Raw genomic sequence first — 70403 nt, forward strand, 5'->3', positions numbered from 1 at the left:
CATTTCCTTTTGCAGAAACCTCTTTATTGTCACCAAATGAAAATGAAGATTAAACAATGTACCTGAAGCTGGGTAACACAACCAGTCCATGAACAGAAAATGGAAATAGTTCTGTTTCACCTAAAGGGGACAGAAATAGGTGATTTGGCTTGTCTTTGATACTGGATGACATAGGAAAAGCAGTGAACATTGAATTAGAAATGCCTTTAAAAGATTTTTGCAACTAAGCAAGAACATCTGATTAGTTTTAGACAGTGTCTCATTACTGAGTGTAAATAGCACAGTGAAAGTAATTAAATTATGCAATGCAAATTTCCATTGGCCAAATATTTACAGTTACAGCTTTACCAATAAACTTCAGACACAGCTCTACAGCAAAAGAAAAATCAAGGTTAAAATATTATTGTAAGCTCACATATTTTTATAAGCATAAAATGAAACCAATCATTACTCACCAGAAAGTTATTAGTTGTGAATTGCAGACCCATGTCCTCAAGTAGCTGAGTTCCTAATTTCACAGCCCAAAAGAACTCCTTCAGAGAGAAGCAGCAGATTTTCTTCCAATGGCTGAAACACTCAGCTATCCATTAAAAAAATGCAGTTCTAAGAAATTTTTGTCAGAAATTGCCGGGTTACTTCCCTCTTGCAAAACAAATCCTGCTCATACTTCTGACAAAAATACAAAATCTTGGGGAAGAAACAGCACTAATTAATCTAATCTAATATTACTAAGTAATTTTTCTAGAAGAACTTATATTTTTTGCTTTGTGACCAAGGCATGCCATAGTTCAAGTTTTGCTGTCAAATCAGCTGCAATTATTCATCAGGAAAGTACTCAAAAATCTGTTAATTTGTGGAAAATACGTATTCTGGGGGTTTTCATTCCATTAGAAGATTGATTTTGCATTATATCTACAATAGCAGAAGAGAAAAAAAACATAAATGAAACTCCCTTAGAGGACTAGCTAGAAGTAGAGAAACTGTGGAAAGAAAGGAAAATAAAAGCTGACAAAAAACAGCTATTGGCCTCATTCCTGCACCATCAGGTGTACTTGAAATATGAATTGCTAATAAAAATATAAGAATTAGGAAGAACAGCAACACACCGCAACACTCATTCTTGCAGTATTGGATAAATGCTTACAGTGTGAAATTTCTGAAGGTTCTACAGAACATTTTCCTTTTAGCCAAATGCCAGTGAGGTGTCGCACATTGGAAGTGTGCAGGTTGCCAAATTGTATAACCCACTTGGAGGTATGGTTGCTTTTCATATTTTGCTCAACATATGTTAGATTTTCAGCTTGGTAATTCATTTTTGCAGCACGGTCTTGGGACAGGGGATGTGTTCAGAGATCTCAGCTTTAGGTGGTTTGCCTTCAGGTCAGCTCTGCAATCTCTTGCCACTGCATTCAGCCTTTGGCCTGTTTTCCTCTTCAAAAGTCTACCAGTCCTTCCTTGTTCCCCTACTGCTTGATGGGTTGGAATTTTGGGTACTGAGGTGAAGTTTGCACTTAATTAAGCTGCCCTGGCACCTAATGTGTTGGTTTTTCAACTGGATTTCTGAGTACTTAGGCACTGGGTTTATCCATTAAACTTAATTGGAAATTGACAAAAAAATGACCTTGAGGAAGTCCCATGTAGAATTTCTTAGGGTCAATATGAAAACTTTGTTTGATTGAATTTTTTGCTCTTGATCATTAATAAGTAACTATTGCCACTATACTGCTTTGGGTTCTTTTCAAAGAAAGTGAAAGGAAAGTAAACATGTCATCTTTCCCATGGATTCCATAATTGTCCACAAAGCACAATGTGCTTAGGTGGTGCCATTTGTCACTAACCTGTTCTGAGCACTGTTTCCCCAAGGAGCCTGGCTCCAGGCAGACAGGAGGTGGATATTCCCCTCACAGGCACTCAGTGGTGCTGCCTGCAGCAGTGAGCTGAACCAGGCACAGCTGCCCTGAGAAAAAGGGGCTCTCACCTGGCTGTGCTGCAGTCACTGCCTGCAGGGACATCCCTGCCACTGCAAGTGCAGCTCTTGCTCTGCCTTAGCTGAGTGCAGAGCATTCTAAGGCAGCAGCATTGTGGCATTTTGGAGAGATAAAACTAAACTCAGAAATTTCTCATTGGGGATGTTCTGTTTCACATGTGAATGATGATTTCTGTGATTCTTGGTGATAGTTTACGTAGATCCCAAGGGAATATTTTGCCTTCAGGAATTGGGACTGAGGACTGGAAGTAGTGAGATAATTGTGGGAATTTGGGCTTGCAAATTTTGCTGTGGGCTGGCACTGAGAAGCTCAGGTGAGACAGGTCTGGTTGCTGGTAGGGTACAGGGTGCCCTTGCAACATGCTCCATGCAGTACCAGTTAGGGATTGGGCTTTGTCACAGAATCAGAGAATATGCTGAGCTGGAAGGGATCCACAAGGATATGCAAGTTCAGCTCTGTCCCCAAGAATTCCATCATCATTTTAAATCAACTTGCTTGCATTCTCCCAAACTCCCCTTATGACATTTCTTCTTCTCTTTTTATTTCCTTTGGGAAAACAAGCAGACATCAAAAGAGCCCAACCAAACCCTTCCCATCCTGCACCTGAGAAGAAGAAAACAACGCCCATGAAGCCTGCAGGCAGTGAAGGGAATCCTTGCACTGCTGTTTGTGGCCGACCCTACAGGGACAGGGTGATTCATTTACTTGCTCTGAGGACGTACAAGAAGCCAGAGTTACTCGCCCGCTTGCAGAGAGATGGAGTCAGGCAAAAGGACAAGGGTACCCTTGGCAAGATCCTCCAGCAGGTGAGATTTGCAGTTTGTTCCAGCAATTTTTACCACCACGTTGTTCTTTCAGCCTTAATTTTTACTTGTTCCTCCACTGCTTAAATAAGAAACTTTCCTTTTTAAATATTCCCTGTTCCCCATGGCTGTTGCTGAATTATGCAAACATTAATATATCATGTCAGAATATTTCCTCTTTAGCTATGAACAATGTCCAGGGAGGATAATTCAAAAAGATACGGTTTTGGATGCAAGACTGGCTTATCAAATGGACTCAGATATTTGCTTCCCTTCCAAAACAACCTTAGTTCTGCTTTTAAGACATGAATTCCTGATTCTGGTATCTTTGTTACTTCTACAATTTTTTTAAGCTTAGGGGATACAGGCACCAACACAAACCATCAGAGAAACATCAGTGTTTATCATGTTTTCAAAGAAAGAAAACGGCCAAATTTTGAGAGATGGTTGTGGTGTTCTGATGAGTTATTTAATGTGTGGTAGGGTTCAAATTGATGGAGACTTTTCCTGTCTCCATCCCAGCAGGAAGTCTCAGCAGGTTTCAGGTGATGAAGTCTAAACCAGCACTTTTCATATTAGTGGTCTTCAGGTTTTACTACCTCCTTTTAGCTTTTTGAGTAGATTTTGTATTTGACTTAAGGAAGATATGAACCTCATTTATTCTAAAGGAATAGAGCAAGCCATGTGCACAGTGTTCTCACTGCAGGACTTTGCAGGAATGAACCCTGGCTCAGGCACATGAAGTGGGAGGGATGCTGGGCCTGACCACCTCTCCTTACACATTGTAGCACCAAATGTTGTTTTGAAAGGAACATTTGCAAGATATGAATACAGATACTGGGTTATTTCCAATTGGTGAAACTTTAAGTAGAGCTTAAAGCTCATGTGATAGAGGAATAATTCATCTCTCTACCAAAGGACATTGTTCAGTTCCAGTTGGGTGCTCACAAACAGCTGTTCAGGACTAACTGGATTTCTGTAGTTTGCATATAGCAACCACAATGAAGGTTTGTTTTCTTAAATGTCTGCCTGTAGGTAGCCAACCTGAATCTAAAGGATAATTCCTACAGTCTGAAGGAACATCTCTTTCAAACCCTTCAGACTGATTGGCCTGGCTACACTGAAATGGAGAGGGAGAATTTGAAGTTAATACTTGCTAGGTAAGTTCAGTCTTTAGAGGAAGGAAAAGAGACTTTTCAGAAAAAAACACCCTGGGAAATGAAGCCTGAGCTTGTTAGAATATGCTGAGTCAGCAGACACCCATCAGGGTCATGGAGTCCAACTCCTGGCCCTGCACAGGACACCACAAGAATCACACCCTGTGCCCAAGAGTGTTGTCCAAATGCTTCTTGAGCTCCTGCTGCAGTGACCACTGGCCAGGAGAGCCTGTTCCAGTGCTCCAGCACCCTGTGGGGCAAGAACATTTTCCTGATCTCCAGCCTAAAGCTCCCTCAGCTCAGTTTCATGCTTTTTCCTTGGGTCCTGACACTGAAAATCTGTTTTACCTGTAACAAAAAAAGATAACAGTTGATATTTATGCCTTGTAACCTGAAATGTTTGACCACCCTTACAGCAAATCAGCTCCATCTCAAAACACCACCAGCAGCAGCCAAGTGCCATCTCCTGAGCCTTCTGAGAGAGATGCTCCAGCAAGATCTGCTCAGGTATTTGGTGCATTTTTAACATTCTCTATTGTGTATTAAGGTTTAGCCCTCTGCTGAAGGTGTAAAAGCTGTGATGTGAATGTGCAGGACCAGGCCAAAGCATGCTGTGCCTCAGGCATTCTGACAGCTTTGGCAGGAAGGCTGTGATCAGAAGAGAGGGTCCTGCAGGGGTGGAGCAGCACTGTCCTGAGCCAACTTTCTGCTCTGCCTGGAGCCTGGAGCTCAGTCCCCAGCCTCAACTCATTCCCTGCAGAAGGGCTCAAAGGGCTGGCTCTGCATGCAGGACAAAACTGTGTCAAAAGACTCCTGTGCATAAGAGGCTGCACCAGGGTGGGGCAGATGGGGCCCTCTCGCTCTCTTTTCCCTCTCTCTTCCTTTCATTCTCATTGTTTGCTCCAGATCTGCACTATCCACGTGGCCAGACCAACTTGGCATCTACAGGATACAGTGATATTCCCTCATTCTCTTCTCTGCCTTCATTTCTCTCCTCCTCACTCTGCCTGGGAACAGCATGGCTGTCCTGTTCTACTCCATCCTCAGTCCTGAAGTTTGCTGTGGGAGTGGGGAGCTTGTGGCCATGTGTTGTGGCTTGTGAGCCAGCACCTTTGAGAAGGTCCTTGGGAAGAGCTGAGAAATGATGGAAGTGCACTGAGGAAAAAGGAAGGGCTCAGAAGTCACCATTTGTGAAAGTCTCTTGTACAAATCTAAGAATATTTTAGCCATCAGCTTTTGAGCTTAAAGAGTGGAGTGGCTGCTGGAGTGAAATCTACTATACCTAAAAAGCACAAGAGTATCCTGACATGTGACTGATGTGTTTGTTTGTCCTGATGGGAATTAAGAACCAACCACCACTCCCTGTACTCCTGGGTTCTGTCAGTGAAGCTCTGATCTTGTCCTTTAACAAGTAGGACAGCTAAAACAGACCCCTTAGCAAATCATGTGTGTGTGTGACAGCAAGAGCTGAGTCTTTTTTTCTGGTGTGTGCAAGCAGGAATTGGCAGCTAGAAAAAAAACACTGGACCTCCCCATTTCGGGGAAGCTGTTGATAGAGCTGCTGAAGGAGTGTCTACCTCCCAAAGCCTTTTAGCTCCTGACTTGAAATCTGAAGATGAGAAAGTAGGAATGAGATAGAGCATGTATTTGCCTGCACTATTTCCTGGTTTGAATGATCTTTTTAGTTAAGAAAGATGTTTTTTCAACCATTGCCACTTCAGAAATGCTGCTTTTTCAGAATGGGAGCAAATCCTGATCCTGATCATAGATTAATGGATGAATAATCTTGTTATTGTTGCAGAAACGGCCTCTGGCTCCTGACTTTACCAGTCCTGTGAAGAGCAAGAAGAGCCGAACTGGTCACCAGCAATTCACCAGTCACATCCAGCCAGCAGCTGGAGGCCTCTCTTCTTCCTGGGTGCTGCCTTCCACATCCCTTTTTACTGGGAACATGTCTCCAAGTGTTGGCTCCATTTCCCCCTGCATCCATGAGGTGCACAAGAAAGACAACTTCCAGAGGTCTAGCATCCCAGAGCCTGCCAGGGTGCAGGAGGAGATCCCCAATTCAATCGGGAAGAAAAATGAATTGGGAAGGCTGAAGCAGGCACATCCTTTGGATTTCGATGAAGGTATTCATATGCTGCTTTTCCTAACTCCTCTCTGGAGAACTCTGGTGTAAAACTTTGAATATTAAGAGGAGCTTCTGCCCAAATTAGGCCACAAGTGAGATCCTTTTCAATTGTACAGATGTTATTAACAGTAAATGCAAACTAGGGAGATAGGAAGGAATAAGAGAAGAGAGGTGGGCTGTGGGGAAGAGACAGACCTTAAGGATGAAGATATCACCACCCCATGGATTCTCTGTCATCCAGCCAGTCCTTCTTCAGCCTTGGTCTTGTTGGTGGTGGGGGTCCCCAAGTTGGTCTAGAGGTACCACCTTTATACTGCCCAAGATTTGAGTACCTGCAGGTACAGATGGTCACTGATGTTCTTAGGTCTTGGGCTGCAAGGGATGTAAGCTGTCATTTCCTTACCACAGTCTCTCCAGCAGAATTTTTGTCAGGTGTCCTAATTCCAAACCTTCACTTGTGTTAAGCCACGACATAATGCTTTTCTTCATTCCGTCTGTGCATCTCTTTATGTCCTGTTGTAGTGGCTTCTCTTATGGCAACATTCTTCTTTGACAGTGCTCTGAAATAGTTAATTGTGCTCTTGCACTGTGTGAAAAGGGAGCTTTGAAACCAGGGACTGGATACATGAAGGCACTGCTCTATTTTACTGCTCTACCATTATCCCTGTTGAATGGTCATGAAAAACCAAGACTTTGTTTTCTGTAATTGCATTACATTGTAAGTCTTGTTATTTAAAAGGCAACAACAGCAAAGGCCAGAATCTGTGCTGCTGGAACCTTATCTAAGACTCCATTCATCTTTAGAGATTCTCTCTCTGTAGTGCAAAACGAATCAAGAGGAAAGAAATATTAACTAGATTGCTGTTGGGAGAACATGGTAAAAAGGAAGAGCCTGGCACTAGAAAGTCACAGAAAAGGGATGTTTCCTTTCCATTTGATTTCCAGTAAACTGACAATTGACTGAGTCACCACTTTTTCCACCAGCAGGTTTTCAAGTTTGCATGTTGAAGATAGAAACCCATTACACATTTATTGCAGACTAGTTTGCTAAAATACACAGATCAAATCTCAATGATTTCATCATTGTTCATTGAACTCAGCCTTTTCATGGAAACTCCAAAAGCTACAAAACCTGGGCTGGGGTTTCCTGGAGTTCTAGTTTGAACTGTGCCATGAGCTCCTCTGCATCTTAGGTGCAGAATGTCTTTCTTCAAAAGCTTTAGAAGTACTTCCAATTGAAAACGACATTGAAAAGTAAAACAGAAATGCCCAAAGATATCTGATCACAGGGACATACCCAGTAGGGCAGAGTTCAGTTTCTTTCTTTGTGTGTTATCTCTTTTGGAGGTTGAATTTGCAAATTACTGCCTGGGTATAGACTGGAGGCATGTTTAGAGTGTGTAGATGCCTCTTTCAAGTGGTGATGTGTTTGTATAGACAGGGGCTTTGAGATGGTCTTTCCACATTTCTTCTGGACATACACATGGTACCAGCAAGCCTTGGGATGACTTTGGAAGGATTCCTGCTTGAATCTATAAATACATGAGCATCATTCTTCAGGAGCCAGTTACAAAATTCTGAGCAGCTGGTGAAGGAAAAATCTGGACTGTGTTTCAAGTTGGGGCTTAGACTGAAGCTTTTGTGAGGACTGAGCCATGAGAGCAAATGCACTTTTGGAAATGAAATGCTCACAGCAAAGCTGTTCTTACAACTTGTATTGAACATACTGTGACTTTCCTGCTGACAAGAGGGCAGAAACTTTGCATCCAAACTTTGGGCTTCTGGAATGGGCAAGGAAGTGGCGATAACAACAAGGCATGATAAGAACTCCAGCTTTTTTCTCTGGTTTTTGTTAGAACCGGCATGTTGTCTCACTCTTCCCCCTCTGTCTCTCTCAAGCTGTTATGTTTGTTGAAACTGCATCTGTTGCTGCAAGACTTGAATGGTTGTGCAGATGCCACCTCATGCCTTCAAAGAAGAAAAGCTGAGCTGGGCTTTACACTGTGGGAGTGCAGAACCTGTAGAATAAAGTGGCCATGCTTTCTTTCTAAAGCTTGGAACTGGCTCCTGTAGAGAATGTTGTGTGTGCCCCTTTATTAATTTTCATAGTTTTTTTCCGAAGTAATTTACTGGTGAGAAGAAAGCTCTGAAGGACTTTTACAAGGCCATCCAGTGGGTAATTTTTGGCTTTTTAAAGATTTCCTGATGAAGAGTGTCAAAATTCTGCTTTTCTGCAGGAACAAGAAAAGACACTTCCATTGTCTCCACATGCTCTGCAACAACCAACCAAGCAGACTACCTGAGGTGAGTAAAATAGCAATTAAGCCTTGCCACTCGCAGTGGGGTGCCATGTGAAGCCCTTCCCAGTTTTGAAAGGATGATGTTGAGCAGGTTTTGCTGTGCCTCCAAGGCCAAGAGCTGAGATGAACCCCGAGGTGGGTTCGGCCCGGCCGGGCCCTCCCTTCCTGCAGTGCAGCTGCACAGGGTCAGCTGCAGCCGTGGGGCTGCATCCCCCCCTGGGATTTGCAGTGCAGCAGGGAGGGAGAAGTGTGTGTGTGTGTGCTATCAAACCCTGGGAACTGCTGCCAGCTCGTGCCAGAGCAGTGCTGTTGGCAGGGCAGTCAGGCCTCCTGCAGCCCTTGGGCTCTGGGGCAGCTGTGGCCTTTGGAGCAGGCGCGGCAGGGCCCTGGGGCACATTGGATACAGCCAGGGATGCTCCGGGGGAAGGCTGAGGGCAAGGCTGGCCCTGCAGGGAGCAGCTCAGGGAGGCCTGGGCTGGGGCTCTTGCTAGGAAATGGCTCTGGGCAGAAGCCACAAGTCCAGGCTAGTTCTTCTCTGACACCTCCCAAAGTGTTGAGAGACATCTGTAGTTTCCTTTTCAGAACACACCTGCACATGAGTCAGGTGCATCTGGCCTGGGATCCATCCCTGGCACCAGCTGTTGCCTGTCTTGGTACTGAATTTCAATATGCTCCAAGATTTACTGCTTGGAGCAATTAATCTCAGGAGGTTTTAAGGATTTATTCCCATACTGATGTAGTTTGGTCATCCAAAAGAACCAGGTGCTCAGGCTCATAGGAATAGAAGCATTGTTATGCCAGTGTTGGGAAGTGGTGTCTGTTATTCTCATTGCCACTTCATCTTGAATTTGTATCATGAGCTTGGTAAACCTCACTCATGTTGATTTGAAGGAGAAGGGAATGAAGAAAAAATTTCTCCCAGCAGTGGCTTTAACTATTAATGATTAAAGCATTAATGATTAATTTAAGCATTAATTTTGCCCTCCTTAGGAGCTGATGTGGTTTGGGTTTTTTTAGTGTTAGTTTCAGAGGTTTTTTATTTTAATGGCTGTATTACAAGCGCCTCAGTTCAAGACTCAGTTTTCTAACTGCTGTCCAGTAGAAGAATCAAATTTTATCATCACCTCTGCTTTGCTGTTAGACAGGCAGACATAAATGCAGCTCAGAAGTTCGAGTCTGTGTAACCAAATCCATTAATGCAGTCCCTGACAAAAATGTATTGCAGAGGGACTTTCAAAACTAAATTTAAATTTCAAAGTTTTTTCAATCTAAAAAGAGAATATAATGTAGAAATGTTTCTTCTCTTCCTGAAGTTGTGGTCTTTGTTGGTCCTTTGATATTTGAAATGAGTGCCAATGATTCCTAAATGGGCTCCACTTGCTAAAGAAGAAAACCTCTACAATGTAAACTATTAGTAACTAGGTGTTCTAGAAATGTGGCAGATTTCTGAATTACCTGCCTACATCCTCTTCAAGCACATGAGCTTGCATGTAGAAACAGCCAGTCCCAGAGCATCTGCCTCAAAGCTTGGGAGTCTGTGTTTGACATTCACCACGTGCTTGGTGTAAAACTGCACATGTGCTTTATGGAATAATACATGTGCTTAATTAGAATGTTCTCTTAGAGTTCACTCACAGAAAAATCTATTTTTTCCTTTAGAAAATACACAGCCATTGTCTCCTTGGAGCAACACCAGCACTACAAGGATGACTTCAATGCAGAGTATGAGGAATACAGGAATTTACATGCTCAGATTGACAAGATCAACAAGGATTTCAGACAGTTTTATGAACAATGGAAGTGTCTGAATCCAGGCTCTGAAACCTATCAGGTAAAGAAGGATAAAGCCATGAAGGCTGTGCTCCATGCCAGCAGTGTTTTGGATTCCCTGGAGCTGCTCAGTGAGACAAATGGAAACTGCAGAATGGGCATATGTGCTGAGACACTGCTTGGGCTGGGTCTGATTTTTGCAAGACCCTGCCCAAAAGCCCGTGTTTGAGCTGTCTATGAACAAACAGTTAGGAGAGGTGTGTCCCAAGCAGAGTCTTGGAGCATGTGCTCCTTCTGTTCCCTATTGAGAGGCGTAATTGCAGATCTTGGGTGATGCTGGGAGTTGGGGATTTGTTTTTGAAACCTCCCAGAAGAGTGGTGGCTCAAAGAGAAGAAAATCTCTAGAGTCAAACAGAGGGTATCTTTAGTGTTTTACCTAGGTTTGCATTTTATGGTGGTAGTGAAACATTCTTCATAGTTTTTGCCTTGCAGATGCTGCTTCATCAAATCCTAGCAGATTATCAGCAGTTACAGCAGGTATGTGTGACACCAGACCAGCAGGACCATGGTTACTGCTGAGTCTGGCTCAAGGCTTTTTTAAAGCAAAGCACATCAGATTCTAAACTCTGCAGAAGTGTTTGTATACCCTAATTTATTTTTTCTATCTCCTTGACAGGGTAGCCCCAGCTACTCTGAAATGAAGAGCAGGTGCCAGTACCTCCACAAAAAGCTGTCTCATATTCAGAGACGAATATCTGAATTTGACAAGCAGTAAGTGGAGTCCTGGCACCACTCATCTGCTTCAGCCTGAAAAAACTGTGACCTCTGGATTTTTTATTTCAATTCTGAGATTAGATTTTTAGGATTATATAAATTAGTATTGATTGGTAGGTTATGTTAGAAGTGAGCAGTAGATTATTTGTTAAATATGTAGGATTAGATCAAAGAAGATTAGTAAGTTTTAGATGCTTAAAAAAGTTAGTATTGAACTTTAACAATAATAAAGATATTTCACTGTTGATAACTCTATCTCTCATTGTTGTCTATACAGCATTTGGTGTGGCTTTCTTCTGGTCAATTCTTCAAGCCTTAAGTTTATCCAATGAAATAAATTTTTTCAGTAGGAGAAGGAATCCCAGTATCTATACTATAAAGTCATGTACATTTTAAGAAAATATTGTGGCAAATCCAAATTCTTTATGATACGTATTGGGGTGCTCTTTGAACTTTCTTGTAATTTAAACACTTTGCAACTGCCAAAGGCGTAGGAGTTTGGACAACGCCCTCCCCAAATCCCCTTGTTTTGGAGGGTTACAGAGGAATGCATTTGGGCTGCTCTAAGCTGACAGTGAATATGGAAATCTTGGCAAATGTTTTGTAAAACACATTTACAAGTGCTGGAGAGAAGATACTTCAGTGGGTTTGAAAGAGAAATTGTTTGAATGTCTCTACATGGAAACTCTGGTAGTTTTGTAGTTTTGTCAAAAATCCTCTGTCGCAACCAGTCTTTCTAGAGAGACAGAGATTCCTGCACAGAACCATGTGGACTTTCAAGTCCAGTCTTTTTCCTAAGTTTCCTGTTGTTAATGCATTCAGCTGAAAGGCTAGAGGTGTGGCCAGCAATGGCATAACCTTCTGGGGAAGGATATGAAATTGACTGAGGGAGGAATGTATTTGGGAACATTCAAAGGGGCTGTGAATGCTCTTGGAGAGTACTTTACAACTTCCTCAATTGTCTCCATGCCAAAAATGTTGAAGAAATCTTGGAGTGTTTTGTGATTGAAGACCTGTAACATCATCTAAGCCTATTTCCATCCTGGTGCCACTCATAATTTCAGGGAAGAAGAGAAAGGAGGAGAGAAGACTGTGGTAATCACATCAGGATCATTTACTCCACAACCAGCCTAGAGTAGAATTGCTGAAAAGGATTGTAGAGTGGGGATGTAGACTAGGATTGAAAAGAAATCAAGTTTCTGAAACCTCAACTCATTTGGAAGATTTGATTCCTTCTGACCCTGTGAGAAAGTTCAACATTTCCTTCTGAATTGCCAGTTGTTTCTTAATGCTGCAAAGAGAAATTTCTGGCTTCTTTGGTGTGCTTCGGAAGACTCTTCTTTTATTCATCCTCCCCAGACCAAGCTGCCTTTGGAATATGGCCCACTGGCCCATTTTTTCCCAGCTGTGTGACTTCTAACTGAGGCAGAAAGGGCATGGCATTTGCAGAAAAAACCAAAGGAGGAGGAGGGCAGCCAAGACATCCTAGTTGCAGATGCAGGGCTTCAGCTGTGACTCAAGAGCCTTTGGGTTCCTGTCACTTGGATTTCCATCCATGAGTGCAATATCTTTGGCTGGAGGAGAGTTTGGCTCCACTGAGAAAGCAGAAAGATCGGTGAGGGCACTCTGAAAGGTCTCCAGGATGTGGTGCAGAGCTGTCAGTGACTGTGAGGTGAGAGTGAGCCCTGCCCTGCCCAGGGTGCAGCCCCAGCAGAGCCCTGGCAGAGCCCGGAGCAGCCTGAGCCTGGGCAGAGGCGGCTGGAAGGAGCCCTTGGAGCTGCAGGAGGCAGCAGCCTGGCCCTGGGTGCCTCTTCCTGGTCCCGGGCGAATCCTCTGCTCTCAGAGCCAAGCTGGCAGCTGGCTGGTCCCAAGGGGAAGCGCAGCCGTGCTGGGCACAGCACACACTGCTGGCATTGGCCCTCCGGAGTGTGCCCAGCAGGAGAGAAAGGCAAACAGCAGCCCAGGGCTGGTGGCCCGGCTGAGGATTGCTGCTCTTGTTCTGGCTGCCCTGGCACTCCTGGCAAAGGGCAGCAGTGTGTGCAGCACTCTGGGCACAGGGGCAGGAGCCGCGCTGCTCTGCAGGCTCCAGCCCAGGGCAGCGTCCTTCAGGCACGGCAGCTCTGCCGGGGAACCGAGGCCAGCAGGAGGCACTGTCAGCTTGTCAGGGCACGTCTGCAGGGACAGTGCCTCCCACAGCTCTGGCAGGAGGCGCCTGCAATGCTGCAGCTCTTCACTGAGCCAGAGCAAAGGTGGGTGTTATAGATAATAACCAAATCAAGTCGAATTAAATAGTGAAACAGCAATTTTTATTTTTGTGACCAAAAATACGGTCCTGGGAAGCCACAAGCGAAAACACGACAGCGCCGATCCCGGGGTCGGCACTGGGTGGACACACACGCTGATCTGATCTCTACTGCATCGGATCCCCCTGTGTTCACACCCTGCCATCTCAGAGATTCCAGCTTTATACAGTTTTTCCTGGCCTGAGGCGAGAATTTCCTTTGTTTCTGCAGCAAATTCTCATATTTAAATTAAATCCTTTTCTGGTGCTGCCCTGGACAAAAGTCCTTCCTGCATGCTGATGAAGGCTGTGTCTGCTCCGTATTGATGTGTAATGAAGTGCTGTCTTCTCGCATATGGGAGCCATCGGAGGTGATTGGTACTTTGGTAGGTATATTATCGATGATCTCTTCCTGTCCGATGATGATGATGATGATGATGATGATGATGATGATGATGATAATCTCTTCACGTTAGTTGTGGAGATCACCGGGCTAGGTCTGTTGATATGCTAATTACGGTTGTTGTCTATGGCCCCGGGTGCTTGGTGTTTAAGATGTTCTTTTTACTTTATTTTATTTCATACAATCCTTTTATATAAACACGAATTATAACATATATCACAACCACGTGCTTGGTGTAAAACTACACATGTGCTCTATGGAATAGAAACACAGTAGAATGTTCTCTTAGAGTTCACTCATACAAAAATGATCTCATTTTTTATATTAGAAAATACACAGCCATCGTCTCCTTGGAGCAAGGCCAGCACTACAAGGATGACTTCAATGCAGGGTATGAGGAATACAGGAATTTACATGCTCAGATTGACAAGATCAACAAGGATTTCGTGCAGTTTTATGAACAATGGAAGTGTCTGAATCCAGGCTCTGAAACCTATCAGGTAAAGAAGGATAAAGCCATGAAGGCTGTGCTCCATCCCAGCAGTGTTTTGGGTTCCCTGGAGCTGCTCAGTGAGACGAAGGGAAACTGCAGAACTGGCATATGTGTTGAGACACTGCTTGGGCTGGGTCTGATTTTTGCAAGATCCTGCCACAAAACCCCTGTTTGAGCTGTCTATGAACAGTTAGGAGAGGTGTGTCCCAAGCAGAGTCTTGGAGCATGTGCTCCTTCTGTTCCCTATTGAGAGGCGTAATTGCAGATCTTGGGTGATGCTGTGAGTTGAGGATTTCCTCTTGCAGACCTCCCAGAAGAGTGGTGGCTCACAGAGAAGAAAATCTCTAGAGCCAAACAGAAGGTATTTTTAGTGTTTTACCTAGACTTCCATTTTATAGTGTAGTGAAACATTCTTTATGGGTTTTTTTTCTTGCAGATGCTGCTTCATCGAATCCTGGCAGATTATCAGCAGTTACAACAGATATGTGTGACACCAGACCTGCAGGACAATGGTTACTGCTGAGTCTGGCTCAAAGTTTTTTTAAAGCAAAGCACATCAGATTCTAAACTCTGCAGAAATGGTTGTATGCCCTAATTTTGTTTTTCTTTCTCCTTGACAGGGTAGCCCCAGCTACTCTGAAATGAAGAGCAGGTGCCAGTACCTCCACAAAAGGCTGTCCCACATTCAGAGGCAAATATCTGAGTTTGACAAGCAGTAAGTGGAGTCTTGGCACCACTCATCTGCTTCAGCCTTTCAAATCAGTGACCTGTGGATTTTTACTTCGAATATAAGATCAGGCTTTTAGGATTCCTTAAGTTAGTGTTTGACAGTTAAGTTAGCACTGGGTAGATGATTATTTGTTAAAAAAGAAGGATTGGACCACAGAAGTGTAGGAAGTTTTAAAAGTTGAAAGAAGTTAATATTGAAATTTAACAATAAAGAAATTTCACTGCTTTTACACCTTGGTTTTGCTGAAGGTTTGTGTTGGCTTTTGCACACATGCATGCATGCAAAATTCGAGGATCTAAGGCAAAGTCCTTCTATAAGGGATATGGAAGAGACTGGCCTTGGGTCAGCAATGTGTCAGAGAGAGACAGCTGAGCCTTTATTACTGAGAGGAAGAACAGCCCTGCAATAGAGGGGGGAGCTCGGGCTGACACTCACTAGAACCACCTCAGGTTATTGGGTGATCCTTAGGTAGGATCAGTTAGAATGTCCTGAAGAGTGAGGGCTCCAGTCTTTTGGTGCAATATTGTATGGACTTTGGCATCCCTTCGCCATTCCAAAAAGTTTCCCTTTCCAGCAGAGGAGGCTTCCATCTGCTGCCTCTGCCAGAAGCACTGGGATGGACAGCGTGAGCAAGGCTTGGTCAGCTTTGCAGGGTTATGAACATTTGCCACAGAGGGGCTACAGCAAAACGAGAAGCCAAAAGCAAACAAGCTCGTGGTCTGATCCCAGAACAGGCTGTCAGGAAAATTAATCCACAAACACTAGAGGTTTATGTCCAAAAAGGAGACAGAGGAGTCCCTTGTGCTTTATTCGAATAAAGGGAGAGGCCATGGGGCATTCCCCTGGGGTCTCTCAGATTTTTGGAGGACGCAGCCTCCTTTTTATCCCATTTTCCTGGCTGCATTTCCCTCTCTCTTTCCCCATTGGCTGAGGTACTTGAGAGGCACAGACTTCCTGGAACGCCTGATACCTCTAAGATTCCCCTCTAATGTATTACCCTCCCTTTCAATTTTTAATTCTTACAGAATTCATAGTTCCCTCCCATTGTTTCTTTCATCTTCCAATACCCAGTTTCATTTTTACAGTTTGTTTGTAAAGGCAAATGTCTTTTTCCATTCATCAATCAGTGCAACAATCCCATTGTTTCTTCTGTCTCTCAGTGCTAGTCTTACCTACCAGCAGACCCACAGTTTGTTTGTAAAGACAAATCCAGCGTTCCTCTCAATTCCTCCTCTTCTAATTTTTTTAATAATTGTCTTTACAAATTTTGTCTATCATTACCTTAATCTTTTGTTCCTGGGTCCTTTTTCGTTTTGCAATTATTTGCAGTGACATCAGTTTCTCTCCTCCTATAGCCATCTCTGGATCAGTAGGCATGGCTATTACCTGCATCCCTTTGATTACATGTTGAGTAAGTTGTACTAAGCAAGGGATCATGCATGGTAAAAAGAGTAGAGTTGCTACAGCACGTAAGAGGAAGAAAAGCAGTTGTTTAACCCAAAGTCCACCAGGTAGCCATGAAAACATGTCCCATTCCCATCCTTTCCATGTTTGGACTGGTACATAACCCAACTACCATTAGTGAGCCTAACATGGGTTGTTTCCATCTCCCTTGATATCTGGAACAATCATAAGGAGGGCAGTTGAGGTCCAACAATCTAAACCTAAAGATAAAGTCCAGTCACAAACACTTTTTCCCACGTATGTGCTTCCTGTTCTATTTAGATAATAAGTGCCTCTTTCAGAAGAATGAAGCCTCCATGGACTTCCTTCTTCATCCCAAAGTCCTGTTCCATTACAGACCTCACTCAGGGTGTTAACCCACCATTTAGGCTCGACTGGGCTGGCCACCCATGGCCAGTTTTCAGATCCCCCTGGCCCTCCACAGACCCAGCAATTGCTAAGGTTAAAGATTTTTGCTACTTCTTCTCCTAAGGTTAAAAAGCTATTTTCCCATTCTTGGCCTCAACCTAACTGACAGTATAAAGGTAAGATTATGAAGAGAAACATTCTAATTGTGTAATCTAATCTAACTTAATTTTCACTTTCATGTTGTCTTTGGCACTGCCTGTGGCGAGTGAAGGCACAGAAAGAGCTGAACATAAAGAAAACAATGACAGCAAGGGTTGGCCCCCAACAGCTGGAGATCTGAGAGGAGGGATGTCCACACAAACTATTTCAGCAGGCAGTCTGTGGGTAGGCACATGAGGCTTCCCCCGATATCGACGCACTGGCTGCTGCTCCAGTCCACTCCTGTGGAGTGTCAGTCGTGGCTTCCCGTCCTTCTCCTCCAGCTGAGATGTCCAAATCTCTGGGGCTGCAGAGACCTTGAACCAAGTGTGATGGGTCCAGCCATGCTCAGCTGTCTTGACGGCTGTTTCTGTGGTCAGCAACACCTGGAAAGGTCCATGCCACTTCACCACCAGTGGTGCTTCTTTCCATTCCTTAACTAGGACCCAATCTCCTGGCTGGATGTTGTGAACAGCAAAGTGCAAAGGCAGGGTCTGTGCCAGCTGAGCTTCCTGTCCAAGAGATTTCACAAGAGACACTATCTGAGCCACATATTGTTTCAAATATACATCACTTATCTCTACCCCCCCACTAGGCTGAGAATTACAAGGGTAAGGAATTCCAAACATCAATTCAAAGGGAGATAACTGAATATCTCCTCCGGGTCTTGCCCTTATTCTTGCCAAAGCCAGGGGCAGAAATCATACCCATGCCATCTTAGTTTCTATCACCAGCCTCAGAAGGTCTTTCTTTATCTCTCCGTTCATCCTTTCAACCCAATCCGAACTCTGGGGGTGCTGGGGTTATGGAGGTTCCACTGTATTCCTAAAGCATCCATAACTCCTTGAAGAATTTTTCCTGTAAAATGAGTTTCCCTGAGTCTATGGCTTCCACAAGCCCATATCTTGGAATTATTTGTTTAAAAAATACTTTAACAACTGATCCTGTAGCTGCTGAAACAGTTGGAAATGCTTCTGGCCACCCTGTTAATTGACAAACTATTACTAGAAGATATTTAAATCTTGCCACTCGGGGCATTTCAGTAAAATCCACCTGGCATCTCTGGAAGGCAAGTACAGCCCAAGGCCTCCCTCCCCTGGCAAGTTTCTTTGTAACACTGTTATTGGTTTTAGCACAAATCAAACAACCCTCAATAGCCCGTTTTGCCAGAGTAAAAAGACCACAGCAGCACACACTTTGAGGAAGGCTTCTGCCAGTGCTCGGGAGCCCCAATGGCTCCCTTCATGAAGTTGTTTTAACAATTGTAAGGCCAGAGCTTTTGGTACCCACTGTTTACCATCCTTTGTAAACCAATTGTTTTCTCTTTCCTCTGCCCCACTCTTTTTAATTATCTCAAGTTTCCTCTGGTGGAAAAGACAGCTTCTCTGGCAGCGCTGCAGTTACTGGGAGCAAGGGAAAGATCTTAGAGATTTCTGGTAATAATGCGGCTTTCCGAGCTTCATCAGCCAGTCGGTTTCCTATTGTCTCCTCCGAGCACCCTGCCTGGTGCCCCTTAATGTGGATTATTGCCACCCTTTTTGGTAAATTCACCACTTCCAACAGGCGAGAGCTGAAGTTCTCGTGAGCCAACGTCTTTCCCCTGCAGGTTAATAAACCTCTTTCTTCCCACAGTTTCCCAAATGCAAGTATCACCCCATACACATATTTAGAATCAGTAAAAACATTCACTATCTTGTCCCGATATAATTCACAGGCTCTCACAAGCGCATGCAGCTCTGCTGTCTGGGCTGACCAGGTGGGCGGTAACCTCCCCCCTTCTTTAATCGCCTCCCATTCTCGACAGAGTACCCTGTAAATCTTTTCCCTCCTATCACTCTTGAAGAGCCGTCAATGAACACATTCTCTCCCTCAGGCCAGGGAGTATCTCGTAAATCTTTTCTAGCCTGGGTTTGGCGGTCTATAACCTGAATACAGTCATGATTTTCATCCTGGCCCCCCTTTTCTTCAGGGCCATTTAAACAGGAGGCCAAATTAAAATTTTCCCCACTTTGATATTCTAAATCCTCCTGTTCCATTAAACAAGATTCATACTGTAATAATTGAGCGCTCCTCATCCACTTAGAGGCTCTCTCAGTTAACAAAGCTTTAATCTGATGTGAAACTTTAACAATCAGATACCCTCCCCTTGTCAGCTTTCGGGCCTCAGCCACTATCGGAGCTGTGGCTGCACAGTTCTTCAGCCACTGGCCACCGGGTCTAACAGCTTAGAAAAACAGGCAAGAGGTCTTTGTATTCCCCCACGCTCTTGTACCAAAATTCCTTTTGCATGACCCAGTTTAACATCTACATACAGTTGAAACTCCTTCTCTGCGTCTGAAGAGCTAAGACTGGTGCATTTACCAATTTATCTTTTCGTTTTCTAGAGCTTTGCTCCCCTTCTGGTGTCCACACCAAGACATTAGGACTGCTTTGGGTTGAAAAGTTATATAAAGGTTTGGCCACAGAGAAATCCTCAATCCATGCTCTGCAGTATCCTACCAACCCTAAAAACTGCTGTAATTCCTTTTTAGTCTGGGGTAAAGGTACTTCTAAAATCCCTTGTATTCTTTCGGATCGATGCACCATAACCCTTCAGTCAGATGTGTCCCAAATATTTAACCTTCTTTCTACTAACTGCGCTTTCTTTTCGGACACTTTAAGTCCCTTTTTTGCAAGAAAATTAAGCAGCTTTACAGTAGCTTCTTCAACCACCTTTTCCTGTTCCCCTGATAAGAGCAAATCATCCACATACTGCAACAACTTAACTCCTGAGGGCGGAGTAAACTCTCAGTATTTTCTGCAAAGCTTGCCCAAACAAAACCGGTGGCTCAGTATATCCCTGAGGGAGTACTGTCCATGTCAATTGTTGCTTTATCATTTTCTCTCCTTCCTCCTTTCCCACTCAAAGGCAAAATACTATTTACTATCTTCAGTAATTGGACACCCCCAGAAAACATCCTTCAAATCCAGTACAGAATAATACTGATGTGAAGAAGGGATCTGATTCAGGATTGTATATGGATCCGGAACTGTGGGATGCCTTGGTTTGACTATTTCACTTATTATTCTTAAATCCTGCACCATTCTGTAGGTTCCATCTGGTTTCTCAGCTCTCAGGATAGGAGTGGCATAGGGAGACATACACGGCTCCAAAAGACCTGCTTTTAGCAGGGACCCAATAACAGGCTGTAACCCCTTCTTTCCCTCCCTTGAAAGAGGGTATTGCTTTTTAGACACCACTTGTCCTGGTTGTTTCAAGGAAATTTGAAGAGGCTCTATGTCTAATTTTCCATATTTCCCTGGAGCTGCCCACGCTTCTGGATTTATTTCAGCATAAGCCTTCTCAGACATTTTACACAAAGATACCACAGTTTTGGACTCCATGTCACTTTTTATAATACGAATTTGCATTCCCATTCTAGCCATCAAATCCCTCTCCAGTAAATTACAGTCACAGTTGAGAACAAATAGAAATTCATGCATTTCAAACCTATCTCCCACATCAATTAACAGTGGTTGAATAAAATACACTCGCTCATCTTTTCCACTCACTCCTTGAATAACCAAGGATCTTTTTGATAATTTCCCCCTTTAGGTATAAAATTTAAGGTGGATTGAGAAGCTCCTGTGTGTACCAGAAAACACATCTCCTCTCCATCCGGACCCACCTTAAAGGTTATCCAGGGCTCCTGAGTGGTGGGTCCCTGGTATAATAGGAGCCCCTGACACCCCTGACAATCCATTTCCATTATCCTATGGACTTCCTCCTCTTGAGGGTCCAACTGTTTCTGCGGGCACTCATTTTTCCAATGCCCTTCTGCCTTGCAGATAGCACACTGGTTCTTCCCCAGCCGCTGTTTGGGTCGGCTCTCCCCTGCTGAGGAAGGAATGCCTCTGCCACGCCCTTGTGGCCGACCCCATCCCCTCTGTCCCACGGGACCCCTTGGACCCCTCCGGGGGTGCAAAACCTCTGCCATCATCTTTGCCTTAGTCTTTGCCTTTTCCTCATCCCTTCTTACAGATATCTGCTGTGTTTTTCTAACCAATTCCTCCAAAGGTTTATTCTGCCACTCTTCATCTTTCTGTACTCCTTTCCTTGTATCAGGCCAGGCCTCAGGAACAACTTGTACCTTCAACAATGTGTCAAAGGCTTGCCCCTCAGGATCCATCCCCCTGTGCTTCCTCAAGGCATCCCTAATCCTCTCCAACCAACGAGAGGGGCTTTCCTGTTTCTCCTGTTCTAATGACATAGCCTTAGCTATGTTGTTAGTCTTGGGAGCAGCTGACTTGATTGCCCTGATCAGATAAGCACGGCAATCACGGAGGCGAGCCAGACTGGCCTGGTTGTTTGGGTCCCACTGGGGGTCCGCCTGGGGGATGGCATCATCCACCGTGGGTGCATTGGGTCCAGCCCTCCCTGCTGCTTGTGGGTGTTCATCCTCCCACAGCTGCCGAGCTTTCTGTAAAATCATTCTTTTCTCTGATGATCCAAACAAAATTCCCAAAAGAAAATACCGGTCCTTCCATGTATAATCTGCATTTCCCAAATATTCCTCTATCTTTTCCCCCACCCCTATGGGATCATCCAAATATGGGGGTAATTCCTTTTTCAGTCCCCTTATACCCTGGGTAGTAGGGGGTACAATCACAAACCCAAATCCTCCCCCTTGGGGAACTTGACGAAGTGGCATCTGGTGTATCCCTGTTTTACTCACCAGTGAGATTTTCAGTGCTCCTTCCCTGTGGACTCTTCACGGACCCCTCTGGTCCGCCACTCGTCTGTCTCCTGGACAGACTCGGGAACCCAATCGATCGCCCGGTGCCAGCTGGCACCAAGGGGAGCTGATCACCGAAACTGGTGAGGCGCCTTCAGCTCTGCCTGCTGCCTGCGGCCCCGGACGGTGGAAATACCCTGGACGAGCGCCCCAGAATTGTCAGGAAAATTAATCCACAAACACTAGAGGTTTATGTCCAATTGGGAGACAGAGGAGTCCCTTTTGCTTTATTCGAATAAAGGGAGATGCCACGGGGCATTCCCCTGGGGTCTCTCAGATTTTTGGAGGACAAAGCCTCCTTTTTATCCTATTTTCCCGGCCGCATTTCCCTCTCTCTTTCCCCATTGGCTGAGGTACTTGAGAGGCACAGACTTCCCGGAACGCCTGATACCTAAGATTCCCCTCTAATGTATAACCCTTCCTTTTAATTTTTAATTCTTACAGAATTCATAGTTTCCCCCCTCCCCCCCATTGTTTCTTTCATCTTCCAATACCCGGGTTCATTTCTACAGTTTGTTTGTAAAGGCAAATGTCTTTTTCCATTCATCAATCAGTGCAATCAATCCCATTGTTTCTTCTATCTCTCAGTGCTAGTCTTATCTACCAGCAGACCCACGGTTTTTTTCTAAAGACAAATCCAGCGTTCCTCTCAAGACCAAGCATCATTGTCCCTGCTGGCAAGACAAAAAGACAATTCACACCTTAAAGGTTGCTTAGCCCTTTGCAGGACAAGACCAAAATGTCATGATTTACAGTAGAAAGGTGTAGGAGTTTCTGAGGTTTTTTGCTCACTGAGTGGGAATTACTTCAGTTGCTGTTTTGAAGGTCTTGCCTGAGTAGTTGCCCTAAAATGCCGCAAAACAAAAGGCTGTGCTTTTCTGAATGAAGCCACATTGTAGCTGTCTTTCAGAAAGCAATAAAGCAAGCACAAATAGCTACTGAAATTATTCTGCTCCCTTCCAAATCAGTTCACAACCCACTGATGACCATCAGGCTCATCCCCACATTCCCAGCAGCTCAGAGCTCACTGCACAGTGCTTGCTGTGCTCCAGAGAGCACAAAGCAGCCTGGCCTGGTGCCCCTGACTATTTCTGCAAAGCACTCTGCATTTCCCACCTTTGCCCTGGCTCAGTGCAGAGCTGCAGCATTGCAGGCGCCTCCTGCCAGAGCTGTGGGAGGCACTGTCCCTGCAGATGTGCCCTGACAAGCTGTCAGTGCCTCCCGCTGGCCTCGGTTCCCCGGCAGAGCTGCCGTGCCTGAAGGACGCTGCCCTGGGCTGGAGCCTGCGGAGCAGCGCGGCTCCCTGCCCCTGTGCCCAGAGTGCTGCACACACTGCTGCCCTTTGCCAGGAGTGCCAGGGCAGCCGGCACAAGAGCAGCAATCCTCAGCCGGGCCACCAGCCCTGGGCTGCTGTTTGCCTTTCTCTCCTGCTGGGCACACTCCGGAGGGCCAATGCCAGCAGTGTGTGCTGTGCCCAGCACGGCTGCGCTTCCCCTTGGGACCAGCCAGCTGCCAGCTTGGCTCTGAGAGCAGAGGATTCGCCCGGGGCCAGGAGGAGGCACCCAGGGCCGGGCTGCTGCCTCCTGCAGCTCCAAGGGCTCCTTCCAGCCGGCCTCTGCCCAGGCTCAGGCTGCTCCGGGCTCTGCCAGGGCTCTGCTGGGGCTGCACCCTGGGCAGGGCAGGGCTCACTCTCACCTCACAGTCACTGACAGCTCTGCACCACATCCTGGAGACCTTTCAGAGCGCCCTCACTGATCTTTCTGCTTTCTCAGTGGAGCCAAACTCTCCTCCAGCCAAAGATATTGCACTCATGGATGGAAATCCAAGTGACAGGAACCCAAAGGCTCTTGAGTCACAGCTGAAGCCCTGCATCCAACTAGGATGTCTTGGCTGCCCTCCTCCTCCTTTGGTTTTTCCTGCAAATGCCATGCCCTTTCTGCCTCAGTTAGAAGTCACACAGCTGGGAAAAAATGGGCCAGTGGGCCATATTACAAAAGCAGTTTGGTCTGGGGAGGATGAATAAAAGAAGAGTCTTCCGAAGCACACCAAAGAATCCAGAAATTTCTCTTTGCAGCATTAAGAAACAACTGGCAATTCAGAAGGAAATGTTGAACTTTCTCACAGGGTCAGAAGGAATCAAATCTTCCAAATGAGTTGAGGTTTCAGAAACTTGATTTCTTTTCAATCCTAGTCTACATCCCCACTCTACAATCCTTTCAGCAATTCTACTCTAGGCTGGTTGTGGAGTAAATGATCCTGATGTGATTACCACAGTCTTCTCTCCTCCTTTCTCTTCTTCCCTGAAATTATGAGTGGCACCAGGATGGAAATAGGCTTAGATGATGTTACAGGTCTTCAATCACAAACACTCCAAAATTTCTTCAACATTTTTGGCATGGAGACAATTGAGGAAGTTGTAAAGTACTCTCCAAGAGCATTCACAGCCCCTTTGAATGTTCCCAAATATATTCCTCCCTCAGTCAATTTCATATCCTTCCCCAGAAGGTTATGCCATTGCTGGCCACACCTCTAGCCTTTCAGCTGAATGCATTAACAACAGGAAACTTAGGAAAAAGACTGGACTTGAAAGTCCACATGGTTCTGTGCAGGAATCTCTGTCTCTCTAGAAAGACTGGTTGTGACAGAGTATTTTTGACAAAACTACAAAACTACCAGAGTTTCCATGTAGAGACATTCAAACAATTTCTCTTTCAAACCCACTGAAGTATCTTCTCTCCAGCACTTGTAAATGTGTTTTACAAAACATTTGCCAAGATTTCCATATTCACTGACAGCTTAGAGCAGCCCAAATGCATTCCTCTGTAACCCTCCAAAACAAGGGGATTTGGGGAGGGCGTTGTCCAAACTCCTACGCCTTTGGCAGCAGAATGCAAAGTGTTTAAATTGCAAGTTCAAAAAGCACCCCAATACGTATCATAAAGAATTTGGATTTGCCACAATATTTTCTTAAAATGTACATGACTTCATAGTAGAGATACTGGGATTCCTTCTCCTGAAAAAATTTATTTCAATGGATAAACTTAAGGCTTGAAGAATTGACCAGAAGAAAGCCACACCAAATGCTGTATAAACAACGAGATATAGAGTTATCAACAGTGAAATTTCTTTATTATTGTTAAAGTTCAATACTAACATTTTTAAGTGTCTAAAACTTACTAACCTTCTTTGATTTAATCCTACATATTTAACAAATAATCTACTGCTCACTTCTAACATAACCTAGTGATCAATACTAATTTATATAATCCTAAAAATCTAATCTCAAATTTAAAATAAAAATCCAGAGGTCACTGATATGAAAGGCTGAAGCAGATGTCTGGTGCCAGGACTCCACTTACTGCTTGTCAAATTCAGATATTCGCCTCTGAATATGAGACAGCTTTTTGTGGAGGTACTGGCACCTGCTCTTCATTTCAGAGTAGCTGGGGCTACCCTGTCAAGGAGAAAGAAAAAATAAATTAGGGTATACAAACACTTCTGCAGAGTTTAGAATCTGATGTGCTTTGCTTTAAAAAAGCCTTGAGCCAGACTCAGCAGTAACCACGGTCCTGCAGGTCTGGTGTCACACATACCTGCTGTAACTGCTGATAATCTGCCAGGATTTGATGAAGCAGCATCTGCAAGGCAAAAACCATGAAGAATGTTTCACTACCACCATAAAATGCAAACCTAGGTAAAATACTAAAGATACCCTCTGTTTGACTCTAGAGATTTTCTTCTCTGTGAGCCACCACTCTTCTGGGAGGTTTCAATAACAAATCCCCAGCTCCCACATTCAGCCAAATCTGCAATTAAGCCTCTCAATAGGGAACAGAAGGAGCACATGCTCCAAGACTCTGCTTGGGACACACCTCTCCTAACTGTTTGTTCACAGGCAGCTCAAACAGGGGTTTTTGGGCAGGGTCTTGCAAAAATCAGACCCAGCCCAAGCAGTGTCTCAGCACATATGCCCATTCTGCAGTTTCCCTTTGTCTCACTGACAGCTCCAGGGAATCCAAAACACTGCTGGCATGGAGCACAGCCTTCATGGCTTTGTCCTTCTTTACCTGATAGGTTTCGGAGCCTGGATTCAGACACTTCCATTGTTCATAAAACTGCATGAAATCCTTGTTGATCTTGTCAATCTGAGCATGTAAATTCCTGTATTCCTCATACTCTGCACTGAAGTCATCCTTGTAGTGCTGGCGTTGCTCCAAGGAGACGATGGCTGTGTATTTTCTAATGGAAAAAATAGATTTTTCTGTGAGTGAACTCTAAGAGAACATTCTAATTAAGCACATGTATTATTCCATAAAGCACATGTGTAGTTTTACACCAAGCACGTGGTGAATGTCAAACACAGACTCCCAAGCTTTGAGGCAGATGCTCTGGGACTGGCTGTTTCTACATGCAAGCTCATGTGCTTGAAGAGGATGTAATCAGGTAACTCCAGAAATCTGCCACATTTCTAGGACACTTAGATACTAACAGTTTACATTGTAGAGGTTTTCTTCATTAGCAAGTGGAGCCCATTTAGGAATCATTGGCACTCATTTCAAATATCAAAGGACCAACAAAGACCACAACTTCAGGAAGAGAAGAAACACTGCTAAATCATATTCTCTTTTCAGATAGTAAAAACTTTTAAATTTACATTTAGTTTTGAAAGTCCCTCTGCAATACATTTTTGGCAGGGACTGCATTAATGGATTTGGTTACACAGATTCGAACTTCTGAGCTGCATTTATGTCTGCCTGTCTAACAGCAAAGCAGAGGTGATGACAAAATTTGATTCTTCTACTGGACAGCAGTTAGAAAACTGAGCCTTGAACTGAGGCACCTGTAATACAGCCATCAAAAAAAACCCTCTGAAACTAACACTAAAAAAACCCAAACCACATCAACTCCTAAGGAGGGCAAAATTAATGCTTAAATTAATCATTAATGCTTTAATCATTAATAGTTAAAGCCACTGCTGGGAGAATTTTTTTCTTCATTCCCTTCTCCTTCAAATCAACATGAGTGAGGTTTACCAAGCTCATGATACAAATTCAAGATGAAGTGGCAATGAGAATAACAGACACCACTTCCCAACACTGGCACACCAATGCTTCTACTCCTATGAGCCTGAGCACCTGGTTCTTTTGGATGACCAAACTACCTCAGTATGGGAATAAATCCTTAAAACCTCCTGAGATTAATTGCTCCAAGCAGTAAATCTTGGAGCATGCTGAAATTCAGTACAAAGGCAGACAACAGCTTGTGCCAGGGATGGATCCCAGGCCAGATGCACCTGACTGGTGTGCTGGTGTGTTCTGAAAAGGAAACTACAGATGTCTCTCAACACTTTGGGAGGTGCCAGAGAAGAACTAGCCTGGACTTGTGGCTTCTGCCCAGAGCCATTTCCTAGCAAGAGCCCCAGCCCAGGCCTCCCTGAGCTGCTCCCTGCAGGGCCAGCCTTGCCCTCAGCCTTCCCCTGGAGCATCCCTGGCTGTATCCAATGTGCCCCAGGGCCCTGCCGCGCCTGCTCCAAAGGCCACAGCTGCCCCAGAGCCCGAGGGCTGCAGGAGGCCTGACTGCCCTGCCAACAGCACTGCTCTGGCACGAGCTGGCAGCAGTTCCCAGGGTTTGACAGCACACACACACACACTTCTCCCTCCCTGCTGCACTGCAAATCCCAGGGGGGGATGCAGCCCCACGGCTGCAGCTGACCCTGTGCAGCTGCACTGCAGCAAGGGAGGGCCCGGCTGGGCCGAACCCACCTCGGGGTTCATCTCAGCTCTTGGCCTCGGAGGCACAGCAAAACCTGCTCAACATCATCCTTTCAAAACTGGGAAGGGCTTCACATGGCACCCCACTGCGAGTGGCAAGGCTTAATTGCTATTTTACTCACCTCAGGTAGTCTGCTTGGTTGGTTGTTGCAGAGCATGTGGAGACAATGGAAGTGTCTTTTCTTGTTCCTGCAGAAAAGCAGAATTTTGACACTCTTCATCAGGAAATCTTTAAAAAGCCAAAAATTACCCACTGGATGGCCTTGTAAAAGTCCTTCAGAGCTTTCTTCTCACCAGTAAATTACTTGGAAAAAAACTATGAAAATTAATAAAGGGGCACACACAACATTCTCTACAGGAGCCAGTTCCAAGCTTTAGAAAGAAAGCATGGCCACTTTATTCTACAGGTTCTGCACTCCCACAGTGTAAAGCCCAGCTCAGCTTTTCTTCTTTGAAGGCATGAGGTGGCATCTGCACAACCATTCAAGTCTTGCAGCAACAGATGCAGTTTCAACAAACATAACTTGAGAGAGACAGAGGGGGAAGAGTGAGACAACATGCCGGTTCTAACAAAAACCAGAGAAAAAAGCTGGAGTTCTTATCATGCCTTGTTGTTATCGCCACTTCCTTGCCCATTCCAGAAGCCCAAAGTTTGGATGCAAAGTTTCTGCCCTCTTGTCAGCAGGAAAGTTACAGTATGTTCAATACAAGTTGTAAGAACAGCTTTGCTGTGAGCATTTCATTTCCAAAAGTGCATTTGCTCTCATGGCTCAGTCCACACAAAAGCTTCAGCCTAAGCCCCAGATTGAAACACAGTCCAGATTTTTCCTTCACCAGCTGCTCAGAATTTTGTAACTGGCTCCTGAAGAAGGATGCTCGTGTATTTATAGATTCAAGCAGGAATCCTTCCAAAGTCATCCCAAGGTTTGCTGGTACCATGTGTATGTCCAGAGGAAATGTGGAAAGACCATCTCAAAGCCCCTGTCTATACAAACACATCACCACTTGAAAGAGGCATCTACACACTCTAAACATGCCTCCAGTCTATACCCAGGCAGTAATTTGCAAATTCAACTTCCGAAAGAGATAACACACAAAGAAAGAAACTGAACTCTGCCCTACTGGGTATGTCTCTGTGATCAGATATCTTTGGGCATTTCTGTTTTACTTTTCAATGCAGTTTTCAATTGGAAGTACTTCTAAAGCTTTTGAAGAAAGACATTCTGCACCTAAGATGCAGAGGAGCTCATGGCACAGTTCAAACTAGAACTCCAGGAAACCCCAGCCCAGGTTTTGTAGCTTTTGGAGTTTCCATGAAAAGGCTGAGTTCAATGAACAATGATGAAATCATTGAGATTTGATCTGTGTATTTTAGCAAACTAGTCTGCAATAAATGTGTAATGGGTTTCTATCTTCAACATGCAGACTTGAAAACCTGCTGGTGGAAAAAGTGGTGACTCAGTCAATTGTCAGTTTACTGGAAATCAAATGGAAAGGAAACATCCCTTTTCTGTGACTTTCTAGTGCCAAGCTCTTCCATGTTCTCCCAACAGCAATCTAGTTAATATTTCTTTCCTCTTGATTTGTTTTGCACTACAGAGAGAGAATCTCTAAAGATGAATGGAGTCTTAGATAAGGTTCCAGCATCACAGATTCTGGCCTTTGCTGTTGTTGCCTTTTAAATAACAAGACTTACAATGTAATGCAATTACAGAAAACAAAGTCTTGGGTTTTCATGACCATTCAACAGGGATAATGGTAGAGCAGTAAAATCGAGCAGTGCCTTCATGTATCCAGTCCCTGGTTTCAAAGCTCCCTTTTCACACAGTGCAAGAGCACAATTAACTATTTCAGAGCACTGTCAAAGAAGAATGTTGCCATAAGAGAAGCCACTACAACAGGACATAAAGAGATGCACAGATGGAATGAAGAAAAGCATTATGTCGTGGCTTAACACAAGTGAAGGTTTGGAATTAGGACACCCGACAAAAATTCTGCTGGAGAGACTGTGAGTAAGGAAATGACAGCTTACATCCCTTGCAGCCCAAGACCTAAGAACATCAGTGACCATCTGTACCTGCAGGTACTCAAATCTTGGGCAGTATAAAGGTGGTACCTCCAAAACAACTTGGGGACCCCCACCACCAACAAGACCAAGGCTGAAGAAGGACTGGCTGCATGACAGAGAATCCATGGGGTGGTGATATCTTCATCCTTAAGGTCTGTCTCTTCCCCACAGCCCACCTCTCTTCTCTTATTCCTTCCTATCTCCCTAGTTTGCATTTACTGTTAATAACATCTGTACAATTGAAAAGGATCTCACTTGTGGCCTAATTTGGGCAGAAGCTCCTCTTAATATTCAAAGTTTTACACCAGAGTTCTCCAGAGAGGAGTTAGGAAAAGCAGCATATGAATACCTTCATCGAAATCCAAAGGATGTGCCTGCTTCAGCCTTCCCAATTCATTTTTCTTCCCGAATGAATTGGGGATCTCCTTCTGCACCCTGGCAGGCTCTGGGATGCTAGACCTCTGGAAGTTGTCTTTCTTGTGCACCTCATGGATGCAGGGGGAAATGGAGCCAACACTTGGAGACATGTTCCCAGTAAAAAGGGATGTGGAAGGCAGCACCCAGGAAGAAGAGAGGCCTCCAGCTGCTGGCTGGATGTGACTGGTGAATTGCTGGTGACCAGTTCGGCTCTTCTTGCTCTTCACAGGACTGGTAAAGTCAGGAGCCAGAGGCCGTTTCTGCAACAATAACAAGATTATTCATCCATTAATCTATGATCAGGATCAGGACTTGCTCCCATTCTGAAAAAGCAGCATTTCTGAAGTGGCAATGGTTGAAAAAACATTTTTCTTAACTAAAAAGATCATTCAAACCAGGAAATAGTGCAGGAAAATACATGCTCTATCTCATTCCTACTTTCTCATCTTCAGATTTCAAGTCAGGACCTTCTCTTCTGATCACAGCCTTCCTGCCAAAGCTGTCAGAATGCCTGAGGCACAGCGTGCTTTGGCCTGCTCCTGCACATTCACATCACAGCTTTTACACCTTCAGCAGAGGGTTAAACCTTAATACACAATAGAGAATGTTAAAAATGCACCAAATACCTGAGCAGATCTTGCTGGAGCCTCTCTCTCAGAAGGCTCAGGAGATGGCACTTGGCTGCTGCTGGTGGTGTTTTGAGATGGAGCTGATTTGCTGTAAGGGTGGTCAAACATTTCAGGTTACAAGGCATAAGTATCAACTGTTATCTTTTTTGTTACAGGTAAAACAGATTTTCAGTGTCAGGACCCAAGGAAAAAGCATGAAACTGAGCTGAGGGAGCTTTAGGCTGGAGATCAGGAAAATGTTCTTGCCCCACAGGGTGCTGGAGCACTGGAACAGGCTCTCCTGGCCAGTGGTCACTGCAGCAGGAGCTCAAGAAGCATTTGGACAACACTCTTGGGCACAGGGTGTGATTCTTGTGGTGTCCTGTGCAGGGCCAGGAGTTGGACTCCATGACCCTGATGGGTGTCTGCTGACTCAGCATATTCTAACAAGCCAGGCTTCATTTCCCAGGGTGTTTTTTTCTGAAAAGTCTCTTTTCCTTCCTCTAAAGACTGAACTTACCTAGCAAGTATTAACTTCAAATTCTCCCTCTCCATTTCAGTGTAGCCAGGCCAATCAGTCTGAAGGGTTTGAAAGAGATGTTCCTTCAGACTGTAGGAATTATCCTTCATATTCAGGTTGGCTACCTACAGGCAGACATTTAAGAAAACAAACCTTCATTATGGTTGCTATATGCAAACTACAGAAATCCAGTTAGTCCTGAACAGCTGTTTGTGAGCACCCAACTGGAACTGAACAATGTCCTTTGGTACAGAGATGAATTATTCCTCCTATCACATGAGCTTTAAGCTCTATTAAAGTTTCACCAATTGGAAATAACCCAGTATCTGTATTCATATCTTGCAAATGTTCCTTTCGAAACAACATTTGGTGCTACAATGTGTAAGGAGAGGTGGTCAGGCCCAGCATCCCTCCCACTTCATGTGCCTGAGCCAGGGTTCATTCCTGCAAAGTCCTGCAGTGAGAACACTGTGCACATGGCTTGCTCTATTCCTTTGACAATAAATGAGGTTCATATCTTCCTAAAGTCAAATACAAAATCTACTCAAAAAGTTAAAAGGAGGTAGTAAAACCTAAAGAACACTAATATGAAAAGTGCTTGTTTAGACTTCATCACCTGAAATCTGCTGAGACTTCCTACTGGGATGGAGATAGGAAAAGTCTCCATCAATTTGAACTCTACCACACAGTAAATAACTCAGCACACCGCAACCATGTCTCAAAATTTGGCCATTTTCTTTCTTTGAAAACATGATAAACACTGATGTTTCTCTGATGGTTTGTGTTGGTGCCTGTCTCATCTAAGTTTAAAAAAATTGTAGAAGTAACAAAGATAACAGAATCAGGAATTCATGTCTTAAAAGCAGAACTAAGGTTGTTTTGGAAGGGAAGCAAATATCTGAGTCCATTTGGTAAGCCAGTCTTGCATTCAAAACCGCATCTTTTTGAATTATCCTCCCCGGACATTGTTCATAGCTAAAGAGGAAATATTCTGACATGATATATTAATGTTTGCATAATTCAGCAACAGCCATGGGGAACAGGGAATATTTAAAAAGGAGAGTTTCTTATTTATACAATAGAGGAACAAGTAAAAATTAAGGCTGAAAGAACAACGTGGTGGTAAAAATTGCTGGAACAAACTGCACAATCTCACCTGCTGGAGGATCTTGCCAAGGGTACCCTTGTCCTTTTGCCTGACTCCATCTCTCTGCAAGCGGGCGAGTAACTCTGGCTTCTTGTACGTCCTCAGAGCAAGTAAATGAATCACCCTGTCCCTGTAGGGTCGGCCACAAACAGCAGTGCAAGGATTCCCTTCACTGCCTGCAGGCTTCATGGGCGTTGTTTTCTTCTTCTCAGGTGCAGGATGGGAAGGGTTTGGTTGGGCTCTTTTGATGTCTGCTTGTTTTCCCAAAGGAAATAAAAAGAGAAGAAGAAAGGTCATAAGGGGAGTTTGGGAGAATGCAAGCAAGTTGATTTAAAATGATGATGGAATTCTTGGGGACAGAGCTGAACTTGCATATCCCTGTGGATCCCTTCCAGCTCAGCATATTCTCTAATTCTGTGACAAAGCCCAATCCCTAACTGGTACTGCATGGAGCATGTTGCAAGGGCACCCTGTACCCTACCAGCAACCAGACCTGTCTCACCTGAGCTTCTCAGTGCCAGCCCACAGCAAAATTTGCAAGCACAAATCCCACAATTATCGTCACTACTTCCAGTCCTCAGTCCCAATTCCTGAATGCAAAATATTCCCTTGGGATCTACGTAAACTATCACCAATCATCATAGAAATCATCATTCACACGTGAAACAAAACATCCCCAATGAGAAATTTGTGAGTTTAGTTTTATCTCTCCAAAATGCCACAATGCTGCTGCCTTAGAATGCTCTGCACTCAGCTAAGGCAGAGCAAGAGCTGCACTTGCAGTGGCAGGGATGTCCCTGCAGGCAGTGACTGCAGCACAGCCAGGTGAGAGCCCCTTTTTCTCAGGGCAGCTGTGCCTGGTTCAGCTCACTGATGCAGGCAGCGCCACTGAGTGCCAGTGAGGGGAATATCCACCTCCTGTCTGCCTGGAGCCAGGCTCCTTGGGGAAACAGTGCTCAGAACAGGTTAGTGACAAATGGCACCACCTAAGCACATTGTGCTTTGTGGACAATTATGGAATCCATGGGAAAGATGATTTTCCTTTCACTTTCCTTGAAAAGAACCCAAAAGTATTGTGGCAATAGTTACTGAAAAATGACTGAGACAAAAAATTAAATCAAGCAGAGTTTTCCATATTGGCCCTATGAAATTCTAGATGGGACTTCCTCAAGTACATTTTTGGTCAATTTTGAATGAAGTTTAATGGATGAGCACAGTACCTAGGTACGCCAAAACCCAATTGCAAAACCAACACATTAGCTACCAAGCCAGTAAACTTAAGGGCATTAGGTAGTTCAAACCATGACTACAATGCTCAAAATTCCAACCTGTCAAGCACTATGGTAAGAAGGAAGGACTGGCAGGCTTTCCAAGAGGAAAACAGGCCAATGGCTGAATGCAGTGACAAGAGATTGCAAGGCTTATCTGACGCCCAACCACCTACAACTGAGATGTCTGAACACACCCCTGTCCCAAAAATATGCTAAAAAAGAAAACTACCAAGTTGAAAATCTTACAGACATTGAGCAAAATATGAAAAGCAACCATACCTCCAAGTGGGTTATACAGTTTGGCAACCTGCACACTTCCAATGTGCGACGCCTCACTGGCATTTAGCTAAAAGGAAAAAAGAAATGTTCTGTAAAACCATCAGCCAACACTCCATTCCTGGTGATTCACCGGACCCTTAATTTTAAACAAGAGCTCGATTTGAAGAGTTTTGCTGTTCCATCACTGAAACATCTGCTCTGACACAATTCTCCCTCTGACAGTAGCCGGCTGCAAAACTGCCCTGAGACAGCGACCGTCACTTGGCCTCCAGTGCAGCCAAGTGTTCAAGTAGCAAGTCATCCTTTCCCAATTGCTGGAATTTATAGGCACGGGCTTGCCTTGAAATCAAGTGCCTGAGCACAGCTGACCTGGCCAGAGCTCAGATGACAAAACACGAGTGTTTCCCAAGATCAGAAAGTTAGGGCAACAAAAACAGCCTACTGCCACCCAACTGCTTCATTCTGAAGGCAAAATTGGCTGACAGTGAAGCTAAGAAGTTATTCATCCAAAATTTGCCTGAACTTTTATTGAAATAGGAGTATCACTTTCAAAGATCTGTAAAATCAATATTTCAAAGTCTTTTAGAAATCCCTCAATATTTTGCTTGTGACACTCTTCATCCTTCATCCTTGTCACTGTCATTTGCACTAAGTGCTGCCTCAACACAATTCTACTAGCATTTCTGTTTGAATCATCAGTACTGGCAGAGTTTAGGACAGGGACTGGACATGAAGGGGAACAGGGAGTCACCTGAACTTCACATCCCTTTACAGAATCTTAATGAATGAGTCTGCTCTAGGAGCATCTGTGCATTTTATAGAAGAATGGGAACAAATCACATCAGGTACCAAACCCATCAGCTTGGATTACTCATGCAGCTTTTCACTGCTTGTTTAGCCTACATTTTCTCCCGGTTAATGAATTTAATTACCTTTGTAATTAATTCTTTAAGCAGTATATTAATCATAGGCAGTATATTCATCTTAAACATTGTAATTTTCCACCTTAGAATGTAGGTAGGTGGGTACCTTTTGGTGATCTATTGTTAGAGTTGGACTGTTAGATCCCCAAAACTTTTTGTTTTGCTAACCCTGATACCTCTCAATGAACAAAGCCTGTGGGCATAAAAGGCTGGACACCTGGAATCTAGACTTCCTAGCCCTCTAAGAACATGTTGGAGTGACCAAAGGACAAAGAAGAAACTAATAACAACATTTCAGCCTCACAGCTCAAAACTACTTGTCTGGGAAAAAGATACTAAACAGACTGAAAAATGTGAACTTATTAGCATGAGAATAGGAAACATCAATACCAATAAAAGTGAGAATGCCAATTAATAGATAACATGAATGATGTAATTTAAGACCAATGGACAGGAATTTCTTTGTGCTTTAAAAATGTATCAGTAAGTGGAAAAGCTTTGAAAGTGGCGTGTATGTGGCTGGAGTTCTCCATTATGCACCAGAGCTGGGAATAAAGTAATGGCCTACTATCAGTAGTGAAAACAAGTTACAGTTTGAGGGTTTCATTTATCCTTGCATTTCTGATGACCCTGGTATAAACAAGGAACAATGACAATTCCAAGCATTTTTACCAAGACCCATTCCCAGAGCATGAATGGACTGAATGTCACAGGCTGGGGAAGCTCCCACTTCCACTGGCAGCTCCTCAGACTCATCCCTGGGAGTCGCTTCCCCCGGGGCGGCCGCCTCAGAGGGGCCGTGGGGCACCAGTGGGGCCCAGCCCTGCCCAGCTGGTCCCGCAGGGTCAGCAGCACCTGGCACCAACACCATGGCCAAGCCCCCGGCCAGTGCCAGCCCACAGAGCCCGACAGCCGCCCCTCACCTGCTGCTCCTGGCACCTCTGGGTCACCCTGAGGGGCATCGCAGCGGCCGTGGGGGCCCTGCGGGATGCAGTGCGGTTTGGGGCCCTGCGGAACACAGTGGATCGTGCCCAGGCCCGCAGCTCCGCCATCCCGCTCTGCCTCGGCTGCTCCCGCTGCCACACAGCCACTGATCCTGCAGCAAAGTCTGGAAAATGTACAGTATTTGTTAGGAATGTGTGTTCTTTGTTCTTTGGCCTTTCTGGCTTTCAAGGCTCATTAACAAAAAAGGAGATTTTTCCATGAAACAAGAAGTAGCCAACAAGCTCTAAGTGATGGCCAGGCCTTGGAAAGGGCAGGTTCCTTGTTGGCTCAATTGCCTTATTAATGTGTAGGGATTGATTGGCTTCAGTGGCCTCAGACCAAGGGAAGATTAGCAAGGCTTGGGAAGACGAATGCACCTCAGATGGAGGACACAAAGAATGCAGAATTGATGGGCACAAGGACATTTGGTAGAACCCCCAAGACAAGGAATAAATTAATAAAGACAACACAGTAACTGTGCTCAATCAGCTCTGGCTGGGTAAAATGTCATTCCAGCAGGGGCAGACCATGGCCACCCACTCAATAAACCTCTCACTAAGAAGAGGAGAGAGACTGAGCATGCAGACTAATCAGCATGAGAATGCAAGAGGGTCATTACCCAACAGCAGAGAGAATACTAATTATGAAGACAACTAGGTAACTTGCAGTCAATCAATACAAATAGTTTTGTGGGCTAAAATTCATAAATACTAAAGCGTTCTGGAAACTACAATGCTGGCTTTGTGAATTTGCCACTGAGCCCCCTGCCCCCTTTCTGCACAGAACTGTAAATATTTACCTCCACTCAGTGCGTGGATCAGCCTCTGGAGCAGCGGGTGCCAGATCCAACCAATGTGGAGCAGCACTCGCTGAACGCTCTGACACCTCCGCTCTCGCTGCAGCCGCGGAAGGGTCTGAGCGGTCCTGCCGTGTGCTGGGGACAATGGCCACGTGTCCTTGGAAACGGGGAGTTCCATGTTCCAGGCTGGGTGGGATGTCACATGAGGAGCTGGATGGACACACCCAGGGCAGAGGGAATTCCCAATGGGCACAGGGGGGAATGCCCTGCCCTGTCCCATGACTGACTCAGCTCATTTCCAAGTGCAGGAAGGGGCGCTCCGGCCACCCCAGTTGCTGCAGCCGTGCAAACCAGGGATAATTAAGTGTTTCTGCACAACAGTGCTGTACTTGGCTGTCTCTGAGGTGAAGGAGCAGCTTAACACCTCTCACTAGGGCAGCAAGGTGCAGCCTCCCAGCACTGGTTGATCCTGCCATGGGCTGGGCAGTTCTGTGAGGCTTTGAGCACGTACATGCTCACTCAAATATCATCTCTTTGACAAAATCCCCCCAGACATTTCCTCATTCCAGTCTCCTAAAAGGAAGCAAGCCAGCAACATGGGCCTGTGCATGCCTTGTGCTCTGCTCTCTGCTCCTCATGTGCTCTGCAGGAGGCACTGACAGGGAAGAGCCATCACTCACTCTGAACAGAATTACAGGCTGATGGTTGTGCTGACTGCAGGTGGCCATTGAAGTTATTGACACATCTGGAAAAATATTTTATAGTCAGCTTATGATGGTTTTACTTCCATTTTCTCCATACCCAAGCTTACTCCTGGTTTCAGTCAGCTGGCACTAGGAAAAAAACCAAACAACCTCTTGTCCAATCATTACAGGGAGAGGAGAATAAAAGGATGTCATTGAAAATGTGTTGAATATGATAATCCAAAGCTCCTTTTCCATATCACAAAATCTTGTCTTTCTTTTCAAGACCATGTTCATATCTGGCCAGGTCTGGTCTCCTGGCTGCCACGCTCACAAGGGCAGTGTAGTTTGGGGAACAGAAAGGAAGGAAGCAATTTGTCAAACAACAGAGCTCAGATCTGTAAGAGAACTATGTCCCTTTTAGGGAATGACTGGATGGTGTTGATTATGGATCCACAGTTATGGAGTATTGGAATTCACTTTGTATGAACCGTGAAAGAATCCAAGGTTGTAATGATTCACTGGAATACAGAATGTTAAAAAACCTTTTGATGTCTTAAAAGGCATTGACAACTCCTGCTTGGGAGTTACCAGATTTGACTGAGCCCTTTGCACTGTTCATCCACGAGTGCCTTCAACTTGCACAGTAGCTCCATATTTAGGTCCAAGACTGGGAATGAAGGAAAGAACCCAGTAGAAAAGAGCGTATTTCTCAAAAAACAACTAAACTATGTACTCAGAGCAGGAGTCACCACGATCTGTGAGGGTGGCTGCAAAAAAACTTTTGGGTTCAGAGTATTGAGGGTTTAAGTGGCAAAAAATAAAGGAGAAGAAACAATGGAATTGGCCAAAAAATAAAAAACATTAATGGAAAATAAAACAGGGGTGATGTCCAGGAACAAACTCTCAGGACCCAAAACAAGGGGGATGTGACAATATACACCCTCGGGGGAGAACTTTCTGGAACTATGACCATATAAGGGGGACGAGTAACCAACAGGGGAACAGAACTTCAACCAATTAATGTAATAACTCTCAGGACTGTCGGAAGAACACTTAGGTTTGCCCTAAGTTAACAAATGTCTCACAGGGCTTGAACTCAACACCTGGTTCTTTCTTGGTGAAATCTGGCTGACTCTGTGTCCCAGCCAGGCCAACTCCCACATCTCCCCATTTCTGTTTAACTACAAAAATGGAACGGAAAGAACTTTGCAAGACACTTTGAAAACAATCCAAACAAATATGGAAGAACTAACAACACAACAATGAAAACTGTAAGGATTAACAGTCCTGTTTTAACTGTAGAAAACACACAACCTTTTAATCCCCAACTTTTAAAGAGTTCATTAAACCAGTCTTCATCCTCTCTTTGGAGCTTCTTAAATCCTTCCCTCCATACTTGGGTACTCTTGTGAATAGACTCGCTGTGGCTGGAGATGTTCATGGAACACATCCCCTCAAAGTCCTCCCAGCCATGCCCATGTTCCAGGAGAAGAAAGTCTATTGCTGCCCTGCTCTGCAAGCTGCTGTGTCTGATGGTGTCTACATCAGAGCAGGCCACTGAACGCAGGCACAGGGTATCTTGCTTTGTGGCTTCCACCAGAGTTACCCACACCTTGTGTTTTGGCTGTGGGACTCCCCAGCCACTGGCCAGGAGCATGGTGTTAACCAGGCTGAGGAAGGTGAGCAGAAGCTTCTTAGTGTCCATTGTCAAAAGAGCTCTCTGGTCTGGGTTTTGAGGCTGTGGTCTGGTGGTTTCTGTCCTGGGTGGACTTGGGGGTTCCTCTAGTGAATCAGGTTTTAGTGATTGTAAGCAGGGCTTGATGTTTTTCACTGGGATCCACTGAGGTCCTCTATAATTGCCTTTGCTTGGTCCCTGATGATGTTAAACATCCTTTGGAAAGCATGGGCATTTTGATGAAAGAAGGCGTGGCTGAGCTTTGCTTGCTCCAGGATGTTCGGCAATGTTGTTTGCACAGCCATGGCAAGTGTATCCGCTTGGGCATTACCTTGTGTCAGTGGTCCGGGTAAGGAAGTGTGGGAACGGATGTGCGTGATAAAGTAAGGGTGCTGCCTTTGGGAAAGAAGGAAGATTACATTTTTAAGCAAAAAATACAACTGATCATTAGCAATGTATTTTAGAAATATTTTTCAGACCTTTCAACAATTCCTGCTTTAATTACGCCAAATCTGTAATCAAATTAAAAGGAACAGGTCAATTTAGAAAATGCTCTATTTACTGCAGTCAATTTACAGTTTGGGGAGAGCCCTCAACAATCTCGATATCTGATTGCCAATCATTAGTTTCAGGGCCTTGCGAGGTTATTACTGACTGATGAGATTTTCCTGACCCATCTGTAAATAGTGTGAGGGCTCTGAGAGGTTGATGGATTTTAGAGGTTTGGGAACTAACTTGAAATTGGAAGGCAATAATCTGTGTTTGGGGTAGTGAATAGCAGTTTGGCCTGTGTAATTTTCTATGGCAATTTGCACGATGGCTTTTATGATCAGCTGGGACATCATTTCAGACTGTGTAGTGATTGTCTTCTCTGGCTGGTGAGAAAGGAAAACCCATTCTGAAATTAATAGGAGGTCAGGTAACATATCATCCCATTGAAAAATTAAGACATAAGGCTGGGGTCCCTTTCCCACAATTGCTACTAAAAAAGGCAGCAGAGGGTCCATCCAATGTGCCTGACGAGTCCATATCACTTGGGATACCTTATTCAGTGCGTTCCTTGCCTCTGGTGTTAGGTGTCCGGAAGAGTACAATGCTAAATCTCCTTTTAGCAATGTAAACAATGGATCTTCATTTGAAATCCTCAACAGGGGTCTTACCCAGTTAGTGGTCCCAAGAAGGTTTTGCATGTCAAGCAAGGTCCACGGGTTTTCATTGAGCCACAGATGTTGTGGCTGTATGGTTTGTGCCAAGATCCAGTATCCCAAACATTTCCATGGGGGAGTTCTTTGTACTTTTTCCTCTGAAATGGTAAATGCTGCCTTTTGGATGGCTTTGATGGTCTCTACCAGTGCTGCATCCAATGTTGAGTTGTCCTTGGCAGCGAGGAGGATGCTGTCCATGTAGTGGTAGATGACAACCCCTAATGATCTTAATAAATTGTCCTTGGTCCTTTCATCCTGGACTTGTTTGTCCAGTGCCTGCCTAACACAGTCAATGAATTTCATCTAGAGCTCTGCAGGCTCTTGCCTGATGTTCACATAGTCCAAAGTAGGGTACTACCTTCAGGTACCTGGACTAATGCTTTCTGGGCCATGCTCTTTACATTGTCCAGTACCTGCCTGGGAATGTTTGCTGCTTGATTGTCCGGCTGGATACGCTGTCCCTCTGCCGCCACGTGGTCAATGATTAATCCGCTCTTGCCTCATCATTAACATACTCTGCTATTACTTGATTAAACACACGTTTTCATCCCCCTTCCCACAAAGTGTATTCAGTGGATGATAAAAGCATAGTCATAATGTATTTTAAATCATTAAAGATAGGAGGTTAAGGCAGGATGTGACCAAAAGTATCTATTCTATCACCATCTGCTGAGAACAGGTGGGGCAGTGATCTTTATCTCTGTAGGAGATATTCTGCTAATGGGCCATCCATTAAAATCCACAGCACCCCCAGCCCTGGTGTCCCGTCCTTACTGACTCTGTGAGCAGCAGCTGCCCCTTGAGGGAGCACAGGAACTCCTGGGGGGAGCAGCAAGCTCAGCCCGGGTGGGGGTGCGGCCCCCTCGGACCCGGGGTCCTCCACGGCTGCAGCGGTGGGCGGGCTGGGCTGGGCTGGGCTGGTGCTAGACTGGGCTGAGCTGGGCTGGGTTGGTGTTAGGCTGGGCTGAGCTGGGCTGGGCTGGGCTGGTGCTAGGCTGGGCTGAGCTGGGCTGGGCTGGTGCTAGGCTGGGCTGAGCTGGGCTGGGCTGGGCTGGTGCTAGGACTGGGCTGAGGCTGGGCTGGCTGGTGCTAGGCTGGGCTGAGCTGGTGCTAGGCTGGGCTGGGCTGGGCTGAGCTCAGGCCTGGCTCAGGCAGGGCACAGCTCAGGCTGGGGGGTTGGCCGTGGAATTATTTTTTTCTTTTTTTTTCCTCTGAAAGAGGGAAGCAGAAGTTGTGACACTGTGGAAATGTGAAAAAAAAATTCAGCATCCCCAGCTGTGGGGGACGGCCCCAGCATCCGCCCCCAGCCCCGGGACAGGGACAGTGGAGCTGGGCTGCCACCTTCGCCCTGTCCCGTGCTGTGCTGTGCCAACACCAGGGAGCCAGGGGGATTCTTGTTCCTGCTACTCTGAACACAGAGAGCACAGAACCGCCAGGGTGCTCGGGGCTGGAGGGGGCTGCTGGAGGTCACCCAGGCCAAACCCCACTCAAGGCTGAAATTTCAGCATCCAAATGCCTTGGCAAATGCTTTAACATGCAATTCACATGGCACAAGAAAATCTTTCCGAAGGATGGTTTACTGCGTCATTACATTTTTACTTTACTTTAAAATGTACATTTACTCTGTGATAATTGATAAAAGATTCATGTTAATCATAAAAGTATTGGGGTTTGTACGAACCAGAATACTAAAGTCTGAAGTGAAGCACAGACACTTGATAAAGGAATAATGTGATTAAATTATTCTGTTTTAAATCCCCCTGTTATTAATATTATGTTTTCTAAATAATTTGTATCTACTACCAGTCTGTAAATCAGACTTTCCAATGGTCTGATAGATTTTGCAAAATCAGACTTCCTGCCTTTGTTTTATCAATGACTGCCTATCTACAAAGTACCAGAACTTCCCGATTTCTGCCAGTTTTATCTACCAAGACCAGATGGTTATCTAGGAGGCTGATTCCCAGAGACTTTACACAGATGTTGATTTCGGCCACCACTGCTTGCCCGGCAAAATTATGACAGCAAATACCAAAAAGTATTGATTACAACTATAAGAAGAAGCTGCAAACCAAGGTTTGACAGAGCGTAGAGTGGGCAGTGACCCCTCACGTCTCCCCAGCGCTGCTTTGCTCTGTCTATATACAAGAAAGCAATCTAAATTTTGCTGAATATTGAGACTTTTGTTTCTCATTTATAACAACTCTAATGTACTTTTTTACACTCAGTAAATAAATAAGACTAAATAATGCACTTAAGCCTGTCTGTATTTTCTTTTTATTAGAGAAAGAAGACCATGAAAATAATTTTCATACAGTAAAAACATAGTTTAGAAAAACATGACAATTTATCTCTGAAGCTTTAACTGGTAAAATTGAAATGCTGAAACTGCACTTGGAACAGTACGAAAACCATTATGAAAGTCACTTGCACAAACATCAGTGCACAGGAAATTCAAAAGTGAGCACGTGAAAATACAGATTCTTTAAAAGAGAATGGGGAAACAGAATGGAGAATTCACTCTTTCACGAACATATCCATCTTACTTGGCAGGAGCACTCCTTCCTCTTGCTTTTTCAAGGCTAATCTTCTTGCAAAGAAGAATGACATCGACAAGGCAGAGAACAAGCAATATAAGACCCAACACCTATAAAAATTACCATAAAATTAGTTCCTCCAATCAATCTCAAGCTTTTACTGCAGTGACTCATCAGGGGAGCAGTAAAGACATCTTCCTAACTTGGTTCTGGCCTTGAAAACATGTGTGACTTGAGACAGCTGATGAATTTAATAACACCCACATTTACATCCCATCAGCATTTCACAGAGCTGTCTGCAGCCTGCTCTGTTTGATGTTTGTGTCAGACCTTGGACATAGTCTGGTGCTCTCCTTGAAAGCTAAGCTAATGCTGCATTATGCCAGACAATGCTTTTATCCTAAATGAAAGCCCTTCTGTCCATCAAAGGGTTGCTTAATTAATGAGACTGGCCCTGACAAAAGTCAAGGGGAAAGGTCAGTATTTGTAGAAACAAGCCCAGCAGGTAAATTCTCTTCTCTGAAGCTCTGAATGGGAAACACATTCCAAATTGAAGAAAATATACTAAATTATTTTAAAAATAGACAATCTCAGGCAGGTAAACAGAAAAATGTGTTTGCAGAAGAGCCACTGAGTTAACTCACTCAGCTCCTGCCCTTCAGCCCCATCCCACAATGCACACACTGAATTATCTGATCAGGGGAGTTATTTTCAGGAGAGCTCTTGGCAGAGCACAGCTCAAGGCAGTTTGTGCCTCAGGAGAACAGGCTGGGGGTCACTCTGTCCCTCGTTCCACCAAAACCTGTGCTCTCAGCTACCTGCTCAATCTCCTGCTCCCACCTTTCATTTCTGTGGACTGTCATAACTCAGAATATAAATTCCTAGTCCAGCACAGTTACTCTGTCAGAAAGTCTCCTTTTTGCTTAGGATGCCATTGACAGTGAAGCCATCATCTTTCCCCCTCATCATCTCTTAAGCTGAGTTTCAAAGACCTCTGTGGGAGGTTACAGATTTCTTTAGTTGTTTGACACATTCCAGCTTCTTTTGTACTTCTAGAGTCTTTCAAAACTGAGGGGCTTTCTTCCCCTCCTTATTGTTTATTAATGTCAATTACGTTAGTTGCCATTTGAATTAAAAATATCAGTTACTCAAACTATTCAACTGGTTTGATCTTAAGAACACAAAATTCTTACAATTCTTACAATCATATGAACAAAACCTCTTTTCAACTGACAGAATTCCTCAGTTTGTGTCAGAAAAAACAATGTACATGCCACGAGGGAGGTACCAGTGTGTCTGTTAAAGTTTCAACTCTTTTTAGCAGGACTCTTGGCATTTTTTCTCAAGTAATGTAACCAAACTGGACAGTCCTAAAAGAGCTAGGGTTTCTCCCACCTAGGATTTCAAGCTATGCTAGCAAATGTAGATTACTTCAAAACTCTAGAACTAATTTTCAGTGTTTTCAGTACTTCTCTGCAGTAATTCCCAAGTGCTGCATCATCTTTAAATAACCAGTGATGTGAGGGTTATTTTCTTTTAGTGAGATACACTGAATGTGTCATGTTTGCTACTGCTGAGAGTGTTCTTCCAAGACAGTTTGCATGGCCCTACCACAACGTGAGTACCAAGAGGTTCAAATCACTGCACTGTAAGAACTGAAATTCATTAACAATGTTCCTACTTACTCCTCCAGCCAATGTCCCTTTGTTGGTCTTGATTATTATTGCGAACAAGGACACAACGAGGAGGAACAACGCTGCAATCACCGAGTTCAAAACATCCTGAAACAGCCAGTGGAAGCAAAATATTTATTCTGAAATACAGGCCTGAAGGAGAACGTGGAGAGTTCCCAACACAGAAGGAATGGTTAAAAACGGCTGCATTGCCATGAAAACAGTTACAGCAATATCCATGTGAGAGGACACTGACACCCAGTGGTCTGATGGTAAGAAGAGCATTTCTAGTAAAATTTCTTCATTTTACCTTTCTTCTCTTGTTTTTATGTCAAGTTTTTGCAACTTCGCTACACTTCACAGACTGAAGCAGCAAATACACGTACAAAAGTGAGGTAAGAGGAGAACTTGTTAGCATTTGAGTGAAAGGGTGTGACTAATTTTTGATGTGAAGGTGTTACACCAACAAGGCAAACAGTGCCCGTGCTGGGAGGGGCTGTTATCGGATCCAGCACAGCCATCCAGGAACTGATGGAACAGAACGCTCCATTAGGAAAAACTGCCTCAACCTCCACAGAACACTGGGGCTTGACTCACGTGTACAGAAACAATCACTGAGGCAGCTGACAATGTCCCCTGGGACAGGTGATCCTTCCTGTTTACCCAGCGGCCACAACAGCCAGGGGACAGCAGGACCACAACCAGGGGACATTGGTACTCGTGGTCAGAGGACATTGGTACTGACAGCCAGGGGACATCAATATTCACGGCCAGGGGACATCAATACACAGAGACAGGGGACACTGGTACCCATAGCCAGAATCCGTCAATATTCACGGCCAGGGGACATCGCTACTCACAGCCATCAGTACTCACAGCCAGAGCACCCCGGTACTCGGAGCTCACGGGTACTCACAGCCAGCGGCCAGGAGAGGCCCCGAATCCGCGCGTCGAGCCTCAGCAGGTAGAGCAGCAGGAACAGGACGGTGATCCCCGCCTCCATGCCGGCCAGCGCCGCGTAGGCCTCGTGTGACCCCGCGGCCACGAAGCAGAAGAGGGCGGCCAGCGCCACCAGCTGCGGGACAGGAGGGGCCGGGGGTCAGCGCCGGCTCGGGCCTTGCCCGCGGGCCCCAGGGCCGCCCCCGGCCGTACCGTGCGGGAGATCTTCAGCGAGCCCCGCGGCGAGCGGAGGAAGGCCCGGTCCACCTCCAGCCGCGCCATGGCGGCCGGGCGGCCCTGGCGGTGCGCGGCGGGGCCGGGACCCCGGGACGGCCCCGGGAGCCGGGGAGATGCCGGGGCCGATGACACAGGTGATGGCGGGGCCACTGCTGGTGCTGAACCAGCCCCGCCTCAGAGCTCCGGGGGGAGAAAGTGATGGTGCGGCGGCGGCAGGGCCGGGGCGGGCGGGAGCGGGGTCCGGCGCGGCTCCGGGCGGCAGCGGGGCTGGGCCGTGCGGCGGCGGGCGCGGCCCGGGCTCGGGCCCGGCGGGGCGCGGGCAGTGCCGGCCCCGGCCTCGGCCTCTCAGCGGGCCCGCCCCGCGCCGCTGCCGGCCCTGAGTGCGGGGCGGAACCACAGGGATGGGACGGGAAGGGCCGGGCAGCCGCCCCTGGGTCCGGCTTTGATTCTATGCGGGCCCTTGGGATGCACTGGAGCGGCTCTGGGGGAGCAGGAGCTGCGGCAGACCTGGGAGCGGGATCAGACCCTGGAGCGGGATCAGACCCTGGAATGGGGTCAGACCCTGGAGTGGGATCAGACCCTGGAGTGGGATCAGACCCTGGAATGGGGTCAGACCCTGGAATGGGGTCAGACCCTGGAATGGAGTCAGACCCGGGAGTGGCTTCAGGGGAGCAAGAGCAGGGTCAGACCGGAGCTCTGACCTGGTGTCACCGCCGTACCCATCCCTGCCTTCCTGCCATGTTTGGCTGGGTGCTGGGTCTTGTAAACTCAGCTTGGGCTTGGACCGGTTTTTTACCGTGATTTGTGGTGTAAGGTGCTTACTCTGTAATCTTCACCCTTATCCCACCGGGCTGTGAGCACTGCTCCAGCTGGTCTTTCCCAAATTCATTTTCCCTCTGTGCAAACCCACTGAGGAGCAGCAGATGTAGGAAAAATCTGGTGAAAGTGTCAGCATTCGTTGGACTCTGGGCAGTGTTGGGGACAGTTCCACAATGTGTCTGTTACTTAACCCAATAATTACCTAAAACCTTGAAGGTTGATAATTTCAAACATAGTCATATCAAGCCATAGGGAACCAAAAAATGTCCTGGAGGGTCTCACATTAAAAGGCTCAGTATAACTTACTTATGAGGACCGCTTTGTTTTTAACTGTTGTTTATTTCCATTCTAAATAAGCATCTGATTTTAAAAAATGCTAGAAAGAGAATTGTAAGTATTTGCATTTTGTTCAGAAAACAAAGTGGAAGGTGTAGCCTCTTTTATTGTAATTCCATTCTAATTTGAGTGTGTGTGTACTGGTAACCATAGGCCACAGCTGTGTCAGTGTGTAGTGGTAGGTCTGTCACTGGGTCATACTCTGTGCAAGGCTCCGCTGAAAAATTGTAATAGAATTGTGAGGGATCTATGCAAAAATTGTGAGGGCTTCTGTCAGGACAGGTGGCAGTTTGGGTTCAGTGTTGCATGTGTAGCCTTGCCATTGCCTTATATAACCCCCCTGGGCTAGAAGGTTTTTTAAAGACAGTTGAAAAAGAATTCTTTTAGTTGTTAAGTGTTCTGAAAATAAAAGCATGATCCCTCTTCAGATTTAAGTGATCTATATAATGGATGCTGAAATGATTACTTCAGCTGGCACTTGTTTTAGGTTGGGAGTCAGGTCTGTGAGGTGCGTTGTGGCAGAGTGAGGAGCAGCAGGTGACCCTCTGGAAGCCCTGGGCTCCTGGGAAGGGGAAGGAAGCTGGAAGCAGGGCAGGGGCTGGCTGTGGGGGTAGCAGGGAGGGGAAGAGTGGTGGTCTGGGAGAATGACAACATCCAAATGGATCCCCAGTGCCTTCCCATGAAATAATCTCTTCCCAGTGTAGGGAGCTGGCATGCTGGAATGGGCAGGGTGCATTTCTGTCACACTGCTCTGCCCACTGTGGGTCTCAAAGTGACTCTGTTTTTCACCAGATCTGTATCGAGGGCAGCACTGCAAGTGGAAAAACAAGATGCCTGGATTATTTTGCACAAACTACCAGCATTGAGGTCCTGGGTACACATTTCTTTGTCCTTATTTCCATCCCTGAGCAGCTGCTTGTCTCAGATCCAGCATGTTCTGGGGTGTGTGAGAAGGGAGCAGCAGGGGCTGAGCCAGGGGCTTGCTGGGGCACCACCCCAACTTTTCATTGTCAGATTGCAGCAGAGAAATGTAGATCACATGTGGTATGTACTGGATGCCAAGATACCAGTAAAACCTGTGAATCAGAGTTTGTACCTGCATAAAACAACAGCAACCCACAGAGCATGGGCATGTTTGTAATGGGGGATGTGGCGGGGGCTTTGGTAGATTCTATGAAGGGGCAGGCCACGAAATACTATACTGGGCCTGGCTGCCTAACATAATTGTGGGAACCAACTATGAAGACATGGACATGGGATACGAAGACATGGACTTAGGCTACGTGACCGGAGACACAGCCACTGACAAATGTAGCTGTAATTGTAGTTGTGATTGAGGAAACCAGCTGGGAGGTAGTGTCCTTGGACCGTTGATATGAAGTTAGATCAAAAGAAGGGAGTATGGGCAGCTTGGACGCCAGCATCCGGGGGTCCGGGAAGTGGCTTTGACTATAGGCCAGGGTCCCACGCCAGCTTGCCAAGCTTACGTTATCATGTATTCTCGTGATCAGTATACACAAACCAATTGCTGCTAGCATATAGACGTGTGGACAATAGCCACAAGCCAATCATATGTAAGCACAAAGCGCGTGAACCCTTGCTTTGCACTATAAATGTAACCCTCAGATGCCCAATAAACTGAGCATTGACTATACCTCCAAGAGGCTTCGTCTTTGACTCCGAAACGCCCTCTCACTACAGAGCACCATGCAGCAACTGACCCCCAGCAGCAGCTCCGGACAGCCCCAGCTCCCCTCAGGCACCCCCGCACCCTGGGAGCTCCCGCCACGGGCACCGAGCTCCCGCTGCCGGGGTCCCCCTTGTGCAGGCCCGCCTGGAGCTCAAGCGCCATCTCCGATTCCCGCCTGCGCCTCCTCAGGCGGCAGCGCCGCTGCTTCTCCTCCTGCCGGCCCGTGCCGGCCCGGGCAGCTCCCAGCCACACACGGGACACCACAGATCCTGCGGGACACCCCAGATCGTGTGGGACACCCACAGATCCTGCGGGACACCCACAGATCCTGCGGGACACCCACAGATCCTGCGGGACAGCCACAGATCCTGCGGGCACTCGGCACCCCCACAGCCCGGGCTGGGGCACGCCCGGCACACAGCAACCCCACAGTGCCTGCCTGGGGACAGCACCCTCAGCACCCCCACACCTCACGGCCATGGGGAAAAGCTCTATGGGGTGCCATGGCCGGGCTTTAGGAGCACGGGCTTTAGTAGCCACCTAATGTGGCTTCTCTGAGAAGGTGCTGGAACGTTCCTCCCCGTCCTGGCCCAAAGATGGGCCCGCCGCTGGCAAAGACCCGAGCCAAGCAGCGACCGCATAAACAGCGACAGCATGTTCGAATAGGAAACATTAAAAAAAAAAATAAAAGAAGCAACGCTTTTTGCACAGCAAGTATCTTAAATATACTAGAATATATTTAAGTGCAGAAGTCACCTCGCTCTTCCTTCCCGTAGCAGCTCTGGAGAGGAGCTCATGACGTTTGTTTTTCTGTCAATGTGCTCCTGACGGGGCTGAGGATCAGCCCCTCATGGCGGGACCGAAGCATTCAGTCGTTTCAAAAGGCGATTTCACTCCTCCACCACCGGCTGGGTAGGTCCCTATCTTTCAGCAGGCCGAATAAAATGCCCTCTGAGGTCCCTGTGTAGCTCGCACTTGGCCTGAAAGCGAGTGCAGGACGGCGATTCCGGCGCTGAGGGAACACACCGCCCGCCCCACACCGCGGCCCGAGCGGGGCTGGCGCTGGGCGAGCGGGCAGTGGTTAAAAATGTCTGTGGGTCTGGCCGGGCCGGGCCGGGGCAGGCGGAGGAGGGGCTGATCCCCGCCGGCCCCGCCGCTCTCCCCGCCCCTCGCTCAGGTGCCGGCGGCGGCTGTCCCGTCCCGCAGGTGCCGGGCCCGGCAGCCTCGGGGAGGAAGCGGGGGCGAGACGGCATCGCTGCCGGAGCGGGGTTTGCCCTGGGCAGAAGCGTCCTTCGGGGAGCGGGTGGGATGCGGGGCTGCCCGCGGTGCCTCCGCCTTTGCAGAGCATCCAGGCGTGTGTGTCCCCGCGTTTTGTGGGCTGCTGGGGCGGGATGCGGGAGCTGCTGCGGTCCCGAGCCCGGACGGGTCGGTTCAGGTTCTCCTCAGAGTGCCTGTCTGATTTTAAATGTTCTCCTGTATTTTCACGGAAGGCTTTTTCCCTCATTTTCACGAAGTCGTGAGCAGAAACTGGAGCGAGTGTACACACTGGAATAGAGGGATGCTTGTGCATAGATATAAATTAGCGTGACCTGCACATGAAAATGTCAATCTGTGTAATACCTTGATTTCATTCCAGCATATGTACCTCAGCAGAAGCTGACTAGAGAAATTCTCAGTTGTGTGGTATTCTGTACAGATTTTCTTCTGACAACAGGAATAGCAGCATAAACATTTCCTGGTTTGTCTTTCAGCCAAGGAGAAGTTCAAACTGCAAATGTAGGCACAAATCAATTAGGAAAAAATATGCTTTTCCTCAAATGCGCTGGGAAGGGGGAGTTTTTGTTAACCTTAGTAATACTTAAATGTTGCTGCCAGTCACTGAGAACTGAAATGCAGTCACAGCGAACATGCATTTCCTAGAATCATGTACAGCTCTGAAGTTTTTCCAAAGTACCAACTTCTCACTTTAGAGTGAGTTTAAAACCTCATTTGGAATATGTCATCAGTACAGAAGATGCTTCACAGCTTATTTCATCAACTTGGTAACTGAGCTTTGGCTGCAGTGTTTTAGAAAGCTGAATAATATAATGACGCTATATAGGAAAAATTTATTTTCTCTGGCATCTTGGAAGAACAGAGAAAAAAACCTCCAAAAGACCAGTCTGGAGATAGCATTTGTTTCCCTGCAGATAAGCTGCAGACCTTTGGTGAAACATCTTAGATTCTTTGATTGAGCAGCATGTGAGATGTGAGACTGAAACTGAAAGCTGGCTTCAGTTGCTTTGTCCATATCCCTTAATGGTATTTGTGCCCAATAGCACAATAGCACAATCCTGCAAATGAAATAGTGTGAGCATGTCTAGTTTAATTTCTCATGTCAAATCAGAAAGACCAGCTGGACAAGTGTGCTCCAGGTTTCTAATAATCTGGACAAATTGTAATGTAAGGACCAAGTCTCTACTTGTTTACCTGTGTATCTCATGTGCCTGCACAGCATCAATAGATGGCACCTTATGTAATTGACTTTATTTATTTTTTCCTACACAGCCAACCATGTGGCCTCGTCATACAATTGTGTGTGTGGTGCTCCCACAGGGGGTGAATCAGTGCCATCATATTAGTATTGACTGCTAAAATGCTATGGAGGTGCCATGGCTTTGTCTGGGCTCCTTAGTGTGTGATTTTAAGTCTGGAGTGTTACAAGTCTCTGACAGAAAAGAGCAGTTCACAGGACTGGCAGTGAAATCTGTGCTCTTGCTCACTGATTACTAGTCCATATCTGGAAAAAAAGATTCAAAACTGCAGGCACCTCAGTGACCTGTGTGAAGTCAACTGGCTGTGTCTACTTAATTTCCCTGGAAATAGAGTTCCCCTTTTTTGGTGTATCAGGTGGTAAAAGAGTCCAGAGGTGGCACAGCTCTCCAGGGGCAGGGCTGTGCACGCCAGGTTTGAGTCCCCACAGACAGAAACTGTACTACCCTTGCACTGGGGAGGAGGCCTTAGCCCTTTGTATATAAATTTCACCATTTAGATGTCTACTTCAAACTCAGCTAGCTAAATGCCATCATTTTCTGCCATCACTGGTGGGGTGGGAGTGGGCACCTGGAGGAGCTGTCCAGGGGTTACAGTGTTCAATGAGCTGTTCTGAGGTGAGCAGAAGGGTTTTTAACCAAGGGTTTAACATCTCGCAGAGTTTGGAGTGGGCTTTTGACTGCATCTGGCAAGGATCCCTTGAAGTGATGTTCAGATCACTTGGCAGGAGTTTTGCATGATTTCTCTACCTCGCTTTTTCGTGTCTAGGCATATTCACTTCTTATTAGGGGAACAAGTGGCTTTTGAGGAAGGTAAAAGCCAGAGTCTTTGTGTACGTGCCACAGCTTTAGTCTAAACACAGATATGTTGGTTTAAAAATCCCACTGTTATATAGGTAGTACTGTAAGATGGATGTGATCCCATTAAAAAAAAAAAATTAATGGAACACATTGTAGGCGAATAGTCTTTGTTTAGGTATGGACAGGAATGGTGTAGTGAAATGAGAGTCAAAGTTTAAACATCCTTACTCCTGCTAAGTAGTGTCTTCCTTAATAAAGGATGCCAGTGGAATCAGATTTCAGTATGTAGCAGTTACATTCCAGACTCACTGCCTGGAAGCTGATCTTGATTTTTGATATTAGCAGATTAGTTTGCCAGTAATTAGTCGTGACTTCTTATTCTCCAGTCAGCATAGCATAAACGTATATAGAGCTGTAGTATTTCTTCATCTGTGAGAAGAATCTGTGCCTTGATACTGCAAATGTTGGTCTGTTTTGTTTTAAAACCTTATGAAAAGAGTATGTATTGTCCAAAGCCATCTCTCAGAAGACTAGGAGAAACATTCTGGGGCAGGATTTGTTTTCCTGGAATATCTTTATGGACTGTGTCAGCATTCATGCTAATTAAGGCATTCAAGCTGTCTGGTCTTTCATTGATGTTTTGCCCATGTAAGGATTTGTGATTGATGCCTTTGGATGTGCACATTTAGATTTCTATTAAAATGTGGACAGCCATCTCTTCCAGTTTCCAGTGTCTGATTGTCAGAGAAGTTAGGCCACAGTCAGCAGTGAGATACTAATTCTGAGCTCTATTTATATGCAAGAGAATGATAAGATACAGCAGAAAACATAATTTTGACTTTGACATTGACTTGCTGTGTGACCTCAGGAAAGAAATGAAATCATTTTTCTGTTGCTCTCAAAGAGCCCCCTTCTCAGCCTACCGGATCATTTTTCTTAAACACACAGAGGTGCAAGTGTGTGTGAAATTATTTTCTCAAAGCAATTGAAAGACTTCATATTAGTGTGTCATGGGTTTGCAGCTCAGAAAATGTTTTGCTGTCCCTGTGCCCTGTCAGTGCAGAAAGGCAGAACTGAGTGCTGTAAAGCCTTTGAGATGCCAAGGACAGAGTAGGAAAGGCTCTCACTACTCTGCAGTTTGTCTTGTAACTAAATGGCTCGTTCCTGCTGCATTTTTCATGTTTCAATGCTAAAAATGCTTTTGCAAGAGTAATGGGAAAGTTGCCTCAGCATTTCCCTTGGTCTTGGGTCCATGATGTCATGTTAGCAGCTGTGTTGTACTGTTCTCTGTTGCTCTTGGAGTTCTAATCCTGGTTAATTCTCTGGCAGTATTTGATAATGCTGACCAGAAAATATTTGTTTGAAGCCTTGAGCAACCTTCACTCGTTTTATGGTGTCCATCACACCTTCCCTGGCTGCCCCCCAGTTCCACCTGTATTTATTTACCTTTTATTTCAACAAATCTGGGGGAGATGTGTGCCCTCAGTTTTGTCTGTTGCTCTGCTCTAGGTGGGTGGAGAGATTAATTTATGAGCTTATCTTGGTTTTAACCTCATAAAGAAGAAGCATTTTTTTCTTCTTTGGTTTCTTTTTTTTTTAATGGTATCTTTTTTTTTAAAGTTCTTTTTCTGGTTTTGATCCTGAACCCTATATAAAGAAAAAAAACCAAAAACTAACCAAATAAAAGCTGTCAACACAGTCATGGTGGCAGAGGAAGTGCCTGAAATCTCAGATATAGGGTATGAATGACTAATTGTATTTACATAGTTCACATAGAGGATTTTTCATCAGTTTACTGGTGAGACAAATGCAATTCCTGTAGTTGCTCAAGTTTAAATGTATTTTAGGGGAGTACCTGTAATTATGGCAGCCTATTTTGTACTCCTGTTACACTATTATAAAATGAGCATGTGAGTAATTATAATAAATCTTGGGGTGATAAGGGTAATTTTTTTAATATGACTGTAATTGATTATCTGATTTTTATATAATAAATATATAACAAGTTAAATATTCTTAATTAGTTTATAGAGATTTAGGGACTCTACAGTTGTTTCATGCATCTGCACTGCTTTCCTGTTAAATTTTGAAAATCATGGTCCTGGATTAAAGCTGAGGGAAAGAGAGAAGTCTGACCTGAACAGACACTGGACCTGCCTACAGTTCCTGCCCAAAGCAGGAATAAAGATGCAGCTTTTTCATGCAAGAGATTTTGCCTCAAATGCTGTAGAAAAAGCTAACAGGCAATAAGATTTTAGTGTTCTGTGGGGGAAGGAAGTCCTGGTGGTGAAACACCAAGGATTAGCTTAAATTTGTTGGGTTTTTTCTGTCTCATGTATGTAGTAATTTGCCCAGGGAAGGCATTCCTCAAAATGAGTGATTTCAATACTTGAACTACAGGTTCCATGTACGTGTAGATAATGAAAATACTCTTGTGTGATTGGGTGAGATAATTTGAGCAATATATGGTATGAAAAGTGAATCTCTGAACAGTTTTTCATGGTGCAAACCATAGGCAGCAAGAGTGAAATGAGTCATCCACGTCTTTTATTGCTAATAGCAACACTTAGCAATGCTAATCAGCTATACTGAGTTTCTGTTTTCATTTTCCTAATAATTAAGTAAAAGATCTGGCATGCAATCAAGTTTTGCTCTAGGGAGTTCATGCAAAATTAATTTTTTAATTGTACATTCTGATAAATATATCCTGCAAAAGGGAAGTTGCTGAAGTTGAGAAGAAAAGAAAAGAAAAGGAAATACCATTTACAGTGTGCTTCACCAGAGTGAGTATTTTCAATGAAATCACCACTTGACTAGCAGGTATTAGCTGAAAATACAGCTGCTCTTTGAATAACTGCACACTGACTATTTGCTGCATGCAGAGCAATAGTTACAGACCATGAAATATCTTTGAGCAGCCTGATTTTTCAATTTAGCAAAGTGGGATCATCTCTGTATCCTCAGATACCTTAAATATAATAGTTTCTTGTTTGAGCTTTTTATGTTGACTTCTGAAGTAAGGGATTAAGTAAGACTATTATGTCTCTTTTTTTTCCATGGCCTGTGGTGTTTTTTCTCATAAAATAAAGTGATTGATGTAATTTGTTTTATTCTGTTTCATAATATTTAAAGTGAAGAAATTGCTAGTTTCTGGATTAACTTACTCTGTAAAAATATTTTTATTAAATCAAACATTTTTATTAGAAATTATTTTCTCGTTCTACTACAGATTAGACTCAAGTATCTCATTTTTTGTTATCTCTGTAGCCACATAATGTTAGAATTGGTGTGTAAGCGAGGACATAAGTTCAAATGTTCACTGAAATAGAAATATAGATTAAGTCATTAAAAATAAATTACATGTTAATAGCATTCGTTCAGGCATTTGTGGATTAATGATGAATTGGATGAGGAGTGTTTCAGCATGCAAATTAAAATATTGTGTTAAGTAAAAGTGTTTTTAGAAACTTTAGGGATGAGTAAAAGACTATTTAACAGTGGGCTGAAATGCATCTTTGCATTGGGGGTTACATGTGTAAAACCACTGCAGTGGTACTAGCAATGTTACACAACCATCTGGGTACAAGAAGTGAGTAAAAATAGCTCTTTCCAATCTAGGTGGAAAGGAAGTTTTACACATGCAAAATAGAATTATCCATATTGGAATTTTGCCAAATCTGATTCTCTCCTATTCAGGACTGACAGGAACTGAATTAATATTTGTTGTTTAATAATTTTGATGAGGTTCAAAAATTTGTAACATGCAAAATGAAATTCATCATCAATGTAGCTGGTCTGTTTGTTCATCCAATTCCATGTGAATTGCAAAATGCCACAATGGATTGGAGAAGTTGAGCCTCAAGCATCTGCTGAACTTCTTTCCTTGTGTAAAGGTTATGATAGTGAAAACAAAACTTCTGATCTCATTGTAACTGTTGTTCTGTAATGGATCAGCTGGTCCATGAGAGTCTCTTCATTTTCACAGTTCACTTGAGGACATCAGTATTTCCTGCACTTCATGTAAAACTGTGTTTTATGCTGAATCTTAGGGAGTGCTGCTAAGCCACTGTACATTTATTTGTGATTGTTATGGCTGAGTCTTTACAAAGAAAATGGGAACTTGTATTTATTTTTTTATAAAGTCTCTCTATTAAAAATGAAACCAAAAACTTCAGGACTTTGCTTGGGAATTTGCCTGAGCTTCATGTGAAGCATTTAGCACCTCTGCCTCAGCTGCTGTGTACAGTTCATACAACAATGTGTATATGAAGTAGTCACCACATTAAATACCTGTTCACAGTAGTCAGGCATTTGTCTACAATGTTACTGGATACTGTCCAATACTGTGTGTGCTTTGTTTACAGTTTTTGTAGATAAAAGTGTTTTGGGGGAAAGCTACAACTTAGTGAAAGGAAAATGGAAAAGAAACCCCAAATACAACTATTTACACTGCGTAATATAACTTAAAACAAGGTAATCAAGTCTGCAGAAGGAAAAATCTCACAAATTTTGTATGCAGCAGTGGCTGTGCAGTTGCTCTTTATTTTATTCTTCCTTATTTGCACCTGTATTTGATGGTGGCATTCTTCACTTCTCTCCCATGTATAGAAAACTGCCATAAGCTTCTAATTCTTCTTCCTTATGAACCTGGAGCAATCTCCAGAACATTAGCAGGCAATTTAAAAAGGGAATTTAGAGAATGCAATCAATAGGAGTGGGTAAAAAGGAACGAGGTGTGGCTGTGTCCGTCCTACCACCAGCTGTGTGCTTATGTCTTCCCAAAGAGACTCTCTCCAGGACCAGGTCAACATCCACAAATCCATGAAACAGAAAATCAGGAAGCCTAAATAATGCTCTCCCTGCTGACGAGGAAAACAATCAAGATGAAGCAAGGGTGAGGAAAAGAAGAACCAAAGGCCTGGTTTATGTGTTGTGAGGAGCTGTGATTGCAGTTTTGGCAGCTAAAAGGCTTAAAGCTTTAGCCCTGTCCTCTTGTTCCCTTTTGACCTGGAGAAGGGGCTTAAAAGGAGGTGCTGGATTTCGAGTGTTTGCAGGAGAATCCAAACACAGGCATAAGCTGCCAGTTTGTGAAGAGGCAGAAATTGGCTGCTTTGAAGCACTCAGCTGGTTTCCTAGTTCATTTCCATGCTGCAATAACCAGTTCCATGACTGAACTGCAGAATGTTTTTAACAAACCAAAGTCCTGGCTTTGTGAACACTTTCAAGTAGGTGCAGCCAGAAGCTTCTTTTCAGAAATTATGAACAAGCTGAAGTAATAATGGAGACAGTTCCACTAGCCCACAGCAAGTGCACCACTGATCTAGAGACAGACTCCTCGTCTGGAGCGTGGATTGCGGGACAGACTGTCCAGCATGAAAAACAAAGCATCCTTGCAGAAGCTAATACTTGAATTGACAGGGAGGCTTCATGCAGCACAGATGGAACACCACTCACTGCACCTACAACTTGCAGAATTCACATGGAATTTCAGTAAGATGAGAAAAAGAAGCTGACAAAGCCCAGAGCCTGTGAGAACAATTAAACATGCTTCAGCAAAAATTCATCACCCATGAGAGGTTTGACAGTGTAGGAGGATTAAATAATGCAGACGTTGGAAGCATCAGGCACAATCACTTTTGAATGAACAGGAGCAACAGCTACAGGAGTGAAAGAAAAAACTGGAGTTGCACCCAGTGAAGCAGCAGATCAAAGCCAAGTCTTCCATGAAACTCTAAAAGAAGACACATAGAGAACATCTGGCCATGGACTAGACCTGACAACTTCTCCTGACAGAAGGAAAGAGAAGACAACTGTGGGAAGGGCTGCATTTTATAACTCAATCTTTATTTCAGACACCCAAACTTAAACCTCACTTTGCTGTGATTTGTCCATGGAGTTAGTTTGTTGTCTTACTCTCTACTTTATTATTTTATTTGTTCTAAAATCACAACTTTGTGCATTAAAATCTCTCGGAAATAATAATGAACAAATAAAACAACACACAACATACCCTCCATCCCCCCTTTATTTCTTTTGGCACAATAGATTTTAAATGACTACATGACACAGAATTAGCAAAACCACAGCTGAAAGCCATTTACAGAGATCAAGTCACAAATGAGAAATGAAGTTTTGAGACATATCCCAGACAGTGTGAAATGTTATGGAGTTTTTATCTCTTGCAATTAAAACCTTCAGTCTTAAGGATATATCCCAGGTATCCTGATGGATGTGTGCTGTAAGACAAAACCTGAAAGAAGCTCAGGATACCGTGGCTGGTGCCAGCAAAGAGTTAAATCATCTGCATGCTAAGTGTGCAGACAGCGAGAATTTAACAGGAACTTTAAAAAGAGAGTTACAGAAAGTACAGCAGTGCTCAGAGGAGAAGAAAGTGCTTTTCCAGGATCCTGTAGGGTGGGGTTTATTCAGTTGTTGTTGGACATCCACGCTCCCATCGGGGGCTCGAAATCTCTCGGTTCAAGAGGTTTCACGAGAACCTTTCCCTAAGCCTGACTCCCTCCTGATGGAGGGAAATGTGCTCCTTTGGTGCAGAGAGCGCCCTGCTTTGAATTCTGTCCACAGACATTCCAAACTTTCTGGCTGTTTGTTCCTCTCTCTGGCCGAAGAGTGCGCTGTGCTGAGGATTCGCACATCTCAGTCTGGCTTTGGTGTCAGGGGCTCCTTTGAGTGTCCTGCACTTTTATTTGACTGTCGGGAGCCCTCCAGCCTTAGGAGATGTCTGGGAGGCCGGAGAGAGCAGCGGGAGCCCCGGCAGAGCCCCGCGCTGGGTTCGGGCCATTGTGGCATCACCGTGCGCGTCCGTGGCAACCGTGGAATCGCCGCCTCCGGCTCCGCGTTTGTCCCGGCTGGTCCCGGCACTCCAGGTCCTGCCCTGCCGGGAGCCGCTGCCCTCCGACCGTCCCATCCGGTCCTGCTGGAGGAGGAGCAGCCTCGCAGCAGCTCCAGGCACCGGCGGCACTGTCCGGTGAGTTCTGTGCTTTCACTGCGCCTTTGGGACTCGCTCCAGGCTTTGCCGGCTTGAAGTGAGTGCGGTTAGATTTTTTCAGATCACGTTTAGATTTATTCTTGAGTGGTGTCTGTCACCTTCCAGTGTCGTGGGACCTTCCAATGTCTTGTTGTCACCTTCTGCTATCCCCGGTTTCTGCTCCGAGCCCTGTCCAGCCTGATCTTGGACACTTCCAGGGATGGGACAGCCACAGCTGCTCTGAACAACCTGTGCCAGGGCCTCAGCACCCTCAATGAGGAGAATTTCTTCCTCATATCTAGTCTAAATCAGTGGCCTGTTCTGAAGTATTCAGCATATATTCAGACGTTTGCAGGAAGAAACTGACACAAGTTTTTAATGACACATCAAACATAATTCCCCAAGCAAAAGCTTCCTCTGCTGTTTCATTTAATTATGGAACTCCCACAAGCTGCTCCATGGCACTGGAATTTTTTTTTCCCTAGGTGAAATAGTCTGCTTTTTGAATTTATCCCTTTGTGTGCTAGGAAGGTATTGATACCTATTTTCACAGAGGAATATTGCATATTCAAAATCTTTAGCATTGCCAGGTGACACTATTCAGATTTAATTTTTACTTTTCCTCTGTGTGACTTTAGAGTAATTTAAAGAAGTTTTGCCATTTCAGAATGATGTGGATATGACAGAAAACATTTTGATTCTGTTATGAAACAAGTTTGTTGGTTTTGTTTTAGGTTTTTTTGCTGTTCATTATGAGACTTTGGTGTAAGCTGCAATAATAAACTCATGTTACTAAAAACTTAATTTTTTAGTTCTCAGGGCTACATCTCAATGAAAAATTCTGTGCTATTTGTGAAAGAGTTAGCAGCCTTCAGCATAGCAAGTATTCTATTAGACAGGCAACCTTGTTTATTTAATCTACTTAAAAAATCCTCGTGCTATCATTTATCACCTTTAGAATTGTTTTGAAGAGAAGCAGAGTTTGCAATCTGCTTAGGAGAACGTTGCTCAGTCTACACAAACATAACATTTTTTTATTGGTATTCTGAAAACTCTGAGAGTGGATATTCTGCTATATATGTATTTATTTATTTACAATGTTCAGGCTTGGAGGACTAGCAATACAATTCTTTTTTTAAAGCCAATGTCAACTTTCAATTGTGATAATTACTCAAGTGACATGGTGGTAACTGTTCATGAGTGGTTAAAAAAAACTGAATATTTTAATGAGTTGAAAAATAAAGTAAAGCATGTCTTTGCTAGAGGCCTTAGTGGTTTTATGTTATAGAACAGACTCATTGTTGATGGTCAACAAGTAATAGTACATATGGCTAATTATGTTCTTAATTCCCCGCAGTTTATAGACTTAACAAACTGTGTTTTCACCACCATTGTCTTCAGAAAACCGGTGAGGTCCAGTTCTGGATTGTTAGGTCTAGCAGTTATTTCCTGCTTTTGTGGCTTATTTAATTTCTAGATGCCTGAAATGATGCAATTCAGGCTGAGGAAGTGCCCAGATCTGGTGTGATACATGCAAGCTGTCATAGAGTCATCAGGAGGTGGAGAGAGTTTCTGCCAGCACGTAGGAATACTGCCCAGGAGGCACAGCAGGGTTTTCCACATTAATTGAGGTGGCAGAGGTTGGCTTTAAGTCTTACCATGAGCCCTGTGTTTTAGAACTCGATAGGAGTTTGATCTTTGGCACAAACTCCTTGTCTGTCTTTAGTCTGTACAAAACTGCCAGTTACATAGGAACAGCAAAATTCCACAAATGCGGACTTTGGTTAGAAAATCAGACTGCAGTCTGCTCCTTCAGCTGCAGAAGTTTAGCAAAATTACAGCGCTAGGGAGTAAGGGAAAGAACATTTCTCTCTGTTGCAAAATGACTCTGCATTTCCTGCCAGCTGTGGAATTGAAGCTAGTGAGAAGCTGGTTTTCTGCCATGGTCCATGTTGACTGCAACCAGCAGACTTGTGAAGTGAACACTGAGAATTGAGGTTTTGAACTACAAAATACCTTCTGCAGTGTAGAACTCAAGAGCTATTTCACCTGCTCATGTGCTTTCTTGAAGATTCTTAAAGTCCTGCTATAAATGGTGTCTTAGATAAAAACTGCAGTTGGTAAACAACATGTTTTAGTTCAAAACCAAGTGTTGATGAACTAGTAATAGATGAAAATGGAAGTAGAAGACATTCTCTGAATTGTCTTAGACTGCAAATTGTGCATGCTTTGAAACTTTCCACACTTTTGTGTGGTTTTTTCTTTGAATCTTCTGAGAGCTTTATGGTTGTAGTGCTTCTAGTTGTTACATGAAGATGAAAGGAAAAATCTCCAAGCTGGTAGTATCAAGCTTTCATAAAGTACTGCATTTGCTGGCCATGCTGTGATAATTAAAGTATGATAGAAAGCAAAAATTCTTAAGGCCAGTTTCCATTTTATTTGAAAATGTTTAAGTAGGCAACCAAAATGAAGTGGTTAACATAATAATAGTTCAGCAGTTCTGTCACTGGTTGGCTGGGGTTTTTTCCTTTGTTTTTGTTGGTTTGGGGTTTTTTGGTTCTAGACTAAGAAAAAAAAATTGGGGTTTTCTGATACAGATTTGTAGTTTCCACCAATTGCATTGTGAGTTCAGAAGCTGTGTTCATAAAATGCTATTTCAATAAGGTGTCTAATGCTTTTTTCCCCAGTATATAATATAATGTTCTCTCTTTTAATTCTCTAGTACACATTTTTCATTTCCATAGCATCTTTAATTTGCTACTTCTTGTAGTGTCATGTAAGTTTTGTCTTTCAATATTTAAGCATTTGTCTGCAGCTAAAAACCTGAAATTTTATCCTTTAATAGTAGTAATGTCTTTAAAGGCAAGATTTATTCTAAGTTACCAATCCCTCCCTTGATGGTATTTGTGTCTCTTTTGCCAGTCAAAAAAACCAAAACAAAGTGAGAAAACATATGTCATTAGGTAAATTTTTGGTCATGACAATTTTTTATTATGTACAAAAAGGTAGGAGTAAATTGCTCACTTTTAATTTAGAAAGATCTATTAATTAAATGTCAGTACAGTTTCATTTCTGTAAAAAATACTTCATGTAGACAAAGGTATGGTACTTTAGTATTTCATTTCTGTATTATATTATACTAATGTAGTGCTTAATTTAATCCTATTTCTTTTATCAGTGTATTTCACATTTATTGCCCATAAACTCTTGCAGTTTTGTGTGGAGAAAACTGTTATTGCAGTCTTTATTATGTACTTAAAATAATGTGAAAACAAACATATATCAAATAATGTGAACACTTATTTTCAAGTACAGAAAGAACTTGAAAGTTTTCTACTTTGAAGTTACTAATAATTTCACTTAAAGTTATTTAAGTATTAATAAATATGTTTTTGATATACATTCTTGTATGTGTATGTATAGATATGTATGTGTACGTATTTATGTGTGTGTGTATATACAAATTTGTATATTCTATGTTTTCATTTTCCACTTAATAAACAGAAACTTGGTTTTGACTCTTTTATTACTGCTTGGTGTGATTGAGGGCTGATTCTGCTCATTTCCAAGCAGATTTTGTTAATAGCTGGAATAGTAGTGGAAATTAAAATAGAACAGGGTAGTTTGGAGGACTACACCTTTAATTTGTGTAGTGTTTGTGATCTGTTGTAAGTATGTAAAAGAGAGTTTTTTTCCACATTGATGCATTTGTTTCATGACAGAGATGGTTTTGAGATGGTAACTCGTGTTAAAAAATGAGACTTACTGTGGAGACAAAAAGCTGGCCAGTTATTTTAACTTACATGATTGGAATTATGTTTTTAAGCCTCCTGCAAGTTAATTATCAAAAATTATGGAAGTTCATTATCGAAAATAAAGATACTGAAAAATAATGATGAACACATTGTGCTTAAATCAACTTTGGTAATCTTCAAAGAGCAATAGTAGACAAAAACTGCACAAAGTAATTTTACTTATGTGAATGTTTAAAACTCTTGGCCCATGCTTGGGTAATTGAAGTAAAGAAGCATTGGAACTTTAAAGGAATACTCATGTGTTTTGAAAACACATTTTTTAGATCAGGCAGTGATATAGAAGGACAGCTGTTGCCTCAGGACAGAAATCAACCAGAAATGGACACCAGTGAAGATTTGAGAAAGAAAATCCAAGAGCTTGAGAAAAAAACCTTGGACTTAACCAATCAACACAGTCAGTGATGTAAGGATTTTGTTTGCTTGCTTGCTTGCTTGCTTTATTTTACCCTTGAAATGAATGTAAGTTGTTTCCTTAAATGCAATTTGTTTCCTTGAAATAATCCTCTCATCGGGTGAATCAAAATCACAGGTCACTAGTTGGAAAATAACAAAGCAGCAGCCCTGTACAGACCTCTCATGCCTGCCCATAGGAACTGGTATCACTTTCAGTGTCATTGCTGATAGTTGAAGGTGTGTGTGAGAAACTGGAGCACTACACAACAGCAAAGTCATGCAGAAGAATATTTTGCACCTCCAGCTTTGAAATTCTCCATGTAAGACATGGTTGCTTTGTTTGAGTGTTTTAATCCTGGTAATTCCAGGGATCCATTTTAGAGAATCACCCCACCATTGATGGAATAATGGGAGCACAACAAGAGCAAATCACTGTGTAAGAAGCAGGAATCTCTAAAAAAATGGTTATGGAACAACAAACTTTATTGGCTGTATTTAATCTGCAACAGATAAATGAGCACTCACACCAACTGCCCATAACAAACTGCTAAGAGCAGAATTGTTACTTGTAGCAGTTACAATAATTAAACCTCAAGAAAATTTAATGAATATTTTCTCACTGCTACTTCATTTAGGTACTAGTTTGCCACAAGAGCATCAGGGAAAACCTTTGTCATGGGTTTAAATTATTTCCCATTCATGGAGCTCCTGTTAATAAGGCTGCTGCTGCTTTGTAGATGTTCTGAAGAAATGAATGTTTTACTTTCCACCTTCTTGCATTCAGGTGGCTTGAATGTGGTAATTTCTGGCAGCAGTGACTAGACTAATCTTTCTTATAGTTGATAAAAACCTTTTTTGAAGTGTTTTCTTTGTTTTGTTTGTTGTGTTGAATAGCATTCTGCTTGACTGCTGAACAGCATTGCACTGAAGTTTGTGTTTACATAATGAGTTACTAGGTGTCTGATAATCTAGTATCCCAACATGACTGTTTTTCTAGTTGTTAAATACAGTTATCAGAAAATTGCCTGTGGAATATCATTATAACTTTTATTGTCTTAAGGCAGAAGTATCTTTGGAAAAACAGAGGGGTATGTTTAAGGTACATGAAAATGATCTAAGAAAGGGATCAGTTTGCATTTTAAAAAAGTATCTAAAATGTGAAGTTTCAAGACTGTATTTCAAATTCAGGCATGATAAGATGGCAGCTGTGAATGCAATTTCCAAAATATTTTCTAGATGTCTCACTATGAAAAAGATTTAACAAAATTAAGGTTGGAACTCGAGAGAGGAGAGGCTCTCCATCAGGTTCTGGAAAATGAAATGTTCTTGGCTAGAAAAGAGGCTGAGGTGCAGATGTATTCTACACAAGAAGAGCTCTGTGATACAAAAGCCAAGCTTTTGGAACTGCAAGGTAAGTTTAAAAAAAAAAAAAATCATGGACCAGAGGCATTACTTTTCAAGCAGTTTTAGTCACTTAGATGTGGCTTCAGAGCCAGCATCTCCCTTCATGCTGCACAGCTTCTCTAGGCAAATCACAATAATGCTTATTTGTAAAGATAATGGAGTAATAAAATTCATGCTAACAGAAATGTTCTGAGACATTTTTCAGAAGAGAAAGGCGGTGGTGAAAGCTAACACAGAGATGAAAATTTTTGTCAGGGAGACATTAGAATAAGTTTGTTTTCTTAATTAAAAATACCCATCCTAGCAATTATAATGAAGAGGTGTAAAAAATCTCTGTAAATATTTGTAGCATTTCACATAATGTGCTATTCTTTTCCACCGATTCCAAGGGTGGGATACTTTTGTAATGTCCTTTGCCTGTTAAAGATTAATATCTGTAATCAGGTGCCCTGTGGTTCAAATCAGCACTTCAAGACAAGAATCATACAATCTTAAGTACTTCACATATGTGCCTTTGTGAGAGCTATTTAACAGCAAATGTAGATTCTCTCTTCATTTGCTTTTTTTATTCTTCTTTTTTATTCCAGCACGCGGGAGAGGACAAATGCTGGCAGTGCACCACAGAACCTGCACTGGCTCTGGAACCCACCCACCCTCTGGTGTGTCACCCTACAGAACCTGTACTGTGTCTGGAACCAACACAGCCTTCCCTTCCAACCACAACTATTTCAGTTCTGTGCAATTCCTTGCTTTTTAAAATTTACTTTCTCTGAACAGAATCTTTGTGTGTTCACTTTGGACCTGAAGCAGCTGGTTCACCTCCCCTACCTGCTCCTGCTTCTCCATGTGATGGTAAGTTTACTTTTCAAGCAATTCTAGTCACTTGGATGTGGGTTCCTAACCAGCATCTCCCTTCATGCTGCACAGATTCTGTAGGCAAATACAATAATACTTAATTAATTTCCTTGTTGATTTTTTTAAATTTACTTTCTCCAAGTAAATTTACTTTCCTCTGAACAGAATCTTTTTGGCATCTCTTTGAACCCCAGCCAGCTGGTACCATGTACTATGTACTAGTTTGAAAACAAACCATTAGGAGTTTCCAAGTCAGGGCTACAGTTTAGTGGGAAAATTAGAATAAAGGCAGAAAACACTGGCTTAAACTGACAGAGTCAGGATAGCACTTCACACCCTGTTGGTCAGGGTGGTGGCAGCAGTCCAGTTAAATGGTGGCTGCAGTCCTGCTGAAGTGATAGCTGTGGTTCTGTTGAAGCAGCAATCCCATAGAAGGGTCTGGTCTTCCTCTGAAGTTCCAGGTGGTTATGCAGCTCTTACCCTCTGGGAATCCAGTGAGTATAGCTGCTCTGGTGCTCCAAAACCTCAGATTGTATCCAGGTAGGAATGCCTGGTTGTCCCCCTTGGGCAGAGCATCTCACAACAGGATGATGTAATTTCATGAGGGATGCAGTGAAGCCATGATGGCCCATTAGCAGAGATCCTGGAGGGAGATACCAGGGATGAGTCATGGAGAGAATAAAGAACACTGCCCCATTTATCTTAACAGCTGACACAGAGGGTAATAGAATACATACTTTTTGGTTCTATCTTACATTATAACCTAAGATAATGAAGTAAATTCACTTTCTCTGAACAGACTCCTTTTGGGGTCACATTAAACCCCAAGCAGCTGGTACATACCCTGCTTCTGTTCCTCCTGATGTCTGATAAGTCTGCTTTTCAAGGAATTATAGTCACTTGGATGTGATTCCTTGCCAGCATCTCCCTTCATGCTGGACAGATTCTGTATGCAAACACAACAATACGTACAGTAATTTCACGATTATAAGCTGCACCATTTTGTCTAAAGTTTTGGTCCGAACCCAAAGTGCGGCTTATAATCAGGTGCGGCTTATATACGGACAAAGAACAAAAAGTTACTGTTTTAGTTTGGAGGACAGGTGTCTGCTGAGAAAGGCAGGAACTTCTCTTTGAAATGGAGAATGTAAACGCCCTCCCTCAAAATTATTATAATTTTGAAATCAAGGGGCTTTTAGGCAAAGATATGGGAATTAGGAATAACAGTTCTTCACTAGGGGAACTAAAATAGAAATACAGTACTAGAAAGAAACAAACTCCAAGCCCTGACAAAGTCAGAGTACAACCTGACTCCCTGTCAGGCAGGGTGTTGGTAGCAGTTCAGTTAAATGGTGGCTGCATCCTCCTGCAGTGACAGATGTGATTCAGTTGAAGCAGTGTCCTGTAGAAGGTGCAGTTTCCCTCCGGAGGTCCAGTGGTGATGTGGAGAAATCCAGCTTCCCTCTGGAGTCCAGTGGAGAAAGGGGCTACCTTAGTGTCCCAAAACCTCTTTTTTATCTTGGTAAGAAATGTTGGGCTCTTCCCCCTGGCTGGATCAACTTCCAATGGGATGCAGTAATTTTATCAGTCCCACAGTGGGACTCAATGGGCCATTAGCAGACAATGACTCCCTGGAGGAAGGATGGGTTGTGAAAAGATAAAGAACAATGCCCTGCCTGGCTTCAATGGATGGCCCATTAGCAGAACATCTGCCATTGAGATAAGGATCACTGCCCTCACCCTCAACAGATGGTGATAGAATAGATACCTTTTATCACACTCGGTATTGTAACGTGCGGCTTATAATCAGGTGCATCTTAAGTACGGAGAAAGAATGAAAAGTGGCTGGCACCCAGAAGGGCGCCTTATACTCAGTGCAGCTTATAATTGTGAAATTACTGTAATTACAAACATTATGAAGCAGTAAAGGTACTGCTAACAGGAACATTTTGAGACTTTTTGCAAGAGAAAGAGGATGGTGAAAGGTAACACAAGGTTTGAAACTAGTACTGTAATTTTTTTTTTCTCTTGATCCTTAATTGCTTGGATATTTTAGGTTGGTTGAGGGGGTGGTGGTGGTGGGTGGTGTATGGTTCCTTTTTTCTTTGTTTTTCTCTACTATTTGAATGACTTTCTTTCTTTCTTTGTTTTTCCAAGACTTTTTACTTCCTTTCTGTTATAAACTAATAAAATTTTGGAATGGCCTTTCCATGCAAACACAACCATTTCAGTGCTGCACATTTCCTTGTGCGTTTTTTTATTATTTTTTTATCCTTCCTTCCTTCCTTCCTTCCTTCCTTCCTTCCTTCCTTCCTTCCTTCCTTCCTTCCTTCCTTCCTTCCTTCCTTCCTTCCTTCCTTCCTTCCTTCCTTCCTTCCTTCCTTCCTTCCTTCCTTCCTCCCTCCCTCCCTCCCTTTCTCTCTCTCTTTGTCTCTCTCTTTCTTTCTATCTTTTTGTTATAAACCACTAACATTTTGTAGCAGCCTTTCCTTACAACCTATAACCATTTTGGTTGTGTGCATTTCCTTGCTTTTTCACATTTCCCTCCTCTGAATTAAATTTACTTTTTCTGAACAGATATTTTTTGGGATAATGTTGTACCCAGAGCACCCTGTAGACCTCTTACTCCTGTCCCTGCTCCTGAGGGTTATTCTGCTTTTCAATGTAATTTTAGCCACTTGAATGTGGGTTGCCAGACATCATCTTCCTTCATGCTGCACATATTCTGTAGGCAAATGCAACCTTACATAATTGAAAATACAATGCAGCATTAAAAGTGGTGCTAAGAGAAATGTTATGAGACTTTTTTCAGAAGAGAAAGGGGCTGGTGGAGGATAACACAGGGATTCAAATTACTACTGTAATTTTTTTTGCTAATGTTTCTTAATTAGCTTTGATATTTGATATTTTGGTATGAGCTTAGCTGCTTGGTTGGTTGGATTTTTTTGTATTTGTGGAGTGTTGGGGATGGGGGTGGATGGGTTTTTCATTTATGAATCTTTTCTTTTAATACTTAATTTCTTTTTCTGTTTTTCTTTAACCCAAAGCTTGTTTCTTCCTTTCTGTTGTAAACCATTAACATTTTGTAATAGCCTTTCCTTGCAAACATAACCATTTCTGCTCTTTGAATTGCCTTGGTTTATAAACTTTATCTTCTCTGAATAGATGTTTGTCAGTCACGTGTCTCAACCCCAGCAGCCAGAGCATCTCCTACTCCTTCTCCTGCTCCTGGATGGTAAGTCTCATTTCAAGCAAATATGGTCACTTGGATGTGGATGCAGAAGTAGCATCTCCCTTCATGCTGCAAAGCTTATATAGGCAAATGGAATGATAACTAATTGTAAACATAACAGAGCAATAAAATTAATGTCAACAGAAACCCTTCAAAGACAATTGTCAGAAGAGAGAGGGGATGGTGAAAGCTAGCATGGGGATTAAAATCCTGGAATGAGTTTTTTTTTCTATTGGTCCTTTTTTCCTTGGATACTTTTGCTTTTAGTTTGGATTAGGTTGTTTGGTTGGTAGGATTTTTTTGGTTTGCAGAGTAACAGTAGTGTGTGAGTGGGTGTTTGGGTTTTAGCTTTTCTATTACTTCCTTAATTTCTTTTTTCTTAACCAAAGACTTCTTTATTTCTTTCTGTTATAAACCACTAACATTTTGTAGCAGCCCTTCCTTACAACCAGTACCATTCTGGTTGTGTGCATTTCCTTGCTTTTTCACATTTCCTTCCACTGAAGTAAATTAACATTTTCTGAACAGATATTTCTTGGGTTGACATTGTACCCAGAGCTCCCTGTAGACCTCTTACTCCTGTCCCTGCTCCTGATGGTAATTCTGCTTTTCAAGCAATTTTAGCCACTTGAATGTGGGTTCCCAGACACCATCTTCCTTCATGCTGCACACATTCTGTAGGCAAATGTAACTTTACATAATTGCAAATAAAATGCAGTGTTAGAAGTGGTGCTAAGAGAAATGTGCTGAGACTTTTTCAGAAGAGAAAGGGGCTGGTGGAGGATAACACAGGGATTTAAATTACAGTAGTAATTTTTTTCCTACTGGTTCCTAATTCCCTGCCACTGTTTATTTGTTTGTTTACTTTTAATTACAGTTTGAATGCTTGGTTTCTTGAGTTTTTTCTTTGTTTTGAGGAGTGGTTGAGGTGAGTGTGTGGATGTTTTGTGTTTGGTTTTTTTTATTTTATATGTTCTTTTAATTTCTGTCTTTTTTTTCTTTAACCCAAGGATTTTTCCTTTCTTTCTCTTATAAACCATTAATATTTTGTAATACCCTTTCCTTGCAAATGTAATCATTTCTGCTCTTTGAATTTCCTTAAGTTTTAAAACTTTCTTTTACTGAACAGATATTTTCCAGCCTTATGTTTCAACCCCAGCAGCCAGCTGCACCTGCTGCTCCTTCTCCTGCTCTGGATGGTAAGTCTCATTTCAAGTAAATATGGTCCCTCGGATGTGGATGCAGAAGCAGGATCTCACTTCATGCTGCAAAGCTTACATAGGCAAATGGAATGATACTTACAGTAATTTCATTAATACAAGCCGCACGGACTACAAACCGCATTGCCGGGTGTTGGCAAACATTTCGTTCTTTGTCCATAAATTAGCCGCACCCAATTATAAACCGCTCAGTGAGGACCCGCGTGCAACGAATTTGCCAAACAGTAACAGAACCACGGGATCGGGGGCTGGGGTGTACTGGCTCGGCTTGGGCCGTGAGGGCTCAGGGCGGAGCCAGGTGACCCAGCTCGGCGCTGCTGCTCGGCGCGGCTGCTCGAGGACAGCCGCCGCCTCTGGGCTTGCTCACCCTGGCCCGGTGCTGCCCCACAGTGGCACGGGGGGCACGGAGCCCACCGACACCCATGGCGGTGTCGGCAGGAGGGGACGGGAGCTCACTGGCACCCATGTCGGTGGCAGCAGGAGGGGAAGGAACGCCCCCATTCCCACAGCGGCAGGCAGGAGGGAGCCCCCTGCCTCCCTCCCGAACCATGGGGCTGGCAGCACGGAGCCCCTGCCTCCCTCCCGAGCCATGGGGATGGCAGCACAGAGCCCCTGCCTCCCCCAGGCTGTGGGAGAGGAGAGAAGGAGGGAGTTGCCCTGCCCCCCTCCCCGTCCTGCGCTGCCAGCAGGGGTCCTGGCTCCACCCGCTGCGCAACAGAATAACCAATTTGTAACAATCGCGTAAACGTGGGTTTTACTGGCCGGTGCTCGGCTCAGCACCTCGGTTTGCTCTTCTGGGGTTGGAAATGTCAGAAAATTATTCACATATTAGCCGCCCCTGAATGTAAGCCGCATTTCCGGTGTGGGAGCAAAATTTTAGTCAAAATGGTGCAGCTTGTATTCGTGAAATTACTGTAATTGTAAACATAACAGAACAATAAAATTAATGTAAACAGAAACCTTCAAAG

General features: G+C 44.1%; 4 protein-coding genes across 4 annotated transcripts; 2 read left to right on the top strand and 2 right to left on the bottom strand.

The window, feature by feature from the left end:
• Positions 1-4213: 4213 nt before the first annotated feature.
• Positions 4214-14819, top strand: LOC117011507 (RNA polymerase II elongation factor ELL2-like). The gene is made up of 5 exons (XM_033086918.1): positions 4214-4455; positions 5750-6077; positions 8317-8383; positions 13936-14107; positions 14721-14819. The coding sequence occupies exons 1-5, from the start codon at positions 4345-4347 to the stop codon at positions 14817-14819; spliced, it is 777 nt and encodes a 258-aa protein (XP_032942809.1). The 5' UTR covers positions 4214-4344.
• A 10151-nt stretch (positions 14820-24970) lies between these two features.
• LOC117011508 (RNA polymerase II elongation factor ELL2-like) lies at positions 24971-30560 on the bottom strand. The gene is made up of 6 exons (XM_033086919.1): positions 30498-30560; positions 29804-30131; positions 27509-27575; positions 25683-25854; positions 25209-25253; positions 24971-25069 (listed from the first exon to the last, which is right to left on the bottom strand). The coding sequence occupies exons 2-6, from the start codon at positions 29979-29981 to the stop codon at positions 24971-24973; spliced, it is 561 nt and encodes a 186-aa protein (XP_032942810.1). The 5' UTR covers positions 29982-30131; positions 30498-30560.
• An 11922-nt stretch (positions 30561-42482) lies between these two features.
• LOC117011515 (chemokine-like factor) lies at positions 42483-45437 on the bottom strand. The gene is made up of 4 exons (XM_033086925.1): positions 45331-45437; positions 45095-45253; positions 44191-44286; positions 42483-42615 (listed from the first exon to the last, which is right to left on the bottom strand). The coding sequence occupies exons 1-4, from the start codon at positions 45397-45399 to the stop codon at positions 42511-42513; spliced, it is 429 nt and encodes a 142-aa protein (XP_032942816.1). The 5' UTR covers positions 45400-45437; the 3' UTR covers positions 42483-42510.
• A 12280-nt stretch (positions 45438-57717) lies between these two features.
• Positions 57718-62816, top strand: LOC117011514. The gene is made up of 2 exons (XM_033086924.1): positions 57718-58516; positions 62595-62816. Exons 1-2 carry the CDS (start codon positions 57761-57763, stop codon positions 62604-62606), a joined length of 768 nt encoding a protein of 255 aa, XP_032942815.1. The 5' UTR covers positions 57718-57760; the 3' UTR covers positions 62607-62816.
• The last annotated feature ends 7587 nt before the right edge of the window (positions 62817-70403 follow it).

Source organism: Catharus ustulatus, unplaced genomic scaffold (genome assembly GCF_009819885.2).
Source record: "Catharus ustulatus isolate bCatUst1 unplaced genomic scaffold, bCatUst1.pri.v2 scaffold_73_arrow_ctg1, whole genome shotgun sequence".
Taxonomy (NCBI): Eukaryota; Metazoa; Chordata; class Aves; order Passeriformes; family Turdidae; genus Catharus; species Catharus ustulatus.

Coding starts and splice junctions, on each gene's coding strand:
- LOC117011507 (XM_033086918.1), top strand. CDS start 4,345: ATGTTTGACCACCCTTACAGCAAATCAGCTCCATCTCAAAACACCACC. Junction 4,456..5,749: donor CTCCAGCAAGATCTGCTCAG/GTATTTGGTGCA, acceptor TTATTGTTGCAG/AAACGGCCTCTGGCTCCTGA. Junction 6,078..8,316: donor TCCTTTGGATTTCGATGAAG/GTATTCATATGC, acceptor GCTTTTCTGCAG/GAACAAGAAAAGACACTTCC.
- LOC117011508 (XM_033086919.1), bottom strand. CDS start 29,981: ATGTCTCCAAGTGTTGGCTCCATTTCCCCCTGCATCCATGAGGTGCAC. Junction 27,576..29,803: donor TCCTTTGGATTTCGATGAAG/GTATTCATATGC, acceptor GCTTTTCTGCAG/GAACAAGAAAAGACACTTCC. Junction 25,254..25,682: donor CAGGCTCCGAAACCTATCAG/GTAAAGAAGGAC, acceptor TTTGCCTTGCAG/ATGCTGCTTCATCAAATCCT.
- LOC117011515 (XM_033086925.1), bottom strand. CDS start 45,399: ATGGCGCGGCTGGAGGTGGACCGGGCCTTCCTCCGCTCGCCGCGGGGC. Junction 45,254..45,330: donor CGCTGAAGATCTCCCGCACG/GTACGGCCGGGG, acceptor CCTGTCCCGCAG/CTGGTGGCGCTGGCCGCCCT. Junction 42,616..44,190: donor AAGGGACATTGGCTGGAGGA/GTAAGTAGGAAC, acceptor TAATTTTTATAG/GTGTTGGGTCTTATATTGCT.
- LOC117011514 (XM_033086924.1), top strand. CDS start 57,761: ATGTGTGCTGTAAGACAAAACCTGAAAGAAGCTCAGGATACCGTGGCT.